Consider the following 72,089-nt stretch of genomic DNA (forward strand, 5'->3'; position numbering starts at 1 on the left):
TTTGCTTTAAGAAAAATTTTTAAGAGAAAAGAAAATTTAATAACATTTTCTGAAGAACAGTTCTGATCTTTAAATCTGTTTTCTAAATCTATTTTCTGTTCTTCTTGTGCTTATATTTGCATTTTTCTCTGTCTATATAGATTTCGTAATCTGTTGTAGACTAAAGGATTTTTAATCCAAAAACTTTTATGTAATAGGTGAAAGCTATGATGTAATAGGTTATCAAGCAACCTTTTCCTTGTGTGAGATTCTAAGGTCTTGATGTGAGTTTCTGTTCTCTACAAAAACAGAAAGGTTTGAGGTTGACTAGAACCTTTGGAAAATCTAGTGGGACAAAGGTTAGATCTAGGTGTTGATCTATTTCTTATATTGTTGGTTTGTCTCTTACCCTTGAAAAGAGATAACATAGTGGAGGATCTCAAGATGAGTCTTGGGAAGTAGGTGTAGGCGAGTTAGTGTTGAACCGCTATAAATCTCTGTGTTTATCTTCTTTTATTTTCTAAAGTTTTGCTTGATTATATTCTATTTACACAACTATTAATCTTTTTAGAAATGCAAAGTTGTTAATGAATTTCTTTTTCTAAACGTGAATAAGCTTTATCTTTGTGGAATTCACAATATGAATTATACTATTCAATATGAATTATAATAAGATTTTTGCATTGTGAGTACTCCAAGTTCTAATCTATCCTTCTATATTCAGTGTAATTCGCAATATGAATTATAATCAGTTTCTACTCTTGGTTAAAACTTTGTGAAGTAGTTCTAAACGCAATAGCTGTTCTTCATTGAGTCATTCTAAACTTGCTTGAGCTGTGTGAAGCAGTTCTAAATACAATAGCTATAACATCCCTTCCCAGTCCACCCGTTAACCCGAATGAACCGAGCCGAGACACTATAATCTGGTTGAACTTATGTCCTGTCATGCTGATATCATCCTGTATGCTAAATATGAATACAAAACACTCCCAATTAAACTCCAACTTCCAATATCTCCAACTAATCATCAGAACACAATAATACTTTATATATCTTTTTGTAACTGTATAAATCCTCAATAGCATTTTATATCCAGCAATTAAGTGCATTCATGATCTATATCAAGTCTTCATGAAATAATCACACCAACTATTGTAAAATATTTCATATTCAATCATTTCATAAGTATTATTCTTATCTCCAAATACTTGCGCTAAAATAATTACATGCTTCACTTATATTTCCAATCACATAAGCTCTAACAATATAATAATTATACATGCCATAATTCTTAATTATATAACTCTCAATCTACTACTCCCAAATTAGTCACTTCTGCTTTGATAGTACTCTTCAAGTCTTCAGTAGCAACCACGATCTTCAACCTACGCGTGATAAAAATCAACGCGCTGAGTATAAAACCCAGTGGTGCTCATAATTCACATACTTAACAAGTGCGATGGCAACTTACTTAAAATACAAAGCTCATAAAAGCATTGATAATCATAGAATCAGTAAATTTCAACATAAATTATCTTTATAGCAAAGAATAAACTTCTAATTCATAACATAACTAATTGAGTTCTAATTATCTCATAACTCCTTTACATGAACCTTTAATCACACATATCATGATGCTATCATGATCTTATTTGCTGTTCATTATGCTGTATGAATGAAATCATAAACATGTAAGAACACATAAAAGTATATTTTCATTGTCTTACTTACTGTTCATTATGCTGTATGACTTATGCACTTTTTAGTCACATCATATAAGTTATGATTAATAAAATCTCATAACTGTATGGCTCCATAAGAACTAAATAATAAACTAGTAAGCACACATAACATTGTACTTGTATGATCGTACCTGATGTTCCTTATGCTGTATGAATTCTGAAACTTTTCTTACAACTCAGTGAATATCGCAACGAATAAAGAAACAAGTAAGCACATACATATGTATACATAAACATGTAATCACATATGGAATGTAAGCACACATATCATGATACTTTCATTATCGTACTTGCTACTCATTATATTGTATGATTATGCAATTGTAGTCAATATAACTGTATAGCTCCATAAGGTTATAGTGAAACCGAAGTGATAAGAATAACTGTATGAAACTGGATGAATACTGTATGACTAGGCTGCTATGGCATTATATAATCATATCCACTCAACGGCCTGTAGCCGGAGTACCAAACTGTATGGGGTGCAGATCTGCTATCCTATGTCGCGACATAGCCTATCTAAGTGGTTTCTACCTAACCTCAATGGAGCATATTATTGGTATGTCAATATATAAAACAAAAGCATATTAACTGCTTCATAATTTCATAAACCATACTGCTTACCTATATGCTGATAGCCTCGCCAAGCGGCCAACTTATGTCATGTTAGTTTCACATCATTTGCATGCTTGCATTTGTGTTTATACATGTGTTCATGTTGTCTTTTTGTTTTAAAATGATTGGAGGCATACAAGTTGAGCAAAAGAATACAATTGCATAGAAAAAGAGGTCCAAAAGAGCATCAAAACACAAGTCGCGAGCGCGCCATGCAAAGTCGCGAGCGCGAGAAGCACATATGAGGGTCAGTAAGTTACAGGTGAGATTTGCGAGCGCGCAATGAAATTCGCGAGTGCGAGAAGCACAAAATGAGAGTCAGAGAGTTACAGGCACAATTCGCGAGCTCGACATGAAATTCGCGAGCGTGCGTCGTGTTTTCCAGCCTGCGCAGTCTGTACTATTTTGGTCATATCTCTCAATTTATAACTCCGATTTGGGTGATTCAAAAACCCATTGAAAGCTAACACATAGTGGAACAAATAACGCTTTATGCCACTTCCTAATTCCATCATTAAATAGGGTCAAAATCATGGTGAAGTTACTGGTTACTTTTCCAGCAAAACCTGTTTCAGTAAAAACTCAATATCTACTTCATATATTCATTTCATCTTATGCTTTTCATCATTTTCAGTCTTCTTACTCAACATTAAACAACATATTTTCTCATTACCAACACACCACACAAATTCTCATGCAAGGAAATTAATTAACTAAAAGAGATAGCACACCTTCACTCCAAAAAAGCTTGAGCTCTTCTTTTTAGCTTCCTTCTACCTTTGGCTCACCTCTCCTATACATAAGAATTCTTATGAATCATCTAAAAATATCACCAAATGATTCAATTATGAAATTCAAGAAGGTTTACTTACTTGGATAGAATAGAAGTTGAATGTAATGCTTGAATCCCATGAAAAATTGATGGAGAAAGGAAGGTGAAGTAAGGTAAAGGAAGTAGATGAAGGAGATGAAGAAGATAAAGATGAAAAATGGGAAAGTGAAATGGAAGTCTCTGGTAGACTCTAAAAATATCATGATTTTGTGTGTAAAATTACCAAATGATACCTCAAGTGTCAATATGTTACACTTAATACCTAAGCTTTATCTTTTAGTGCAAGTAAGTCCTAATCCTTATACTTTGATCTTTTTGTTTCCTTCAAGTAAGTCCACTTCTTTTCCTTATTTCAGTTACATCCCATTCTACCCCACTCTGGACTCTAATGGCTCGAACCGGGTTTTGGGTCAGCCCGACTTGACTCTAAGCAACGACTCGATTCAGTAGGATGTCACAAGTTACTATTTCAGACATAGAAAAATGGGACGTTACAATAGCTGTTGTTCATAGAGTCTTTCTATATTTGCAACAAGTTTTGTGAGGTAATTCTAAACTTGATAACTAACTCTCATAATTTCTTTCTAATTCTGCTACAACAGAATTCTGATTTTTTTTTGAAAGTTAAATTTTTAGAAAATCCAATTCACCCCTTCTTGGGTTGTGTCATACATATACGGGACCCACAGTAATTATTAGTTTTGACATCACCAAATCATCATAAAGTATCATTAGGTATACTTAAGTATAATCACATTCAAGAAAATTCAAGAAATTGGTTCATAGCTTCCCATCTTGCTAACTATATTTGTTTATCTGTTCTGCTAGTGCCTTAGTTACTACCTTGTAACTTTTTGATGATATTCCTTGTTGGGATCATTTTCCTATAAGATATAATTTTCTTATTGCACTTAATGTACCAATTTACTTGAAGGCATCTAGTTCTCATCTTCTAGGAACAAGGTATTTATAACTATTTTGCATAACTAATCCCAAAGAACTACAATATCTATAGCATTATGTCACGAAGATAGATTTTTCCTTTGCCTATCCGTGCGGCACTTAGTCACCCTTGAGACTTTAGGATGCTCTAAGTAAGCCTTGGAGTTGTGTTGGAGCGACAATGTAAGCTAAGTAGAGAGGAGAACACAAGAGAGCTTGTAAGAGGTTTGTTGTAGATCTCTTATTACTCAAATGCTTGGATGATTTACAAATTAGGGGAGGTGAGGTATTTATAGGAATTTCCACCTCCTTAATATGTGGTTACAATTCTTTACAAGAAATGTGTGGTGGAGGTTTAGTGGATCATTCTAGATTTAGAGATATTTTACCATCTAACTTACACGTGTAGAATAATTTAGAATATTATAGATTATACACCTAAATACCTTGTGGGCTAGAGTTTTCTATGGAACCAGAAGCTTCTTGAACTTGGTAGCTCTTTCTTGGCCTTGCTAGACCTTTCCCACGAATTCTAGCGGCTTCTAGAACCTTCCGCGTAACACTCTCCCCCACTCAATCTCGCGATGCCCTTGTCGCGTTATACTCCTTTATCTTTTCGCTAAACTACCAAAGAATATCTTCATACTCCCAGCTAGCTTCAGACGTGAGCAAGTTCTTCCACTTGATCAAGTACTCGCGATAGTTTGGCACTCCGCGTCGTCGTACTACTCGTGAATTGAGAATGCTATCAACCTCTTTGTCAAAATTCGGTAACGACAGTAGTTGGTGCTCGAGTGGACTCGACCCTACTTGGATCCTCATCATCCACATGATAAGGTTTTAACATGCTAACATGGAAGACATTGTGAATCTTCAACTTGGGAGGCAGTTCAACTTGATAAGCAACCTACCCTGCTCGTTCGATGATGGGGAATGGTCCCTCGTACTTCCTCACTAACCCTTTATGCACCTTGCGCAATGATTTGAATTGGCTAGGAAGGAGTTTGATCAGCACCTTGTCTCCCTCGGCATATTCTCTTGGTCGCCGCTTGGTGTCGACCCATTTCTTCATTCGTCCAGCAGCCTTATCGAGACAAGCACAAGTCTCATCAGCTTCTTCATGCCATTCCCTCATAAACTTGTGAGCTGCTGGATTTGTGTCGGCATATGAAGCTGCGATTGCATTGGGAGTGAGGGGCTATTGTCCTATAATGATCTCAAAGGGACTTTTGCCCATGGATTCACTTCTTTGGAGATTATATGAGAATTGGGCAATGTCAAGTAACTTAGCCCAATCTCGCTGATGGGCACTGACATAATGTCGAAGGTATAACTCCAACAATGCGTTAATATGCTCTGTTTGCCCATCACTTTGGGGATGGAAGCTAATTGAGAAGTTCAAGTCTGTCCCCATCAGCTTGAACAACTCTCGCCAGGACTTGCTAGTGAAGCAGGGGTCTCGATCACTTACGATATTCCGAGGAAGTCCCCATAACTTCACCACGTTCTTGAAGAACATACGGGCTGCTTCATCAACCTTACAATCGGCTGATACGGGAATAAAGGTAGCATACTTGCTAAATTGATCAACAACCACCATGATGCTACCATATCCCTCAAACTTTGGTAGTGCGACGATGAAATCCATCGAGACACTCTCCCAAGGTCACTTCATCGATCACTGGACATATGTCTCGACGTCATCTTGCATCCTTGGCCAGTAGCAGTGAGCTCTTACGAAGGCTAAAGTACGAGTCTCAGCTGGATGTCTAGCCCATTTTGAATCGTGGGATTCCTTAAGAGTTTCTTTACGAAGATTCCCCCATTTCGGCACAAAGACTCGATTACCATGGGAATAAAGTACTCCATCCTGTTCCCAAAATCTTCGAGTCTTGCCTTCTTTTGCTAGTTTGAGCAAGTTCCTGGTAAAGGTGTCGTGCTGCATGCCTTCTCGGATATGCTCCAGGAAGTCACTTTATGGGGTGCTAGCACTAATGTTGGCTAACTTTGCCTTGCGACTCAGCGCATCAGCAACAGCGTTGGCCTTCCCTGGCTTGTACTCAAGCCGATAATCGAACTCTGCCAAGAAGTCTTGCCATCGAGCTTGCTTGGGACTCAACTTCTTTTGAGTTTGAAAGTAGTTGGTAGCTACGTTGTCCGTCTTGACCACGAACTTACTACCAAGCAAGTAGTGTCGCCATGTTCACAGGCAATGAACTATGGCTGTCATTTCTTTCTCTTGGATGGTATACCGACGTTCGGTATCATTCAACTTTTGACTTTCATAGGCAATGGGATGGCCTTCTTGCATTAGTACCCCGCCGATAGCGTAATCCGAGGCATCAGTGTGTACCTCGAAAGGCTTTGTATAATTGGGCAGCACCATGGCGGGCTCTTTGGACACTATTTGCTTAATTGTTCGAAGGCATCTTGGCACTATGATGCCTAATGCCATGAGCAATTCTTCTTGAATAGATTTGTTAAGGGTGCCGCGATGGCTGAATATCCCTTTATGAAGCGGTGATAGTAGTTTACCGAGTCTAAGAAGGATCTTAGCTCAGGGATGTTTGATGGAGGTTGTCATTCTTGAATAGCCTTCACCTTTGTTGGATCCATCATTAGCTTGCCTTCCTTGATCCGATGCCCAAGAAATTCCACTTCTTGTTGAGCAAAGCAACACTTTTCCACCTTTAAATAGAGTTCATTATCCCGGAGAACTTGGAAGAATTGTTTAAGATGTTGCACGTGCTCTTCAAAGGTAGTGCTATATACCACAATATCGTTCAAGTATACCACCACGAACTTATTAAGGAATGGATGGAACAGCTTGTTCATGAGAGTGCAGAATGTTGCTGGGGCATTGCTTAGACCGAAAGGCATCACCATGAACTCAAATGCACCATATCGAGTTACGCAAGTCATCTTTGGCTCATCTCCTGCCGCTACGCATACTTGATAGTAACCCGACCGCAGGTCCAGCTTTGAGAACCATCTTGTGTTCCCCAATTGATCAAAGAGATAAGCTATCAAGGGTATCGGGAATTTGTTCTTGATAGTGATCTTGTTCAAGGCCCGATAATCTATGCACATTCGTAAAGAGCCATCCTTTTTCTTTTAGAAGAGGACTGATGCGCCATAAGGAGCTTTAGAGGGTTGGATGTACCCTGAATCAATGAGGTCTTGGAGTTGCTTTCTTAGTTCTTCCAACTCTAGAGGAGACATGCGATAAGGAGCCATGACTGGTGACTTGGCACCAGGCTCCAGCTCAATTTGGTGATCAATCTCCCTTCTAGGAGGGAGCTTTTTCAGCAACTGGGGAGGCATGACATCCTTGTACTCATCCAAAACTGTTTGCACACATTCAGGCAAAGACTGTTTAGGATTTATTACTTCTTCACCCTCATTTAGTTCCCTTATTGATGCTATAAAGTTTTCAGCTTTGCTTAAGCCCCGTTTAAATTGTATATCCGAGATCGTAGATGGTGATTTCTCTATGCACTTCAATGGGACAATGCACAGCTTCTCTCCTTCAGGTATAATTAAGGAACTTGAGTAAGGGAAAAGGAGTGCGCATACCTTTCGGAAGAATGTTAGTCCCAATACTATGTCAAAATCGTCCATAGGCACGACAGTGAAGTCTAGCTTACCGCACCATGAGCCAATTTTAACTGTTACAGCCTTTGCAAATCCGACAATTGGCTTCACGTTGGAATTTATAGTCTTGATTGTGCCACTGCCTACAATGATATCTAGTCCTAGTTGCTTGGCCTCCTCGATATCAATAAAGTTGTGCATAGCCCTTGTGTCTAGCATGACGCTAGCTGATTTTTCATTGAAGACTACATCGGCATATAGCAGTCCCTTCATCTTGGGTATGCTAGGAGGAAGGGTTCTTATTATGGAGCTCAAGTATTGCAGGAATCCCAAGTTGGCTTGGGTTTCTTCTGCCTCTTGCTTTTTATATTCGGCGCGTATCACATTTATTGCCTTCTTATTGGGGCAATCTTTTGTCCAATGCGGCCCATCGCAAATGAAGCAAGGTTTCAGAGGTTTGGAATCATACCTCTTGGACGACTTGTCATATTCGCCAGAAGATTTGGATGAACCACCCTCCTTGTGCTCTGATTGTAACAGACTGATTTTCTTTTAGTGTCGATAATAGTGATTTACCGGTCTGTGAATAGTACCATCGGTCCGGGACTTGGTATTATTTTAGTCCGGAAAAATTACTATGCATATTTAATATTTTATTTACTATTTTTGGAGCATGTTTGCATGATTTAGGCGGGTAGAAAATATTTCATGAATATTATTGGAGAGTTTATGTATTAAATGCATAATATTTCTAGTGTGGTATATTAAGAAATAAATGAGGAATTATTTTAGTGGAGTTAATTTAATTAATTGGTGGAGTTAAATAAGAAGTAGAAGAGAATTATTTGAGGAATATTTAGAGCCATTGGATGAGCTTACTTAGGACTTGATCTTAGCCACACATTTGGCATGAAATTTGGAAGTCAAATTTGACTTTGTCACCTCATCACCACAACACTTTTTCTTTCTTCTCTTCTCCTCATCCACGCCATTTTCCTCTTCTTTCTCTTCTTTCATTTTCTTCATTTTCTTACCTCCAAATTTACCACCAAACTACCTAATTAAACCATAGAATAGGACTTAATTCTTAAGAATTAAGTAGTAGAAGTTGAGATTGGTGATTAAAAGCAAAGAGAAGTAAAGTTACCATTGAAGCAAGTAAGTTGTGATTTTGAGTTTTGTGAATTGTTAAGTAGAATTCATGGTCACGCCCGACTCTAATCACCAGAGGAATTGTCCGCTTTGGCCACGGGGTTGTGCCCCGGCCTAATCCGGCCAACACATACACCCGCCCTCACGGTTTTGCCCACAGGTGAAATGGGAAACTTCCCAGGAGGTCACCCATCCTGAGATTTCTATTAAGCGAGCACGCTTAACCCTGGAGTTCTTCCAACTCTCCAGCCATTCCGCCAAAAGACGCCTCTAATGATTAGTTTCCCCCTTTTCGATATACGATTCGATTCATTCCTGTGTCCCGCATTCCACTACCCTAGCTAGCCTGCCATCCTAGGATCGCTTTGTCGGGTCGGGATGTCACAGGCCCACCAGCTTTCGCGTGGTTCGTCCTTGAACCATACATCTACTGGAGGGGGTCCGACTCTGATACCAACTGTCACGCCCGACTCTAATCACCAGAGGAATTGTTCGCTTTGGCCACGGGGTTGTGCCTCGGCCTAATCCGGCCAACACATACACCCGCCCTCACGGTTTTGTCCCGCAAGTGAAATGGGAAACTTCCCAGGAGGTCACCCATCCTGAGATTTCTATTAAGCGAGCACGCTTAACCCTGGAGTTCTTCCAACTCTCCAGCCATTCCACCAAAAGGCACCTCTAATGATTAGTTTTCCCCTTTTCGATATACGATTCAATTCATTCCTGTGTCCCGCATTCCACTACCCTAGCTAGCCTGCCATCCTAGGATCGCTTTGCCGGGTCGGGATGTCACACTGATCCTTTTTCTGACTATGCTTCTCTCCCCTAATCTTATCAGGATTGGGCTTCTTATTCTTGATTTGGGTGGAGTAGTCGGTTCACTACAAAAAAAACGCTCAATTGCGACCGATTTTTGCGACCGACATATAAGGGTCGCAATTTTGCGACCGACATATAAGGGTCGCAATTTTGCGACCGATTTGCGACTTCTAGTACATCAGTCGCTAATATTGGCGCTGAAAAATTCCCGCGAGAATGGTTAGTGATTTGCGACCGCCTTACTACGGATTTGCGACCGATTTTGCGACCAATTTGCGACTACGTTTTATCGGTCGCAAAATTTCGCGCGTAAAAAATGCGGCAAAGTTCTGAGACCGATTTGAGACTGAATTGCGACTGATTTTTTTGCGACCGATATGTTTTGTCGCAAATCGGTCGCAAAACTTGTGCCTAGTCAAACGACGTCGGCTCATTAAAAATTGCGACCGAGTTTATGGAAATTGCGACCGATAAGTCGGTCGCAAAAATTAGGACTTTAAACAAGCCACGCCCTCTCTTTTTTCTTTCTTCTTCTTTCTCTCTTCTCCTTCTCCTCTCCTCTCCTCCGTCCGCAGCGCCACACAGCCCCTTCGTCACACCGTTCCAGCTCGCCTGACGCCGCCAGCCCCGCCCCCTTTGCTCTCCGCCAGCCACACAGGTTAGTTTTATTTTGCGATTAATTTGTCAAAATTTTTTTTTTTCGAATTTATTTGTTTTTCGAATTTATTTATTTTTATTATATTAAGTTATATATGGTTGATTTTGTATATTGTTGTTAGAATTTTGTATATGGTTGCGATTAATTTATTTTGTATATGGTTAATTTATTTTATTATTATTATAATTATTAGCTAGTATTATTGCTGTTGTTATTATTATTATTATTATTATTATTATTATTATTATTATTATTATTATTATTGTGATTGTTATTATTATTATTATTATTATTATTATTATTGTTATTATTATAATTATTACTACTGTTCTTATTATTATTATTATTATTATTATTATTGTTATTATTATAATTATTATATACTGCTGTTCTTATTATTATTATTATTATTATTATTATTATTATTATTATTATTATTATTATTATTATTATTATTGTTATTGTTAAAATTATTACTACTGTTCTTATTATTATTATTATTATTATTATTATTATTATTATTATTATTAGTATTAGTATTATTAGTATTATTGTTGTTGTTATTAATATTATTATTAATGTTATTATTATTATTATTGTGATTGTAATTATTATTATTATTATTATTATTAGTATTATTGTAGCTTCATATAATAATAATAATAATGTTAGGAATAATAATAATTTTATTACTAAATATAAAATTGTAGCTTCATAAAATTTTATTATTAGTATTGTAGCTTTATTATTATTATAATTTTATTATTTTAGCTTCATAAAATCTCCATAACCCGTAGATAATTATTTTATTATTTCATTATATTACTATTTTGAAAAGTTTTTAATTTGCAGCTTGATATTAAAACCTAATTGAAAGTACTTTTTGTAAAATGTTAGGAATAATAATAATTGAGAGAAAATTTATATTGTATTCAAAGTTGAAGGAGAAAGAGAAGAATTTTTATGGTATTGAAATTAATGTTCTTGTCTCTATTTAATTATCTATAAACCATAATTATTTATATTTAAATGCCTAATTATCAATTTATCGATTTAAATAATTTTAAATAATTGTGTAAAGTAGAATGCACAACAACAATTTGATTGTATAAATTTCATGTGGCGTTCTTTCTCCTTTTGCCCATGTCATTTTTGGACCTCCAAAACTAAGATTGGATATGCATTTTATTAAAAAATAATAATTATCTATAAAAGACATGTACATGCTAGCTAGCTTAATCGTCCAAGAAATTAACGGTGAGTATACCAATCTAATCATATGAAAATAATGTATCCTGCACTCTTCAGTTTGTAAACTGTCATAAAAAGCAACCTTTTTTTTTGTTTTTTACCATGTAGTGAAAGAAGATGATCAAAGACAATTGAGAGAAAAACATTGAGTGCAGTTTTATATTCAAAACTCTGTATTTAGGGATTTTAAAATCCTTGGATTAAAAGTTAACTCCAAATAATTAGTTGCGACTTACAAAGTTACTGAGTTGTTGCAAATTCTCACCGTAATCTTACTTTTAGGATGCTAATAAATCTAAGTTTTAAAATGAGAGTGCCAAGAGGATAAAGTTTATTTTAGACTGATTTAAGCCTTTTGTGTATAAAATGATAAGTTATATGTTAGTTGAGATTTTTTTTTATAATTAAGGATATTTAATTTTTATGATATTAATAATAAAAATTTTCAAATGAATAGAAGATTATATTTTTTAAAAATATATTTTTAGATTTCTTTTATTTACTTTAATAATATTTTTAATTTATAATTGGGCGCTCTTGAATCAATCTTCTAGATACGTCCCTTCCTACAATTTTTACCTGTCTTAAAAACAACCTCCTTAACATTTTTTTTCAAAGGTATTACTATCTTTTTACAACAATTACAACGTGGCCAGTGTCTCTGGCACAAATTGTGCCAAAAGTATTTACGGAAAAGAATAATTACATGGATAAGGTTAACTTTTTAGTCAAAAAATCCATTAACACGCACCGTCAAGCAAATGAGGAATCTAACTAGAAAGCGTTGTACTCGTACTACTACTACTACTATTAACGATGTAAGACTGCTATGGAACAATAGAATATTATATATTCTAAAGACCTATATATATGTAATGAGTAGAGGGATCATAATGATATTACCGTATTAGATATTGAGATTTTATCTCCACGAGTCTCGTACGAATGATTATTCTTCCTAAGCAATAAAAAGAATAAAAATACAATAATGAGAGATGTAATCACTTATCTTATTCACTCAAAAACAGAAATTATATTAAAAACATACTTTGAATTTTTCATTTTTTTAAAATTTTCACTCATTAATTCTAATGAAAAATCTTTTGGATATAGTTCTATTGATATTTAAAAGGAATAAAAAAATTGTCATAGGAGGCACATTATGAGAAAATGACATATAACTATATGAGCAAAATGAGAATATAATATAGAATATAATGAGAATATATTTATACACTTCGTTCAAGTTTCAAAGTCTGCTTTGATAGAATATAATATAGATTTTTGAAGAATAATTGGAATTTATATAAACTATTTTTTGTGTGTTTAGGTTATTACATGTTCTTAATTATTGGCAACTCTTTCTTGATAAGTTTTGGACTGTGTTTTTCTTTAATTTATATTATTGTCATTATTACTCTTAAGTATGTTTTTGACTTAAATGAATGATGAGTTTGGATTGGAGGCCTAGTAGTGGCCATATTGCCTTTGGAGAATGTTGGTATGATATAGAAGTGTTTATTGATTTGTTTTTGTATTTGAGTTGAGATTTGATTGTGTTGTGTCGAAATGCTGCCGAATTTTTTTCCGGAAAATTCAATAATTGGAATAGTACACTGACCTTTATTATAGTAGTCTTTGTATTCAATAAATGAACTTAGTGATTTTACATTTATATATAGTTACCCTTATTATAGAAATAACCTTAGTTAGTTATAAGTGTTGCAAATTGAACTTTACATTAGGTGCATGTTTTAAGGATGATTTAGACTAATGCAATTACATGACATGACCCCCTTTATAAACACATTGTTAATTAGGTAAAAAAAAATGCAAAATAATCGAGATTGGATGTACTGGAGGTTCGAGGTCAATGGGATATTAAGACAAGAGTTCCTGCAAGGATTGGAGGCGTTTATACAGTTTGCAGTTGGTAATCCCAGTTTTATGGATGGTAATAAGTTGAGGTGTCCATGTAATCACAAGAAGTGTCGAAATCGAGCCTTCTTAGACATCGATACAGTGAAACTTCATTTGTGCAAATATGGGTTCGTGGAAAATTATTATGAATGGATACATCATGGTGAAGCTCGAGTTGCCAGTGGGTCAGGCCACTCCATTCCGGTAAGTTTAGAAGTTCAGCCTTATCAATTTCTGTATGGTAATCAATGCAATGATATGGTAATCGATGCGAGTAGAGTACAATGTGATTGGGATAATATGGAGGAATCGCCAAATGTAGCAGCACAACAATTGTTTGACATGCTAAGTGCAGCTAACAGTGAATTATGGCCTGGATGAGAGAATCATTCAGTTATGTCTGTTGTTGCACGATTACTACACATGAAAGCGGAGCACCATTTTTCAGAAAGGTGTTACGATGATTTTGTGCAGTTAGCAAAAGAAATGTTGCCTGAAGGCCATTCCATGGTTGATAATTTTTATCGCACAAAAAAATTAGTTCGGGGGTTGGGACTACCGGTAGAAAAGATTGATTGCTGTCGTAATAATTGTATGATATTCTGGGGTGATGACTCGGAATTCAGAGAATGCAAGTTTTGTAATCTTCCAAGATATCAACGGCGGGGTCAAGGGACTGGTAGAGAGCAAAAAGAGAAGGCTTTCAATAAGATGTATTATTTCCCTCTTATTCCTCGTCTTCAAAGGTTATATGCATCTAAGGCGACAGCTCAACACATGACATGGCATGCTTTGCATGAATATGATGATGGTATCATGACTCATCCGTCAGACTCTGAAGCGTGGAAACATTTTGATAACATTCATCCTGTGTTTGCTGCTGAAATGAGAAATATCAGATTGGGACTTTGTACTGATGGGTTTCAGCCGTTTGGCCAATCAGGACAACAATATTCATCATGGCCTGTCATTGTGACACCATATAATCTACCACCGTCAATGTGTATGAAAGATGAATATATGTTTTTGTGTGTTATTGTTCCTGGTCCTACTAATCCAAAACATAAAATTGATGTGTTTCTGCAGCCTTTGATTGCCGAACTTAATTATTTATGGGAATATGGGGTTGAAACATTTGATATTTCGACCAATCAGAATTTCATAATGCGAGCTGCTTTGCTTTGGACCATCAGTGATTTTCCAGCATTTGGAATGTTATCTGGGTGGAGTACCGCTGGCAAATTGGCTTGTCCTCATTGCATGGAAAACACTAATGCATTTACACTAAAGAATGGAGGTAAACAATGTTGGTTTGATTGTCATCGCAAATTCTTACCAGAATCTCACCCTTGGAGGAGAAATCGACAATGCTTTAGAAAGAACACGACTATTGTTGAACCCCCTCCACCTGTGAAGTCTGGAGCAGAAATATTACAAGAAATTGAAGATTTGGGGCTTATGAAAGTTACTGAGTTGGGTGCAGATGAGGTAAATAAAATAATTGGCAGGAATAGCGGGTGGAAAAAGCGAAGCATCTTCTGGGATTTGCCATACTGGAGTTCACTTCTTATTCGTCATAACCTTGATGTCATGCACATAGAAAAAAATGTGTTTGAAAATCTGTTCAACACTGTCATGAACATTGAAGGGAAAACCAAGGATAATGCAAAAGTGAGAGCAGACATGAAGGAAATTTGTCGTCGACCAGAACTCGAGCAAACTGTACTTACTGGTAAGTTTCCGAAGGCATGTTATTGTTTAGATAAACCCCAAAGGCAATTATTGTGCGAATGGTTACGATCATTAAGGTTTCCAGATGGCTACTGTTCAAATATGGGTAGATGTGTGGACATGAGGAAGTACAGATTGTTTGGCATGAAAAGCCATGACTGCCATGTTTTCATGCAAAGATTGATTTCTGTGGCATTCCGGGAATTATTACCAGGAAAAATTTGGGAAGCAATGACAGAATTGAGTCTCTTTTTCAAGGAATTGACGATGACTGTTATTTGATGCGATGATATGGACCAATTAGCGCGAGAAATCCCAATTGTGATGTGCAAGTTGGAGCGAATTTTTCCACCCGGCTTCTTTGATTCTATGGAACATCTGCCGGTTCATTTGCCCTATGAATGTCGTTTAGCAGGACTGGTACAATATCGATGGATGTATCCATTTGAGAGGTGATTCACTAACATCTCATTCTAATGATTACATCATTTATTTGAACTTATACTTACATATTGGCATTGTATAATCACAAACACCTGCAGAAAATTAAAAAGAATGTGCGCAATAAGGCAAAGGTCGAGGGATCCATTTGCAATGCATATTTGGTTGAAGAAGCTTCCACATTCTGTTCGCACTACTTTGACCAACATGTTTTCACCAAGCATCGGAGAGTGCCACGTAACGATGATGGAGGAGATCGCGTTCAATCTGAGTTTGAAGGAAATCTAAAAATTTTCACCTACCCTGGGCGTACGATTGGTAAATCAAAAAAAAGACGATTGACTGATGCAGAGATACAAGCGGCTCAAACCTATATTTTATTGAATTGCGAAGAGATCACACCATATGTACAGTAAGTATAAATAATGTAAACATTCTAGACTTGACGTGGGCCGTTGTTAAAGCATACTTATGCTAATATGGTTCGTTCATAAATAGGGAATATATCAATCTTCTGCGGCTTCAAAATCTCAATTTTACTGATACTGCAGTTGATGCAAAGCTGGACACGGAATTTGCAGAGTGGTTCAAATATTATGTAAGTTACTTTCAATGTACACAACACGGAATGTACATTTATTAAATCTGACTCATGTCATTACTATTTCCCATAGGCTCGAAGCTCGGGAAGCGATATTCGTAACAGATTTATTACGGATCTGGCAAAGGGGCCATTACCGGTTGCTAATGCCTACTCTGGCTACTTTGTAAACGGTTACAAGTTTCACACTGAGGGTTATGGGAGAAGCAGAAAGACAATGAACAGCGGTGTGTGCATAAAGGGATCAAATTACAGTGACGTGTCAAACGATTTTTATGGGAAATTGGTTGAGGTTTTGGAGTTAGAATATCCAGGCCTACCAATGAAGTGCACAATCTTATTCAAATGTGAATGGTTTGATCCTACGCCAAACATTGGCACGAAGGTTCATCCTAAGTATAATCTTGTTGATATTAATCAAAGAAGAAGATATACAAAGTATGAACCTTTTGTTTTGGCAATGCAAGCTGCACAAGTGTACTATGTCCCATATCCATCGTTTAAATGAGATAGATGCGATTGGATGGCAGTGTGTAAAATCAAGGCTAGATCAGTTGTTCATGCACTTGAAATGAAACAATCTTCTTCACTCGCAGTATCGGAGGCATTTCAAGAAGTTAGGGTTGAAACGCAACCGATGCAAGTTGTTGAAGATTTAACAGATAGGTTGGATGATGAAAGCCGATCTTATGTTGAAATAGGAGCATCAGATGATGAAGAGGAAGAAGATCAAATCATCATGGGTACCTCAGAAGACGAATATGAAGAAGAGGAAGCTGATGAAGAGGAGGAAGCAGATGATATTGAAGACACTTAAAACTTAGAGCAATTTTACTGTTACAAATTGATAAATGTATATGCAATTAATATTATTAATGAAGAATTTCAATGGTATTCACTTTGTTTGCTCGTATTTACCACATGTTCTACAATTCATATAATTGTATAAATTCATTTTATCTAGGTTCTGATATCTGCAGTACAGATGGCTAGAGGCAGAGCGTTTGATTCTGACGCGTCCGGCAGTGGTTCGCGTGGAGGTCGTGGACCTGGACGCAGTGCCCGTGGACGAGTAGGGTCGATCCCTCGTCCTTCGTCAGCTACGTCTGGGGCTTCGTCATCTGCTCAGCGACCAGTACTGCCGCCATCACATCCTTCGTCAGGTACGTCTGGGGCTTCGTCATCTGCTCAGCGACCAGTACTGCCGCCATCACATCCTTCTTCAGGTACGTCTGGGGCTTCATCCTCTGCTCAGCGTCCAGTACTGCCGCCATCACAGCCTTCTGCTCCTTCCTCTTCTACCCCCGTTTCTGGACCATTATAGACTCCAACAGCTGCACAGTCACCCACTGTGCAAGGTAATCATAAATTTCATAACTGTCATTTTAATTATATATTAATTATCTAGAAATGTATAACATTTGTCATTTATTTTGCAGCTTCATCAGATCCACGTATCACCCTCAGTGTGGTAGCGGGACAGTAAGTACTTATTCAGATTTTCTGTAGGCATATTTTGTAATTATATTTTGTACTTATTCATATCTGTGATGCTTTCGTGTAATTATATTTCACTTCTGTTTTTTTTTTTTCAGCATATATCCATCTTCTCGAGCAGCGAGGAAAATTTTGAAGATAATCAAGCTACAGCTGCATAAAGAAGGATACACATGGGATGCCGTACCACAAGAGGCGAGAGACTTTTATTGGGAGGAGTTCCAGGTACTCTTTGGTTTAAGTTATATCATCATTCAATGTTTACAATTCAAGATAAATCCTTAGTGTTTAAACGCTATATTTCATTTTTTTGCAGAAACATTTCATATGGGACGAGGCCATTACAGCTATGCTGAAAGTAGCCTGGGAGAAGATATGCGCCGATCGATACGCTGACTTCACGTATAGGATGAGAAAAAGCGGTAAGAAGCAGCAGTGCGTGTCTCAGGAGATATGGGAGAGCTGGCAAAAGGCTTGGGAGGATCCTGCATTCAAGAGAAAGCGGGAGATATTTGCACAAAACAGGCGTAGTGAGACTGGCGGTGATGGAGTAGGACCTTCGCGACACACAGGCGGATCTATATCTGCTATAGAGACAGCTCGATTATTAGTAAGTGACCTAGTCCATTTACAATAAACTGATGTTTAATGAAAGGACATTATATATATTAATATATCATGAATAAAAATTTATTACAGGCTAAAGAATTAGGTCGTGAGCCCACACCGATGGAGGTGTTTACATACACTCACACGAAGGACCACGATCGTAATACCTTTGTCGACAGACGTGCGCTGAGCGTCAATGTAAGTAACAATGAATAATATTTACATTTACCCTCTAATCATTGCGAAGATGTACAAAGTTCAATATAATAAAGCTTGCAATTGCATTGATTAATTAATTTTTTATTTTCAGGAGAACTATACTACAGCTCGGGAGCGTATTGTTACTTCTCACACCGATGAATCCGAAGCTGAGTCAAGAATTGACGAGGTAGCGCTTTATCTAGAGGCTGTAGGGGGCGAGAAGAAGAGGAAGGTATACGGCATCGGGTCTCAGGCATCACAGTTTTACACTAGCTCAGCAGCTCACGCTTCTACAGCCAGCGCAGCACCGCAGCCGGAGCACACTGACTCGCACTATGATGATGATATACGGGCTCAGCTTGCTGATCAGCAGAGACAGATTGCAGAGCTTAGAGCGCATGTGCTGCGGCTGTCCGGTGAGCACCGTGCTGGTACTTCTTCCTCTGATCCTGCGCCTGCTACAGACCGACATGTTTCGACGTCTCAGCAGCAGCCACTATCGGCTCCTGATCCCGATGCTGCAGGCGATACCTTGCTCACCCCTCCTGGCGCTACATCACATCCAGTAGGTACTCCTCCCGGCGATCCAACATCGGATCCTGCAGATGAGCAGCAACATATATAGATTTGATTTCCGACCTTTTATTTTTTCATTTGTATTTTCATTTTTTAATTTGTTCAGAACAATAAAAATTACATTTTTATACTGTTCTTGAATTGCGTGTGTGTATATATGCATTTATGTCAACTTTCACAGGTGTAGAAAAATTTTGGTTTCAAAATAATATTTAATTTTTTTTATTCCCTTTTCATTTTTGCGACCGATTTGCGACCGATTTGATACCAAAAAAAAAATTTTTGAATTTATAAATTGCGACCGATTTTAAAAATTTGCGACCGATATTCTGCGACCAAATTTGCGACTGAATTTCCAATTAAATCACGACCAAAAGTTGCGACCGATTATTCAATTTTGCGACCGACTTATCGGTCTCTAATTTGCGACCGATTTTCTCATCGGTCGCAATTTAGATTTGCGACCAGTGATTTTGCGACCGACAAAAGTCGGTCGCACAGTACAAATAGCGACCGATTTTTGCCATTTTGCGACCGATTGGTCGGTCGCAAAATGGCGTTTTTTTTGTAGTGTAATCTGACACTGTATTTTTCAATAGATCCATCAGGTTTGTATTTTCTCTTAAAAATTCATATACAGCCAATAGGTTTAGCTCCTGGAGGTAAATCTACTAAAAGCCCTATTATTTTGTTTTGAGTAAAGAACCAATTTTAATTTTAATAGCTTCTTTCCAAAATGAAGCACCAGAAGATGAAATAGCATCGATATAAGTCGAAAGGTCATTTTCAACAAGATAACTATTAAATCATTTCCAAAGAAAGTTCTTTTCCTTTGCTTTTGCTTCTTTTCAAATCCTCATTAAAATTTTCAAAAACAAGTTGTTAAGGTGCATGAGAAATATAATCATTTTTCAATGGAAGAATATTTTCAAAAAAATTCAATATTTTTTTTTTTTTTGTTCAATTATTGTGTTGCAATCAAACACATCACTCTTCAAAACAAGAAACCTATAGCAGTATTATGTTCAGCATAACCAATAAACATACAATTAGATGTTTTAGAACTAACATTTCTTTCCTTAGGATCAAGAAGTTTTACCTTAGCAAGAAATCTCCACCCCCCCCCCCCCCCCACGACTTTTAAATAATTAATGTATGGCTTATACCTTTTCCATTATCCATCTCAAGAACTAATAAGCAAAGTATTCATCATTTCTTTCAAAGTTTTATTTTTCCTTTATGCTACTCCATTAGTTTGAGGTGAATAAGGTGGAGTAATTTCATAAATTATTCCTTCTTTTTCAGAATAATCATTAAAAGAAAAATATTCTCCATCTCTATCGACCTTACTCTGTTGATATTTTTATTTAACTGATTTTCTGCTTTTGCCTTATACGGTAAAAACATGTTAAAAATCTCATCTTTATCTCTAAACAAATATATTTTGGTGTATCTAGAAAAGTCATATATAAATATATAATATTTTGGTCATAATTTGCTTTAATTCCCTTAAATCAGTATCAATTAGACTAAGCAATTCAGATTCCCTATTCACAGAGGGATGCGATTTCTTGGGCAATTTTGATTTAACAAATTTCATATTTACTCATATAGGAATTACTTAAAAAGGAAATTAAACCAACATATGTTGCATTTTCTTTATATAAGGAAAATTCACATGTCCTAATCTAGCATGCCATAAATTAAAGGAATCAACCAAATAAGCAGAAGAGTGTAGATTTGTATGACAGTTGAGTTGGATTTCTGAAATGTTTTACTACTTATTTTTATTTTAATAATCCAGGGCATTTGAGTAAAAATAGAACATCTAAATTGGAAAATAGTAATCCTTAATTTACTTTAAATTTTCTAACAATGAGTCCAATAAATTAATATATACACTTTTTACCTTCTTTTAACTCATGATTAAAGGAGAATAATATATAGTTTTACAATTAAAATGATAGAGATGATAATAAATAAAGAATATAATAACAAATTTTTCAATAATTTTAATTAGAGTTATTATAATATATAACAAATTATTACTATTATCGTAAAGAGAAAAATATAATAATTTTTATGATAATAATAAAAAATTATTATCAAATAAAATAATTATAAAAATATAAAATTAAAAAAACCTAATTAAACCTAATTGAGGCGATTTACCGTGATCCAATTGTTAAGCCGATTTGATATTCAGTTTAATTTTTAAATATTGATAATTTGCTGGTGTACCTCAATCATACGCTCATTATATCAATTCACCCATAAATTTTGCTACTTTAATTTTATGACATCCTAAACTATGCAGATAATTTATCATGCATTTGAATTTATAAATTTTGATAGTATTACACATCTTTCGACACTAACATTAATAATTTTCAGAGTTTCTAACTTTTATCTGCAAAATATTGACTCAATATGTAGTTAACATAATTTTTGAAACAATAATTTTCATATATTTCAACTTTTTAATGATCGTGTAATTAATATAATTTTGCAAGTTAAAATATTCAATAAAATAAATTTTAAAATTAAGATATTTAATAAATATAATTTTATAAATTAAAGTTTTCAATAAATGAAAATAAAAATTAAAAGTATTACAAAATTAAAATTATAAATTTCAAGCCTAAATCTACGAATTTGGCTCAATCATGCATTAGCCCTGTCACTGTGCCAACATCATATAGCAATAGCATGTACAGCTGCGGCAGCCTTACATATAATTTACTAATTTTAAATATATTATATATTATATATATACGACAAAATGATTCCGTGCAGTAATCTGATTCAACTTTACGTCCATATACATTTCAATCCATCTTCCAACTACGTCTATATACATTTGAATCTGTCGTCTAACCATTCCCTTTTTCCTTTTGTGTTTTTCCTTTCTCTTCCTTTATTTGGAAATAGCAACTCGTAAGCCATCAAAGCCACCCTTGACTTAACTGGCCAATTATGGCCTACGGTCTGCTCTACTGTTATGTTTGTGCATCCTTTGTCCTGAAGTTGGAAATTTCCAACGCCCAAAATTGAATATTCCTCCTTGGTTTGGACTGCGTAATGGGCATGTGCTTATGTCGGATTTGTTTCATTTATATACAAAATGAATTTTAATCCTTTCTTTTTTTTTTTTTTTTTTTTTGAAGTTTCTTATGCAGAAAGTAAATATATTATACCTTAATAACTAAGAAAATATAAATATTTTAATTTAATTACAATTCATTATTTCAGGTTCATTGGTTGATTTTCGTTGTAGATATTTTCACTTCTTTGACAAGTTTACATACACAGTACAATTGTACCTTTGAGAAATTTTTTCCAACAAAAATGTTTCCTTGAAAAATAGGGGCAGAAAATGGGTTCATCTCTGTTGGAAAATATTTTCAAATTCTGCTAAAGCTGGACAAATGGTTTGGTCCGACCCAATTCATTATTTTTAGAACTGATTTTGTAAATTTTTCAGTTTGAAAATCTAGAAAAACCAAAAAAAAAAACTGATCAAAATCCAATCAACTTGTCTTTAAAATCGAGCTGAATTAGGCCGGTTTAATTAAATTATTGATGAATTCTAATTCAGTTTGGTTTCATAAGGAGAACTTCAATTGTGGTTTAATTCAATTTGAATCTAACCAATTGAATGTTGACCTCTATTTACTGCTATATTACAAATTAATTAAAAATATTAATATTTGTAATTTATAAGAATATGAAAATTTTTATAATCATAAAATATTATAGATTAAAAAAAATTATTACTGGATATGAGAAAAATTATTTCCTTTATTTATTTATTTGGACAAAAGGAATTAAGGAAATAATTTTTTTTTTTTCCTAATTTGTTTCCAACATTGCATTACTACATCGTTCCCCACTTAAATTCAAATTACGTCATGCTCTCTTCAATGAGTTAATTAATGCAAGAAGGGTGCTATATCAGTGCTCTATTTAAAATACCGCAAGGACATTTTCCATTTCAAGAAAGTCAGTATATAAAATTTAGAATTTTGCAAAACCGGTGAACTAATTTCCAATTAAATGAAAAGTGATTGAAATGGGCGCGATATTTTAAGCTGTGCGCTCTTATTTGGAGCAAAATATTAAAATTATGTAGAAATAATAATTACGCCCATAAAATGAATTTTTCGTGCATTTTTTAATCAAAATGGAGAGAAAAAAATATTGCTTTGAATATATTTTGTTTGCCACTATCTTGATATTTTCAAATTAATGCAATAAAGAAAGCTACGTAAGGGGCAATATAAACTTTATATACTTTAGTTTTTTTTTTATCAAAATTTAGAAAATTTTTCTAAATAAATAGGACACCCTAATTAGAAATTTTTCCAAATAAATGAATCAGAGGAAATACATAGAAAAAAAAAGAATTACGGTAACTATTGTCGATTAACATTACAAGAAATAAGCCATATAGCTACTGAATATTTGATCGTTAAATAAGGAAAAACGATTTTTAATACAATCGATCATTGTTGATCGAAGTCTATGAATACACGGGCGGAGCTGACGAAGACGGCCACGACTCCAGTGGTGGGATGAATCAACGATGGAGAAGAGGTGTGGAAGGAGATAGAGAAAGAGAGGATTTGAGGAAGAGAGAGCGCATGACACTTACAAGAGAAGCGGATTTCGATTTTATAGGTTCAGCTTAGTAACCGATTTTAATTAGTCGTGACATTTTTCTTTATTTTTTAAATGTAATTTTGACAATATGGTTACCACACGATTGTTAAACACTGTTACTAAATTTTTTACCAAAATTTTTTGCAAAATTTAATGAGCGATTTTCATTGGTCGCTTATCGGTGTCAAAAATGATTGTTGATTTGTCTCTATTCGGTGGACAAATTCTTCTTCTTCAATCTTATCCATCACAAGAACAGAGAATTCTTTTGATACACAGATTGAAATATTGTTATAAGATGTAGGATGGTAAAATCAATCTGACGTGATGGGTATATATTAGATCTAAATTCAATCAAATCTAAATTTTAGAGTTTTGACTGAATTTAGGTGGGAATTAGGTAAAACCTAACGGTATTATTTTGTTTACGGGTAGGATATGTTCTTTATGTATATTATTATAAACCCAAACTCGATTTCGAACACAAAATCCAAATTCATGATAGATTTAAAATTTTATTATTTTTAAAAAATTATATAATAAATTTTTAATAAATTGAGACACTTATAGTAAAATATCTATATAAATTAGAAATTTACTATTACAAGATGACTTCATTCTTTTTCATATATTGATTTGAATTGGTCAAATTTTTTAAATTTTAAATTTTAAATTTTAAAATTCAGTTTCTAATATTTGATTTAAATTTCAATTTCACAAATAATGAAGTGAAAATAATGATAATAACAGTCACTTGGAGTGTACAAATAATAAAATTTTAAACGTTTAGTAATTTTGTTATATGAGTTTTTTTAATTATTCTATTAAATGTTTTTTTTTTTTGTTATAGTTATGGTTGAAGAGTCTACTATTACTCCTCCATCCCAAATTGATAAAAAAACTTTCCTTTTTCATTTGTCTAAAATTATAGCCAACTTACCATATTAATAAATTAGTTAATATATTAAATCTCTATTGTTTTCATATTTAATGTTATCACTTATTAAAAATAACTTTGTTATTTTTATGAATTACTGTTTATTTTCCAACTTCATTATTTATTGAGAATCATTTTGAAAATTGAAAATATGAGTATTTATTAAATTTAGTCATTTTCAATACATATTAGTTAATTTTGGTTGATGCAAAAAGCCAATAATAGATTAATAATTTTATTTCATATTAAAGTATATGAAAAATACATGCAAATTTACATTTATAACTAAAATTACTAATTTTCTCTATTCTAGTGAAATAGAAAGTGTGCCTATCAATTATGGATGGAGGAAATTATACTGAGGGTGAGCAATTATGATAAGAAGAGCAATTTTCTAATTAAAATTTTAATTTATCATTTTTCAATATTTATTTATGTATTAATTTACTTTCATATCTTTTATGTACTATATAAATTTTTTGAATAAATACTTTTTTTAATTTAATTTAATTTAAGTTTTAAACAATATGAATATGTGGATAATGAATATTCATGGATAATGGATACCTAAAGATAATGGGTACTCGTGGATGTATCCAAACTTGTTGGATTTAGGGACAAATATAACATTCCCTATCTGATCATTGATATTTTTAATTATTTAATTATAATTCATCTATTTATATTTATTTAATATTTTCTTAATAATTCTTTAAATTTTAATATATTATTTAAATAATAAAAATAACCTACTGAAAGGTATATAAAAAATAATATATTGTATAATTTAATTTTAAATAAAAATTAATATGGTAAACTACAAAATATAAATAAAAGCAATTAATTAAGGGTAGGATAGGATTGTAACTACCATGATTTGTGAATAAGGTAGTCAACAGCAGGTAAACAGAAAAGCTCGGGCTACCACATCCACGTCCATCTCAACTACGCGATCCTGGGGCATGGCCTCATAATGGGAGTCCATGCTCTCATACCGTACCCTCTTGTTGGAAATGGTAGGCTCCATGCCTAATGCAGTTCGAAGACTTTCTCACAAACCCCATCGATCTAGAGTCATAAGCTGATCATTGAATACAATGGACCGCCCTTCAAAAGGTAGCCCAATAGTGGCAGCAAAATCCACCAGCGTGATCGTCATCTCGCTCCCTGAACTTTGGTGTTTGTAATACAAAAGTGACTCAAGGGAGTTTTCGGCTAAATATAGTCGAAAACGACATGACATTTTTGTGAGACCTGTTTTTTTACACATGGCATTTTATGTGGTGTTTTCGCCCAAATCCCCCTGGAGGATTCGAAAACATCCTTTATGTTATTTTTGATGAAATGAAACGTTTTTTTGTCTTGGATGCGGTGCCGATAAATCGGTCTTATAAACAATTTTGAGTCGCCACCCATTATTTAGGCAATGAGACCGTTTTTATAAAAATGACTCCATTTTAAACCCAATTTTGTTCAAGGCCAAATTATTTTAAAAGACTGGTCAGGCGCACCAAATGCGATTCTGGGTAAGAGAATTGGGTACGCCGGCCCGTTGGAAGCCGATGCCTGGAAAACCGGCCTCTATTAACCTATGATTTCTGTGGGTCCTGTTTATATATGGCACAACCCAAGAGGGAGGGTGAATTGGGTTTTCTAAAAATTTAGCTTTCAAAAATAAAAATCAGAATTCTATTGCAGCGAAATTAGAAAGCATTTGTGAGAGTTAGTTATTAAGTTTAGAACTTCCTCACAAAGCTTATTGCATGATTAGAAAGACTCTGTGAAGAACAATTATTGCATTTAGAACTGCTTCACAAAGCTTAAGCAATTTTAGAATAACTCTGTGAAGGACAATATTGCGATTAGAACAGCTTCACAAAGCTTAAGCAATTTTAGAAAGACTCTGTGAAGAACAGCTATTGCGATTAGAACAGCCTCACAAAGTTTATTGCTATTTTAGAAAGACTCTGTGAAGAACAGCTATTGCGATTAGAACAGCTTCACAGAGTTTAAGCAATTTTAGAAAGACTCTGTAAACAACAATTATTGCATTTTAGAACTGGTTCACAAAGTTTTAAACAAGATTAGAAAACTGATTATAATTCATATTGCGAATTACACTGAACATAGAAGGACATATTAGAACTTGGTATAATCACAATACAGAAATCCAGAGTTCTAATGTTCCACAGAGATAAAGCTTATTCACGATTAGAATCAGAAACTCATTAACAACTTTGCATTTCTAAACAAATTAACAGTTGCGTAAATAGAATATAATCAAGCAGAACTTCAGAAAGTAAAAGAAGATAAACACAGAGATTTATAGTGGTTCGGCACTAACTCGCCTACATCCACTCCCCAAGACGCATCTTGAGATCCTCCACTATGTTATCTCTTTTCAAAGGTAAGAGACAAACCAACAATACAAGGAAATAGATCAACACCTAGATCTAACATTTATCCCACTAGATTTTCCAAAGGTTCTAGTTAACCTCAACCCTTTCTGATTTTGCAGAGATCAGAAACTCAAATCAAGACATTAGAATCTCACACAAGGAGAAGGTCGCTTGATAACCTATAACACCATAGCTTTTCACCTAAGCTATTACACAAAAGTTTTTCAAATAAAGAGCCTGTCTACAACAGATTACAGAATCTATATAGACAGAGAGAAATGCAAATATAAGCGCAGGAAGAACAGAAAACGAATTTAGAAAACAGATTTAAAGATTAGAACTGTTCTTCAGAAAATGTTGTTAATAAATTTTCTTTTCTCTTAAAAATTTTTCTTGAAGCAAAGAGACGAAAAGAAATAGGGGGATTAAAGAGAGAGCTTTGAGAGATTTAAGCTTTTAAACAATGGACTCATACTCTTTTGCAAAACCCGTTATTTTTACAAGAGGAAATGGTTTTTATATGAAAAGATGATATTCTCTTTTGAAGTTAAGGTTGAGATTATTTTTGCTTTAATGAGCAATAAAGTTTCTGATGTTTTTAAACTAACGAGACAATGCATGGGTTGCAATTAAAAGGGCTGTTTGACCACATTTAATATTCACACATGCAAGGTTTGAAGGTGAAAGGTTCAGTTTAGAAAACAGTGTAGCATTTATATCAGAAACAGCCAGCTGTATTAGAAACAGACAATTGTATTAAATCAGAAACTGCTTTTTAAATCAGAAAATGCTTTTTGCAGAATTTCATTTAATAGCAACCAATAATATTTACTCCAAAGATATTTTAGATGGAAAAACGTGAAGAGTAAAGATTTTGGCTATATCCTCTTAATAAATTTATTCAAAAACATTTCAAAACAATTTTGAGAGAGATAAAATAGATTTGTGCTTATAAAATTATTTACTTTCTATCCTACAATAATTTCCTAAGACTTATTATAATACTAACCAATAGAAAATATCTTCATTAATCTTTATGGTCTTCAAATAAAAATCTTGGGATGTAGGAACTTCGTTTCTTCAATAATTTTCAACAATAATTTCTGCATAAAATAATATTAGCACATACAAGAATATTAAATTTATTTGTTTTGTATAATCATCAAAATCTCAAGATAAAATTGACCCTTGAGCCAACAATTTCTAATTTATTTTAGTTAGAAAAACTAAATTATTTATTTACTTAAACCCAACCCAAATGAATCGGACCGAGTTCTTATGTGGAAAATTATTTAATCGTCCCAATCAAATCTAATTATCACATAATAACCATTCAAATCAAAGTAATTAAACCAAACAAATAAAAGACCCGCTCTTGCCTTATGGTTCAAGGCGGGTAACAAACCGAATTCAAAAAAAATATATAAATCGATTCAAAATTAAACCTAGAAACCAAAAATAAAATCATGCATAATTATTATTTAGCATCTAAATCACATTTTTATATTTTTATATTTTTAATTTAATTTCATTTTGCATTCAATCAAAAATTGTAAAATTCATACAAATAAATATACAAACTTACATTTTAGCATTCTAAACTTAATTAAATTGTGATCTTTCATAGTTGGACATTTTCAGATTTATTGAAGAAATTAAACTTTATTTTTGTGCAAAATTTATTTTTTTTATTATTATTATTATTTTTATTATTTCTGGAAATCGATAAACAGTGATGAATAGTGATGAACAGCTGCGTGACGCAGCTGTTCATCTAGGAACAGTTGCGTGATGCACCTATTCTGGCCCAGAATTCGTTTTCAAGTAATTTATTTACATCATTTCTTATTTAAATGTGATTTAAGGACGTATAAAATGGCCAAATATGAACAGAATACAATTTAAAGAAGCTTAAATTACTAAAATCACAAAAATATGTAAAAAACACAAAAATATGAAGAAAATACAAAAAATGTTAAAGAAATTACCTAATCCTCAGATTGAGGATTGTAAATGGATCAAATGTCTTAACAAATGATGTTTAAGATCTCCTAGAAGCTTTGTTTCCAAGGATTTAAGTGTGTTTTCTTTATCTTTTGTTATTTTCTCTCTTTTTATGCTTTGATTCACCTAAAATTGATATCTAATGGCAATTTCTCTTCAAATCAACTCACAAGAGTTTTTTGGAGAGAAATGTGGCCGCACAGTGTATTTTTAGGGTTTCAAAAAACGTGAAGTTGTGTGAAAATTGTGAGAAAGAGATGTATTTATAGAGCTAGGTCAGGACACAAGCTGCGTGATGCAGCTTGCAGCTGCGGGATGCAGCTACTATAGCTGCGTCACACAACTATGACGCAGCTCATTTTTTTTTTTTTTTAAATCCTTGGATTGAAAGGCTTCTAGATAGCATTAACCCATTCATCCTCGTGTACTCATTGGATCAGGCGGGGCATAAAAAATGCGTCAGCATGTGGAAAAAAGAATTCTAACTCAGTTGCATGAGTGGATTCTACATGGACAAATATGTAAACTTCCTATTTTGTCTTAAAATTGCATGTCGCACGTAACCTCTCTCTCCCGTTTCCTCTCTCTCTCTTTCTCTTTCTTTTCTCTTTTTAATTCTTTTCTGTTTTTCTTTCTTTTTCTTCTTTACTTCGCTGCTATCCTCACCATCCTCCTCTACTTCGCCGCCGTCTTCTCCATCTCTATTATCTTTTTATCCATAATCTCTCTCTCTCTCTCTCTTTCACACACACACACACACACACATTCATATAATTTCTTCACTGTCGACAAACGAGCCATATAGACCGGCTTCGACCTGTGTCCGCCGCAAGACCTGACTCGCAGCTTCTTCCATCTATCTCGATATATAATACCAATTGCCGCCATGAACTTGCAATCTGTAAGTCTTCAAATCTCCCTTGCATTAGTCTTGCCCTATGCGACATCGTTTTGTCGAAACCCTGAGTCTCCAAATCTATAAGTTTTCAAATCTCCATTGTTGCTGCCGCCTGATTTCTCTTTGAGATCACCTCGCCTAAGCTCGCTTGTGTTTTTGTGCTTTTGGTTACTCTATTTTGGTATGAGATTTTGATTTCTGCAGTTTTAATTTGGTATACAAGTATGCATCAAATCTAATTTAAAAAAGTTAACAAAAAAAAAAGGAAGAAAAATAGAACCTGAGTATGATCAACTAGGGTTTGGAAAGAGAAAGAAAGATAGGAAGACGGTGGTGATAGTGTTTTTGGTATTGCTAGTGGAAGTTGAAGGAGTTGGTTTTGGTGGTATTGAAGGGGTGATGGTGATGGTGTTTGTTGGTGAAGAGAGAGAGAGGTAATAGATTTGGATATTATTAGGGATAAAATAGAAATTTACATATTTGTCTATCTGGAATCCACTCATGCAGCTTAGTTGGAATTTTTTTTTCCACATCAAATGCCATGTGTAAAAAAATAATGCTATGTTACGCTTTCGATTATTTTTGGCCAAAACTTGCCTGAGTCACTTATTTGTTATAAACACCAAAATTCAGGGAGTTTTAAGATATAATTTTAAGATAAAACACCTTAAAGTGATTAGCCTCTAAATCAAGGGACCTTGGGTGAAAATAAGCCCTGGAGGATTGCATTAGACTTTGAGTGCACGCCATTGCGAAATACGCATCTCTACCTACTGCCGCCAAAATACACCTCCTAAAATATAGTGAACATTAAAAAAAAAAAAAAAAAAAAAAAAAAAAAAAACCTGTAAAAAAACCAAACCAACAAAATCTGATTCCTCTTCCACCAAATTTTTCTTTTTTTTTTTTTTTTCTTTTTCAAACCACTGTTTTATTATTACTTTTCCTCTACAAATATTGGCGTTGGGGTGCCATCTAACGTCCGCTGGGAGTGCGCATGGAGATAACATACGCCTCTTCCAGCTCTCGCGACCTCACGTCCATCACCTCTTCCTCCTCCGGATCCGGCAACGCACCGATGTCCGGAGCCCGACCGGTTAAGATAATTCCTCTGCAACATCCAAACACGACGTCGTCTTTCGTCCCTTCCTCTTCTACTCCATCTGCTCTCTTCTCCCGTTGGGCTACGAAAGTAAAGCGTATGTCCTTGACTCAATGGATCGAAACTTTTTTGCCTTGTTACCGTTGGATGAGGAATTATAACTGGCGCGAGTATTTCCAGGTCGATTTAATGGCTGGTACTACCATCGGTGTTATGCTCGTGCCACAGGTGATTCTACTCCTCTGTTTCTGTGATTGGCTACTAGTAAAATGAGAAAAAAACTGAAGTAAATTTTGTAATTCTAGCAGTTTTTTTTTTTCTTGGAAAATAAACATTTCAATTGTAACACTATCATGCATGCTTGATGCTTGTACACGCACATACGGAGCTCTGTTTTCTGTTTCGTTCAGGAGAAAACCGTGTGAAGTCTAGTAGATAGAATTGAAGCGACACGAATATTGTGTTTGATGACGGAAATAATAATTTCTGCTATTTGAATCTCTCTTCTGCTTTCTTTTTTTCTGCCGCTAACTTTCCTGTACTTTGTTGGCAAATCAAACGGCGTTCAACAGTGTGGATACCACTGTATCATTGTTTTAACGATCAGTCAACTGTAATTGATTGGTTTCATTTCTTTTCTTCCTGATTTGGATTGATGTCGAATTGAATTCTGCTCTGCAGAGCCTAGTTGCTAATTCTTATTTCAATGGATTTGTTTTCAAATTTCAATTATTGCTGCTTTACTTCTTGACTTTTGGTCTCTTAGTGGTTGCTTTTACGACTTGTTTATGCCAATTAGAGAGTAGAGGCCATATTTGTCTGTTTTATGATTTGTTTTGGCCGCTAGAGTAATTGCTATCCATTTTTAAGTCTGGTCGTGTTTGGTTTGTATAGGATGTTGGCAATTGGAATTTCAAGTTTTGAGCAACCAACCAATTTTAAATTGTTTAATATAATCCTGTTATTTTGTTTTTGTTTTTGTTACTGTTACTATCTGTCCACTATTTTAATTTTTGTGGGTTTAGAAGTGTAGATGAGTTTGATTAGCTTGTTAACTGTTTTGTGGTAATTGAACAGGCAATGTCTTATGCAAAGTTAGCTGGGCTTCAACCAATTTATGGACTTTGTAAGTTTAGCATGAGATTTTTTAAGTCTAAGTTTTATCTATTTCCCTTGTGTTTGGCTTGAATTCTTTTGAAAATTCTATCTGCAGACAGAATTCAGAATTTCTTTTTCAAAAGAAAGTCTTTACTTCAAGTCCTTACTATTTGTGTCTTTGATCACTCTTAAGCTCTATTTGTTAAGCCATAATGAAACATAATGTAACATAATCAAAAAAAAAAAAAAAAAAAAAAAAATTCTAATATAAAACCGAGATGACCTATTATATTGGAAATGCTTTGATTACATTACATTATTTATTACTGCTTACCAAACATAATTTTAGTTTCTTGAAAATAATTTTAGTTTCTTGTGGTACCATTGGCACCATACTGACATAATAATCTGAAGAGACAGTATCATTGCAATTTTCTTGAATATTGCTGATGGATTATGATTATGATTTTGTTTTTGTTCTTCGTCTCTCCATCAATTGAAGATTTAATCCTACATATCCTATACTTGTTTTGCAAGGCAGACACTGGTTTTGTGCCAGTTTTTGTGTATGCCATATTTGGGTCTTCTCGGCAACTAGCAACTGGTCCTGTGGCTTTGGTTTCCCTGCTAGTCTCTAATGTTTTGGGAGGAATTGTTGATTCATCTGATAAGTTATACACAGAACTTGCTATACTGTTGGCATTTATGGTTGGAGTTGTAGAATGTATAATGGGGCTTTTAAGGTACTGCCGTTCAACTTTATCATGACACTAATAGTCACAAAATGTGTTCTTGCATTCTGATTGTTTCTATATCTCCATGTCTATGCATAAGTTCTTTTGTGTCCTTTAAGCAGAAAAGCCAAAACATAGAGTTTTGCTGTTGTGGGAAAAGTATTTGATGCCCTTCAAGGGAAAATATCTAGAGATTATTTGTTTAAGTGCATACCTGCACTGTGAAGTTATTATTTGAAATAGAAGACCTATGTTTACATTCTTTTCTTTTGTAGACTTGGATGGCTTATACGCTTCATTAGCCATTCTGTGATTTCTGGCTTTACAACTGCATCAGCAATCGTGATTGCATTATCTCAAGCAAAGTATTTCTTGGGATATAGTGTTGTACGAAGCAGCAAAATTGTGCCTTTGATCAAGAGTATAATATCAGGAGCAGATAAGGTATGATTGCTCAAGTGTTAGATGCTCTATATAGTGACTGTATTCTGATAGGTGCATTTTCTTGTACTTCTTCATTTGAACAGTCTCGTATGAGGCCCCTAAGAAAGAGTCCTTTTTAATAAGTGTTTGATTAACTTTTTGTGTTGTCTTGACTGTAATCTTATTAGTTTCATCATGTTCAAATCAGTAGAATTCTCAATAACGTATCTCTTTGCATGTGCTCAATGGTTTATGTGTGGTTTGAACAACTGGATGAATAATTCAAACAAGGTGACTTGATTATAATTTCTTTTGAAATATTGGGGCCAATAGTAAACTAAATAACTTATGTTGTCCAAAGTCCAGACTTCGTTAGCGATGAAGTCCATGAAGACATACGAAATGGGGAAAAGAAACTTATATTGCTCAATTGTCACTTGCTCAACTAATAGAATTGTTGCATATATATTTTTTTTTGAAAAATTATTGATGAGAACATAAAAACTGCCATAAATGTAAGATTTCAAAAATCCTTGTTCAAATCCTTCAAAGATTATGGCTGTTAGGTATAAGAGGAAACCATGAGCAGCAATACTGAAAATCTGGTGTTTTACTAAGGTGGCAACTGCCAATTTTTGATGCGGCCTGATATGATTGCAATTTAGTTTTTATCTAAAACTTAATATATGCACAACTAATAATCATATATTTGATTGGCACTTACCTTTTTCATCTATACTTGTCTTCTTCTGATTTATGAATCACCCTCCACGTGTCATGTACTAATATTCAGCATGCGATGCCTGGTGCTATCACTCATTAATTCCCTTTTAACCGCATGTTTTCCTTTTGTAGTTCTCATGGCCTCCTTTTGTGATGGGATCTAGCATTCTTGCTATACTTCTAGTCATGAAGCATTTGGTATGGATCAATTCCTTTTTCTTTCCTTTTTTTTTTTTTTTTTTTTTTTTTGGGGTTATGGGATGTGTTTTTTCTCGACATTGGTAGTTATGATTTTGGTACTCCATGTGAAGGGAAAATCAAGGAAGCAATTCAGGTTCCTTCGGGCAGCAGGTCCCCTCACAGCAGTCATTTTGGGCACAACTTTTGTTAAAATATTTCACCCATCATCTATTTCTTTGGTGAGAATACTTAACTGCTTAAACTTATTGTAAGCTATTTCTATCTTATTTTAGATCTAATTCTTGAATGCTATATTTGTTTTATGAAAAGAAAAATATATTTTCTTTGTTAAAACTTTCAAATATTCATGTACTACCATTTAGACCACACTCACACATTGCGCAAGTGTATTGAAAATTTTCATATATAATAACATAAATATATTATAAATCTAAAACTGATGAGTTATATAATTCAGCACAGGATTATTATTTGTTTAATTAAAATCTATTGCTAAATAATTTGATTGTTCCATGGATTATGTGACTCATAAAATGCCATGTGGCTTCTCCACTAGTTGCTGCATTTGCTTCTTTTATGACAACATTTATCCCCTGCCAATGAAACTTTAATGTTATTGCGTCCTTATTGTCTGTATAATTGGCAGTTAACAACCTCTTGATACTGTTATAGAAAGGGTTTCAAGAGGAAGATTTTTTTATATATATAAATATAAATGTGGCAATCTTCCAGTAGAAGGGATATTTGACTCATATAACTTTCTAAAGGTAGCAATCATGTGTCTAAAATCAGCACTGATCTACTCTCATGGTGCTTGTTATTTGCAGAGGCAGGGCAAATCAACTTAACTTATAATCTAGTTATTAATTTTACTAACTTTTGGTAGGATGAACAGCTTTCTGTTCCCCAAACTAATAAATTGCTTGTATGCTATATATATATATATATATATATATATATATATATATATATATATATATTTTTTTTTTTTTTTTGTAAATAAAGACTTCTGAATTTTAGTTCTGCTGTGCTGCATATGTTTCCACAACCTAGTTGTAGGAGATAAATCTTGAAGGCATAACTCTTGCTATTTGTATATTCAATGGCTTAATTTCCTTGCCCTAGTTTGCAACAACTGGTCTAATCTAATTAACAAAATAATCAGTACTGGAAACCTTTTATTGCTAAATATTCTTTCACCTGTCTGCATTATTATTATTATTTTTTGTGCATGATTTTTGGCTAAATAAATCATAGCCAGCATCAACTGAGAAATTTGGCTTTGTTTCAGGTGGGGGATATACCCCAGGGGCTCCCAAGCTTTTCTATTCCCAAAGAGTTTGGTTATGCAAAGTCTTTAATACCGACAGCAATTCTTATTACTGGTGTAGCCATATTGGTAAGCGAAGTTATGAGGGTCAATCTGTTTTCATGTTTTGCTTCATAAATTTGAGTCACACTTCTCATTTCAATCACATTAAATTTTTGACTATAGGAATCTGTAGGTATTGCAAAAGCTTTGGCAGCAAGAAATGGGTATGAGCTGGACTCAAACCAGGAGGTATGTAAAGTGCAATGGTCATTTTCAAACAACTCTAGTGCTTAGGGTTAGAAGAATTTGAGTTCAATCTAGAGATTAAAGATCTCCGGCATTGTTCCACATTGGTTAGTTAATTATAATGCAATCCATGTGGTAGTTATCACAGGATACTTTTTGGCTTTTGAAATATCAGCTGAATCTTGTAATTATCTTATCGCCGTGGCACATTAGTATTGGCTAGTTAGTCCACTTAAGAATTTTTCCAAAGGTCTGTGGATTTCAAAATTGAAAAAATCATTTCATGTATGAAAATCCCATACCTTATGGTTTCAAAGTTTTGGGATGACTTGGTTTGGGGGTTTGACCTTTTAGATTCATTTAATGTAAGAAATAACAACTTGTAATTCAAAGGAATCATGACAAAAGAATCATCTATCATTTTTTTTTTTTTTGAGAAAAGAAATCTAAAATTTCCAACAATAGATTTAGTATAAGATAAAATTTTCTAGACGAAAGAAATCCCAAAAGTCTTGACCATGTATGAAGAACCTGTATTTTTGTTTCAAATAAAAAACTTTTTAAGTGTGAATATCATCTCTAAATGGTTAAGGACAGGTCAAACATTCTAATAAGATTACAAATATGGTTTAAATTAAATATGAAAGATCAAAATAATCGAGATAAATTAAATGTTATGTCAATTATACTTAAAAATAAATAACTTTTTTGATTTTATATCATTATCTTGTTACTTAATATGTTTATAATTAATTACTATATATAAACTATGTTACACGGAAACTCTCTTTAGTTGCCCGTCTCCGCGTTTAAAACTCCTCAAAAAAGTATCTAGACCATCTTTGTAAATTTGGTAAACTTGAAATGCATTTTAAAATAAATAAATACAAATCCACATATGTATTTTTGAGTATGGAAATCGTAAATGAGTATTTTCTTTTCTTTTCAATATGATCAAATGTTGATTGGACTTGACTTGTGTTGGATATCTTTGACGGTTTGTAAAAGATGTATTTTTTACATTCATAAGTATTCCCTATGTTTTTTTTAATATTTATGTATTTCCTTGCATTTCCGTTTCCTATATTTTTGAAAATGATCTTTCCTTGTGTTCTTTCCCTATTCCCGAGTTTCAAGTTTCCGTTTCCATGTTTCCACGTTTCCACGTTTCCATGCAACATAGTGTATAAGTTGTGCATATCATTTTATGTATGTATCATATATGTCATAATGCCCTAACACCATGAATTCAACACGTTGGTTTGTGAAAACTACTAAACCTAGTTCTACAAGTGGAACTTTCAAGTACATATATAAAATGTTTATTTGATAAGATCTATAAATTAGGATATATATAATTTTTTTGTACTTAAAGAAATCACTTTTACACCTAACATCTGACAGAATTTAAATTTATTCATATGCAACTTGATAAGTTATGATGAAATCATTTAATATTTACATTGATAAGAGAATCTGGCATACTGTCAACATATGTTCAAGTTTTGTTTTTGCCTGCATAATCAATAAGAGGTGCAAAGTCTGCTTGGTGTAAAAGTAGTTGGCCTTCGTGGATCGAAGGCACTACAAATTTAGTTTGTATGAAAACAAAATTCATAGAGATAATGTATGCTCATGAAATTTTAAAACTTCAGTTGTAAGTTCGGCACCATCTGGACATTTGTATAACTATACATACCTTCATTTAACATTGTCATAGAGTTGCACGAAGTGAAATCTAATTTTCTTGTTCTTTTTTAAACAGTTGTTTGGTCTTGGGGTAGCGAACATTGTTGGCTCATTCTTCTCAGCATACCCTGCGACAGGTGAGACTTCTGGGGGGTCCAGTAAGCTGCAAAATTAACAATTGGATGTTAACATGAAAAAAAATATAATCCATTCTGTTCTTCACAAATTTATTTTTATTTTCTTTGTTGCGAGAATTTATATTACAGTGAGTTTTAGTTAAATGAGTATTATTTTTTCAAACTTGTCATGCAGGTTCTTTTTCTAGGTCAGCTGTAAGCAATGAAAGTGGCACAAAAACTGGCTTATCTGGAATCATAACTGGCATCATCATGGGCTGTGCTCTTTTATTCTTGACTCCATTGTTTGAATACATTCCTCTGGTCCGTATTCTAGCTGTATTTGTTTTTGAATTCAAAAATACTTTAAAACTATCTGGTTTCAAGTTATGTCATTGTCATAACCCAAAAAATATTCCTTCCCAGAAAAGGAATTGTTCTGCAAATTATCATGGAAATAATGGCCTAGGAAAGTAGAAACATTAGGAACCTTTAATCGTATGACAGGTCACTAGTTGGTTTTCTGATTTCCCCCTTTTATCATTTTAATGCTTAACAGCATAATTCTCTCTCTCACACAAATTAAATCCTTAAACTTAGATTCTTTTGGTTTTTGTTCTTTACAGTGTTCTTTGGCTGCAATAGTAATCTCTGCTGTGATGGGCCTGGTGAGTGTACTAAAACCATAATCTAAGGGGTTCTATGAATTATTTCATTTACATCTTATGCTTTGAATTTTAAAGCAACATCTATATATGCATATTATACTAGTGATTTAGTCACCATGCTTTGCTGGCTTGTTTGTCAATTGATCCTTCAATGTGATTATTCATGTGTTTGCATTCTTTTTGGAGTCTGCAAGCATTATTTTCTGAGTGTGACCTTTATTGTGTAAATTTGGTTAGATTTTGCGTCAGACATGAAATTGGAATCTTGGCAGTGTCAATGTTAGTAATTCTGGACATTGTTTTCTGGAGTAGGATATTTTTCCAAAAAGTTAAGGGAAGAACTGTTAGTATAATTGTCTATTTCCAGAAGTATTTGCCTTTCTGGTACTGCTCTGAAGTCAGTATATTTGTAACTTATATACTCAAAGTCAAAGCAACTTACTGTAACATGTTGTATTAAAGGAGTTGCTGTGAAGAATCGAAAGATTGATGACATAGAACATTGGTTCATGTATTTGTTAATGACATCCTGTATGGTGAATGAACTTGATATTTAGATGGATCTATGATGGAAGAACAAGAATGTTTATTGGTGCCTCTTATTGAAGTATTTGAAAAATAAAGGTCGGAACAAAATTTGAAAAAGAAAAGGAGAATTAAGTGTATATGAACTTACTTTAGTTTGGTAAATGGTAAAGCAATATAATGCTAGTGTGCATCGCAAGCGATCATAGGCACCATTTTAGGCACTTTATAGGTGCACTTACACTTGGATGTGGCAATAGCAGGTCATATAAGAGAAAAAAAATTTTTTTTTCTTGTCAATTTGTTCTGAGTTATAGCAGTTTAATGAAGTTCTAAATGAAATAGATTTGTGTAAATGAACAGACAAGTGCCTGTATACCAACTTCATAAACTGAATTTACACGTAAACAACTTGTATCCTTTCTCTTTTAGTTCAACTTTATCATTCGCTGCAGAAGACAATATAAGATTGATTAACTTTTTTGGTACTGGTGAGCATTCAACGTCTGGTCTGGTTTGTTAGCGCAAGAGGAAATTAGTCTTGGGATATATCCTAGAGGCAATTCACATTAAACCTGTTGCACACAAATAATTAGGGCCAAATATAGCCTTAAGGAAAGTGACTGTGCTACATTCTTTGAACCTGCCACTGATTCCTTCTTTTGTTATGTTTTTTCTGCTTATTATTCTAATTGTAGTTGTTTTATGTACACTACTATCCAACAAGTGAATAGTTTTGATTTAAGATTTCAATTTATATTTATTTTCTAATTTTTGCTGGATTTTTGTCATGTCAGGTGGATTATGATGAGGCCATCTTCTTATGGTGTGTAGACAAGAAAGATTTTCTTCTTTGGACCATTACTTTCACTACAACATTGTTCCTGGGAATTGAGATTGGTGTCCTTGTTGGGGTAAGTGTTTAATGAAATCAATCATCACGTCATTTAGGTGATTCATATCCAGAAATCCATAGTTGTCAAATCGAGAATCGAAATCCCTATTTTTTGAATCAAGAATCGAGAATCGAATCGTATCGTAAGATTCGACCGTTCAATTAAAAATTATTAATTTTATTCAAAAAATATTAAAAATCCAAATGCAAATTATAGAATAAAATTGAATGACATATAATATGTCAATACGTGATTGTAATTGCAGAGAATATAATAGTAATTGTGTGAATTAGTTTGGACTTTAATTGTAAATATTTTGTTTCCTTGTGACGTGACAGTTATTAAAGTGCACTACAAATAGTCTACTATGCATATATGGAAAAATTAGTCATTTCTCCTCTAGTAATATATGTTCAATTCTTTTCTGTTTATTATTATTTTTATGGCTCTGTTTCTTTCTCTTTCTCCTCCTCTCTTCGTATATGTTCTCTCTTCTATTTTCTACTTGTTTCTCAGTAAACAAACATAGATTAGACAATGCATGGAGCAGTTTTCTCTTTTATTTTGCTTTTTGCCAATCGATTTCTGAATCGTGTGAATCGACCGATTCATTGCGATTCGTACGATTCACTGCCAATTCGACCGATTCATCAACGATTCAGGCTTCTTTCCGATTCTACACTAAGATTAGTAACGTTTTCCATTAGATTCGATACGAATCGTAAGATTCGAATCGTGAATCGAACGGTTCTAACAATGCTGCATAAATCTACATTTTGATGCATTTACTTGTTGGGACCCCTTGAATTCATGAGCAAAAATGCTTATCAGCTGTTAATATTTATAATTGCATAAGATGCTGAATCTTTAACTCTTTCTCAATGTCCAACAGTTGACATGAATTCCATTTAGCATGCAACTCCTGAGTATTGCATATAAGACCTAATTTGAGACAAAACTGTATAAGACTTCTTTTTTCCCTTTTTTTTATTTATTTTATTTTATATGCATATATATGGACACACACACACATACACAGACACACATATTTTCTGGGAGAATGTGACACTTCAGTTAATTATGTATGATGCATGAATGTCCTCAGAATGTTGGACGAAATTTTCATTCAACTCAAAATTGATTTGCAATTGTAGGTTGGGGCATCACTTGCTTTTGTTATTCACGAGTCAGCGAATCCGCATATTGGTAAGTTGGTTTTGTACATCATGATATTTATGCATTTAAATAACAAGCATAACTATTGTTTACCGCTTTGTTGAAGGTTTCTGATCTTTAATCTTCTGTAATTGTTCTGATTTCGTTTACTGCTTACATCATTATTTTGATCATGGTAATGACAGCTATCATTTTTTTTTCATTAGTTAAGTAAATTAAACAGTTACTTATTCTTTGTTATTACTTCGTAAACTGCAGCGGTCTTGGGCCGTCTTCCTGGCACTACTGTTTACAGAAATGTCAAACAATATCCGGAGGCATATACTTATAATGGAATTGTTATTGTTCGCATCGATGCACCTATCTATTTTGCCAATATAAGTTGCTTAAAAGACAGGTGAAATATATGAAAATTAATTCTAAAGGAAACAAGTTTTACTGCCGAGCATCTTTCATCAATCTTCCTTCCTATTATTTAGTTTGATTGTTTGCCTTTAAGCCATCAAGTTTCCTTTGTCAGACTCAGAGACTATGAACTTGACATTGACAAATCTACAAGACATGGACCAGAAGTAGAAAGAGTTTATTTTGTGATTTTGGAGATGTCACGTAAGTCTTAATTATCCTTATTTGATTGCTAGCTCAAGGAAAAGCCTACATCATTTTCAGTTAAATTTTTGAGTGTTGTCAGCTAATGCATGTTTCTTATTGCTTTTCACCTCAGCTTCTTTTTCTTTTTCTTTTCTTGATGAATATTCCTGCAAGTATGGAATATTATAAGAATTTCATCAAATGTTATATCTTTCTTGAGAAGTAGCTGAAAGTAGTAATTCAAGCCTTTCCTGTCTTTTTCAGTTCTTTTGTGATATTTTGAAGAGTAGGGACATGAGTCATTGCTTTTTCGATAAGTTTGAACAGTATTCCCACATTGTACTGCGGCTGCATACTATTTTGGAGTATAACTATGTGATTGATTCCTGTTGTAGTTCTGTCTGGTCTGTTCTATATAATCTGAACTGCAAATCTCCATCTGATCCAATTCTGGTGGTTTGAAAATTTTCTACTCCAAAGAGTTCAATATGGATTGCATAATTTCTCAAATAAAAAAATTTATCATATTTGCCAAGTTTGCTCCTGAAATTATAAAAACTAAGGCTAAGAAAGAACCAGCTATTTACATCCTGAATGCTTTTTTAATTCTGCAGCTGTTACATATATAGACTCAAGTGCTGTTCAAGCTTTGAAAGATCTGCATCAGGAATATAAATCACGGGATGTACAGGTTTGCTGTTCATTCTGCAGGTTAAGTTTTAACTCCGAACTCGTATAGAGATAGAAATATATGATGATCTTTTTGCAGATTGCTATCTCCAACCCCAACCGAGATGTTTTGCTCACCTTATCAAAAGCAGGTCTCGTAGAACTTATTGGTAAGGAATGGTACTTTGTGAGAGTGCATGATGCTGTTCAAGTTTGCCTACATTATGTTCAGGGCTTAAACCAAACACCTAAGCAGTCAGATCAACCAGAGGAAAGACCAGGTTTCTTCCACAGGTTATCAAAACAAAGAAAGGAGGATTTATCAATTGCTGACTTGGAGTCAGGTGATAAGAAACTGCATACTGACCCTCAATTAGAGCCATTGTTGTTACGGAAGTCTTGAAATTCTTTGATTCTTTCAGCAAATAGTGTATACCCATTTTTATCAAGGCAATGCATGTAGCTAGGTTTTAAATCGCAGTTGCGGACATGGACATGGTCATTGTGTAGATATGTCGGTGTGTCACGGCGAAAGTGTAACAGTCATTTTCAGTGCTATGGTGAAGCTTGTTTTAGAAAAATTACAGTATCGGCACTGAGCTTGTTTAGAAAAACTATAGTATCAGTCATTTCAGTATATCGACATTGCGCTGCATTGCAGCTGCCATGTAGCATTTGATTTTTTAGCTGGCAAAGTTTCAATTGTTTTCTGTAACTTATAAGCTTGTAAGTATGCATCATTGCGTTCGATTTTTCTGTCTATTGGGGATCAATTGTTTGGTTAATACAATATAATACAAAAGCTTTCATTAGTGGATATGGTAACTATTCATCACTGAATAGTTTGTAGAGCGAGTTCCCTTCTATTTCTGCTCTTGTGGGTTGATCTTGTTTCTGCATTGGTTTATGTACGATTTGCAACAATTGTTCCAACAATGCAAGTACTCTTGTTCTTGCACTTGAGCAACCATCTGTAGAGTCAGTTCTTTTTGACCTTTTTGGGTTGAGCGAACAGTATTTGTTTCTGAAAAAGTAAAATAGAGAAGAAAAGGAAAATACTTGAAGGATTGAAAGAGAAATCCATTGAATTAGACAGAAAATGAGGAGGAAAAGACAGGAAAATTTAGGTGTCAATGAGCATTTCAGAATAGTATTATTAAGTGTACAAGGTTGCTGTAGCATATAGGGAGCATGTCCTTGAGATCCTTGGTAATGTGGCAAATTATCCTCACAGTCATATCTCAAATCCAAACAAATATTGGTAGCCTATAGAGCAAGAGATTAAAACTACATACAAATGTTATTCTACGAGTTCAATGACTCGGGGTTGCACTTTGTTAGGGGGAAAAAAAAAGAGGGATGTAGGAAAATAAAGGTGGTCAAAAAAAAAAAGAGAAAAAAGAGATGGGAAGGAGAATTTTCTTTTCTTGTGTTTATGGGTATTTGGAATATGAAATTTGGAGTGGATGTAATTTTTAAAATATTGGTATATGAAGTTGAATTATAAAATGAATCATATCCAAATCCATATCACAAAATTTTATTAGTCGAGTGTTTTAGCACACGTAGCATGGCAAAAGTGTTACTAAGACGGCGCACTTAGAGCCAATTTGGATACAGGACTTGTCTATATGACAGTGAGATCCACTAATTGAATGCAATGCACATAACCATAATAATAATTATTATTATAATGACTTTTATGCCCCTATCCTCTGAAGATGCAATAAAACAAAAACCAAAAGAAAAAGAAATCAACAAAACCAGTTCAAAAAGTCTACATCCAAGGTCAATTAACTTTGAAGTTTACATTACTCAAAAAAAAAAAAAAAAAAGGAAATTGAGGTTTACATTTCCTTCCAAACACTAACATAGTTCAAAAATTAGTCTTGGAAGTCCCCATTACATTTTGGGCCAATTGAAATAATTAATTTAATTTAAAAAATATGAGTCATATCAATAAAAAAGAAATATTAGTCAGTTGATAATCAAGCGCAATTTTCATAATGATAAGAATAAATTTATTATTCTAACTTTTTAAAACTTTAATTTTATTATTTAATTTTGTTTATTTTTTTCATTCATCTATCTAAATCTTACAAGCCTCTAGTTTAGTAGAGCAAAGAGAAATGAGAATAAAAATTCAGTGTTAAACGATATTATAAGTAATAAATGATTAATTTTCTACTTCTATTCGACTTTTTTTTATTGACTAACGAACATAAAGATTATTTAATTGGAAATAAATATACACAAAGATTGATAAATTAAAATTTAAAAAATAAAATTCCAATTAATTAGTTGGGTCAAAAGGGAATTTCAAATAATTTATTCTCAAAGAAAATGACCGAGGATGCAATTAAATTTGGGCTTGAGTGCTATGTCTGGAAGAAAGGTACATAACGTTTAGTGATCCCACATCGGAGAAGGGAAGAAATCATCCGTGTGTGAAGTGCTATAAGTATACCCTTGATGCGCCTTAACAAACTGCCTTAAACTAATGAGTAAGGAAAACAAAGCGAGTGGTGAGAGCTGCTCGCAGCGCCGATAATTTAATGTGCGCAAGAATTTTTGGAGGGGTTGTAGGCTGGCCGAGCGCTGACGCTGCTTACTTTGCAGAACTCGCTTGTGCGGGCCTCCCAAGCGGACCCATCCCCAAAGAGATTTCAAGACTTTTCGTTGGCTCTTCTAAAACTAAATTTCTTCGATTCTTCTGAAACTTATGGGATGCTTCACTTGGGCATTCTATCAAATACATGGTGGACACAATATTAATTGAGTTTTTGATTTGGGAATAATATTCTTAATGAGAATTAATTGATTGAAAGAGAATTTACATATGCAACAAGTTTCTCATTGAGAATTAGCCTGAGATGAAAATTATATTTGCTTGAATGACATGATTCACACCACAGTTTAAATTTTTCTTCTGAACCCAATAATCAAACACATGTTAAATGTTCCATGACATCTGACATAGTTCACGTTTTCTCTACATCCAATTCATTTTTCTTTTCACACAGGGACCAGAAAAGATTGTTTGTCGAATGCGAAAGAACCCAACAAGAAGTATTTATCACATGTACAAGAGTGAGGTTTTGTATGAAGACGTATACGGTACATGTTATGCCAGGGGCAAAAAAAAAAAAAAAAAATCTTTATAAGAGAAAAAAATTGATATTTTAAAAAATTAGAGGGACAGTGATCCCCTCAAGGGGTCATGCTATGGCAATAAGCATTCTTCATTGAGATTTCAAGTCAGCGAAATCTTTTGCTAGATCAGAATATAAGAATTGTTGGATTTGGCAGATCTTGGATTTTGGAGCTTGGTTACTATCATTTCACTGAGTCAATGTATCTTGAAACACAATGATAATGTTGATTTTAATTGAACATTTATTTCTTTTTCTCACTTTTAAGGATCATATGCCCTATTTTCGGATGAGGACTAATCCCAAGACTGAGAGCTGATTGGTTGATATTACAAGAGTCAGAGTTGGTAAATGTTAAAAAAGTTGCTTTATTGAACAGTAAAGAAGTGTATAATCAGCTGTGGACTGCCCTATATTTTCAACCAATATTAAACTAGACTAAGCAATCTACAGTATTAACAAATGTACAAGTATATCGCAGTTACAATCATAATACACTTCTTGAATTTACCTTTACAAGTCTTCTTTCATTTTCTGCTTGACAGTTGAATGAGTTATTTTGTTAACATAAATTTTGTTCTGCAATTCCGCAAATAGCATATCTGTTGTGTTTGCCATAAGATTGCAAAGTACTTCTTGCTTTTTTATTTTTTTATTTTTTTATTTTTTATTTTATTGAATGGAGGGCCTTTGAACCTTGTTGAAAATCCGTGGTAAAGCAATTTTGTGTAACTGGATTAATTGATCAAGATTGTTGCAACAATTGTTGATTGGTATAGAATTCATAGTAAAAAGAAAAAAATGCAGGACTAGCGGCTAGTACAATAGAGAGAGAGAGAGAGAGATAACATATTGTAAGAAGGGATGAGTTTCAAGTTTGTACTTATCTCTAGAAATTAAATTGAAAACTGATTAGATTGTTTTGAAGGTTTTTTGATTTAATAATGCTTTCTTTTCTATTGTTTTTTTTTTTTTTTTTTTTTTTTCCAATTTTAAGTTTTATTCCCAGAAAGTTCGAAGTCACATAAGCTAAAATCTCTTAGGGGTATTTTGGTAAAAAAATTAACTTCTCTCTCCTTTCGACCGTCAGCTTCTCCATTGTCTTGGACTTTAAAATCGCAAAAATTGAGTAAAGCACAACATAGTATAACAATCCAAAAAATACGAGGATATAACAATATTTTTAAAAATGAAAAGGTAATTTTTTTTTTTACAAAATATAGGAGTTACAATTATAATTTTTCCATTTATATATCTTGTTAATGGATCTGAGTAGTTTTGAATAGTGAATTTAGGAGTTTTATGTTTCATTATAATCATTATTTTCCGATTAATAAGTTAACTTTGTCATTTTTCTGTATTACTTCTTCGCAAGTTATTTTATTTAACTTTGTTGTATAATTATAAACATAGAAAAAGTACATAAAGAAAGTATGACCAATAATTTTTTGTTTTTTTAAAAACTTAACAATTCATTAATAATGAATATAAGTTAAGTATATCATAACATTCCTATAGGAATAACAAATGCAAATATAGAAAATTGAAATTTTCTGTTTAAAGATATTCTTGATCTTAGTAAAAGACGTTAATCTTATAGATAAAAACTGATCCATTTTCAAATAGGACGACAAAAGAAACATTTTACAATAAAGTCCCGAACATTGATTTTTCGGAAATTTGTTACAAGTGATACTTACAGAAGAATTTAATATGATAAATTTTAATGGAGGAACAGACCGCATTACCAAGTTCCATTGATAATAGAAACTTATCCAAATTTGAAGATCTGAAGTCTCCAACCACAAACAATCAATAATCCATCTTGTATTTTAAACTGCCAGAGCAATAAAAGATCCATATAAAATTCTTCAACAATGAAGAACAACCTATGAAAGGATAGAAATTAATAACCCTACTAAGATAGTATTAAAAACACTCAAGATCTATAAACTATTACAGATTTGAGAGACTCAATCCAAAATTTTTTCCAAACGATCATAGGTTTGAAAATTGTTCAAAACAAAACTAAATAAAATAAAGAAAAATGATAGATAATGACAAAAAATGGTAGACGATAGTTTAGAGACAAAATCTAGAAGAACACAAAAAGATAGCCAGAGAGAGAACGAATAATTTTTAATAGTTCAGTGTTTGTTTGCATTTGTCATATGTAATTTCTCAATATAAGAGTTAATAAATTGTTAAAATCTCCAGAATTGAATAAAAGTAATTCAAAACTGTGGTTTGAAAATTTCATAGTTTAATTAGGTTTGATTTATAAAAATTTGAAAAACTAAATTATCGTTTGGTTTTATAATTTTAGGATTAAAACTATTCGAATCAAATCAAATAAAAAATATGTAATTTAAAAATAAAAATGTTGTATTTTGTGAGCTATCTTAGTGCATAGGATTTAACTTTAGCACATAAAATCACATATCATTTTTTACAATTACTATTATATGAAGTTCAAGACAATTGATATTCTGAAATGGAGCTGAAGAGAAAAGACAAATAGCATGTGAATGAAATCAAAATGTTGAAAAATGAGAATAGTTTCAAAATGCTTTAGGCGAACGCTTGTCCTCTTGCTTTTGAATTTCCTGAGACTAGCTCACCATAAAATAAATGCAACTCACCATACAATTGATGCCAGTTCATGCCACTTAATTACAAAACAACGTAGAAACTTGACCGAAAGAAAATTTCATCTTACTTGACGACCAAATAGAAATGGATTAGCAAAATACAATCACAGTGCAAGTAAGATGTTACACATTGGATGTTACAGCGGTAATAGACAAGGGAGTCCAAAGTAGCCAGGAGAAGAATATAAGTAGCTTCTAATTTAGGCCAATGAAAATTCGACACATCATCAAGCTCAATCCAAAATGATATTATTTCAAATCAGTCTTGGTAATACTAGTCATTGTTTCTGATATCCTAATCTCCTAATCTTGCGCTTTGATGATCCGTAAAGATTCTCCATATCTTACTCACAGCAGCCTCTGTCAGTAAAATAAATATATACCACTGGTGTGTTTTCTCTCTTGTTATCATGGTTCTTTTTTTTTTTTTTCACCTAAAATTATGTCCTTCCACTCCAGCAATTGGACTCAGAAAATCCGTATCATGCTATTCAAAAAATATTAAGAGTTTAATTATTCATGCAACTGATAGTTTAAATATTCATGAGCAAACACCATAAAAAATTAGTCACTATCTATCGGCAACCAAACCTGTTATCTACTAGTGTAAACAACCAAACCAAATTGCTGGGGCTCCTAAAAAATTAAATGACACTTTTAATCTCAAAAATTCTAAACTCTAATTAGCAATTACATTTTAATTTTGAGAAAATTACAATACCGTCTCTGCCATTTATGAAATACAATTAGTCTGTCCCTGTCTTTTAGAAAATAAATTAAAATGTCTTTATAGTTTACTTTCGTAAGATTATGAGGTCTTTTCGTTCAATTTTTGCAATTTTTTTGTTAAGTAGCTTATGAAATGACGAAAATACCCCTTTTATTTTTGAAAACACAGGGATAGACTAGTTGTATTTTCAAACCAATTGGAACTGCACTGTAATTTTTCTGCTATAATATTTTACTATCTCTCTTTTGACCTCTGTGTTTTCTTATTGACTGAACAAAAAAGATGCAAAAAAATTACACAGAAGGACCTAATAGTGTAACAGAAACAAAATATAGAAACAAATTAGTATATTTTTAAAAAATATATACTAATGATCGTACTGTAATTTTCCTTTAATTTTTAAAGTATTATATTACAAGGCACTTTAATCTCGTATTCTTGTATCATTCATGAAGGTGTATACATATTTTTTAAAAGAAATTGATTAAAGTGTATCTTAAGGGAAATGTAAGAGTTCTTTTTTTAAGTAATTTCTTATCAAATATAATAATATAAATAATACTATTTATTTACAGAGCCTTAAAACTAGGCATGGCCAGTTCATTGAACCGCCAGTTCCGGTTCACGGAACCAACGGTTCAAAATTTTTAAAATGTTGAACCTGAACCGGCCCTTGAACCGCCGGTTCCGGTCCAGTTTCAGTTCTGGCCGATTCCGGTACGGTTCTGATCACGATTTCCGGCAATATATGTTTTTTTTTTTAAATCGGTTCTAATATTACATCTTTCTTTCGAAAATATTAATATCAGTTTAAAAAATATTGATAAATTTTATTTTAAATAAATTTTAGAATGCTCATACTCATATAAGAATAAATTTAATTAATTTTATAAAATAATCATATAAGTTACCACTTTATTTTTTTTTAAATGTTATTAATTAAATAAATTATAAGAAAATTTTGAAAAATGCTTCAAAAGAATGTAATTTCAAACTTAGTAAACAATTTAAAAGGGTAAAAAAAAAAGTTAAAAATAATATAAGTTGAGACTAAATATTTCTCTTTTTTTTTATTATTTTACTTTTAGATTTTTAACTTTTAAAGTAAAGTGTATTTAAAAAAAAAAAAAACTTAAGTAAAGTATATCATGTAGAAAAATATTATTAAGACTTTTAGAGATGTATAAAATAGAATAAGTGATTATTATTTTGAAAATAAAAATAGAAAATTTCATGTTCAAACAAGATCGGAACCGTCGGTTAACCGACGGTTCAGGTTCAGATTTTAACATTCACATGAATCTTTATCGGCCCTCGAACTGCCGGTTCCGATTCAAAATTTTAAACCGACGGTTTCGATCCGATTTCAATTCATCTACAGCACGGTTCGATTCTGATTCAAAATGAACCAGTGGTCATGCTTACTTAAAACAAGCAAGTTATCGGCTAGGCTAATATGCCAATAATTGAGTTGTCTCATAATACAAGATGTGAGGGTTTTTCTATTAAAATATTTCACATGTACCAAAATAAAATTAAGAACTAAATAAATATGTTTAAATGGATAAAATATAAATTTTATATTTCAGATACATAAAAATTATGTGGACTCCATATGCCTCAACATTTAATAAATCAATATTTGAAGGATCAATTCAAAAATTTTAATGGAGTCACTATATGAAATATATCTAAATTAAAATTAAATGTGTTTTGTAAAAATTTCAGGACATTCATATGCCATCTCTTTGAGCTTAAAAGAATTACGATTACACTAGCTAGACTGTGCATAAAATTTTTTTTAATATTTAATTTAATTTCAATATTTCATTTTCTATTGAAATTACTTCCTAATATTTACATAACTGATTTGTAAACAAATATTTATACAACTCATAATATTCAAAATTAATTTGATAATTATAGTTAAATATTCTCTAATTTTTTAATTATGATATTAAGTATTCTTTTAAATGATAAAAATAATTATAATAATTAATGAAAACCAATGCTATGATAGAAATAGTTATTTCATTTTCTCAAGTTATAAATTTTTATGAAAATTAATTGAAAATAATAATTACATGAAAATAACTATAGGTAGAAGAAATGTTAAATGGAGACTTAGAGTGCCAAGTGGAGGCCTGTAAGTAGAATGTGTCACATGTCACTAACGAAGGAATGCATTAGTTGGTATAAATGTATTATAATAAAATTTATTTGGAATCAGACATTTTATATATAATTTAAAAAATTATTAATCTCCTCAAAAGAATTATTAATTTCACTCTAGAATATTTAATTTTGTGAAATTAAATATTATTAAACCAAACTCTATTATTTAAGAGTAAATTTTCTACTTTGTTTATACTAAATTAACAAAGGGATGATTTTAAGAAAAAGAAAAATATTTTCCAGCTATAAACTCTTCAAGTGTTGTCTATATTAAACTTATACTTTGTGAACTTGTAAAAAAATTGCAACTCCAAAAATGTAAAAAATTACATTTAAAAAAAAAAATAAAAGAAAAACAATCTGTATTAAATAAATAAAAATAAATTATTTTTTTAAAGGGAGCATAATTTCCATATAAAATACATTTTCAATATCCCACAAGATAATTATTGGAGGGTGAATAGTTTCACTTTAGGACCACATGGATAGTAGAGACATCAAATCTAATTCCTCTACGAGTTTTTGGATGGATTCTTGGTTTTCGAAAGAAAGCCAAAGCTACCAAACATAACACATACAAGAGAAAAAAGAAAAAGATCACTTTCATGTACCAATACATACATAAAATGTTTAGTCTTCTGTTGAATCTTTTGAGGAATCGGAGATAAACTTTTGAATCATTTGACTTGTTTCCTGTTCAGACATTCTATCATCGTTGATCTTCGATTGAGCATATGCCTCAAAGAATTCCTTGTTCTCTTTCTCCAGTTCAATCCACACTGCATATTTTCAAGTCACTGTAATTATTCTCATATGATCAACCGTATCTAAACGATTATTTGTATAAAAAAAGGATAGAAAAGAAAAATTATGTTATTAAGAGATTTTTGTCTTGAACTTTTTGGAAATAAGCTTATTTATACTAAGTACATACACCCGCCAAATCTAAATATGACAATTTGTGCACGCAAATAAGAGCGTGGATGTCTTTTCACCGAGATAGAAAAAGGAACAAAACAACAATAAATAGTGATATAAATCGGAAAATCAAACCCTGCTAAACTCTTTTCCAACTGAAAGAACATCTTAGGAGCACTTTCAAGATTGTAAGAGAAAACAATAATGACCTTGGTTTTTGAAGTTAAATGATGGAATTTTATTTATTTAATATATATAAATATATAGATTAAGAAGAAGATCATCCATTAATCTGAGTACCTGGGAAATATTAACAAACATTTATATATTAGTGTTGGATAATCGTGAAATATAGATTCTTACTTATATATTACTATTACTCTTTTAGTATTTTCTTATCACACGTGTAATGAATCTTGAAAGGGTGAGATGGAATCTATTATCATATACATACATAAATATCAAGAATCAACCTCAATAACTAGTTAGGTTGATTCATATATACAAAGTCAAAACATTAAATTAAGAATTGGTAAAAGAAAAAGGCAAATAAAACAAACCAGTAGAAGTGATAATAGGATCAATATTTGCATGTTTAGAAAGGGCTTCCATGCACTCCTCCTTTGTCATGTTAAAGATCAAGCACTTCTCTATAAGATGCTGAAGCTGAATAACACTTAACAAGAAGACTCATAATCATAAAATATAAATAAATGATAAATTATAAAATTGGTTGAGATCAAAGTACTGTAATAATATTGATCAATAAAATAAATAACGAAATTCTTGGAAAAAAAAGGCTAACCATGTGTATGTATGAAGCAGAAGAGTCTCCCATGTCAACAGAATCTTCTACTGCTATAACTAAAATATATGAAACTGTAACAAGGAAAAGAATGAACAGTGAAGTAGTTGGTGCAACAATGTGTGTGATATGATAAGAAGAATATAAGAATAGCGAAGTGAAAAGGGCAAATTATAAGGGAAAGGGGCGGTGGTGTGTAGGACCAAGAGTCCCACGTGAGAGATAGATGATAATTGGTTGTGAAAGGATTAGAGGAGATTTGTAAATGACCATTCCTTTGTCTTGTAGGATTACCATTAGACACCCCTTCTCCACGTGATCAGTGGGTCCATTTCTCTAGAAATTCTCTTAAACAGGACAAACCCAGATAGCATCCTCCAACAGTAGCCAATTGATCTACTCCTTTGTGAAACCTTTGCTTCTATCCCTTCAACATTATTCTTAACTATGCAATTTTGGCTTACATCATTTCATTTGATTCAGTAGTTGTATACTTGCTAATTAATAATTAGCGATTTATTATTAAAATTTAATTATTATGATTCTCTGAAACAAAATAAACTTTACTGGGTATCTTAGATTATCAGTGGCGAAGTCATGTTATTAGAGAAGGGTAATCATCCCCCTTTGTCTTTGAAAAAAAGAAAAAATTCCTTTAACAATTATTGTATTCAAATCAAGATAAATATTCAGATCAGCATAGCGCCCAATGAATATTTACTTCATCGAGGATCGAACCTCTACCTCACTAAAAGGAAAGAGTATCGAATAGCTCGCTCAAAAATTCCTTGGCAAAACAAATTCAAATTTTTACTCTTCCTTTAACTACAGTTTCTTCCTTACTTATAAATCTTGGTTTCGCCTGGCTAACCGTTTGTTTTTATTTTCTCTATGTCCTTGTCTTCACCCTCTCAAGAGATAACTTAATGTCCAATCCTTTGCAGTTCGATATGATAACATGCATGGTAGTTCCATTTTGTCCAATATGCAGTTGTTAATTAACTGTTACCAGTTGATAATTACTTGAAATTTAGTTAATTAATTATATTCGCTATCTATCAAAAAGTCAAATTCTCATCACTAGTTTTTTTTTTTTTTAATTAAGTTATGCTAATCACTAGATATAACATCAACTTTCAACTTCTAAATTATTAACCGCTGAAGTTTAAATGCTATTACATGTAATTAAAGGTCACTTTTTTTTCAATCGGCTAGGACTTTTAAATTTTATTAAATTTATAGAAGTTAAAATAGCTGGAAAAAGCTTAACAAGCCGAGTACCTAATCAAGTGATCAGAATTACCCAAAACACCCAAAAACCTAAACATGGATTAATTAAGCAAAAATTTGACTCCCAATTTTCTAAGAGAAAATTACAGTACGATCCTTGTAGCTTACGAAATATAGTTAGTCCGTCCCTATCTTTTAGGAAATAGACTAAAATGTCCTTAAAATTTACTTCCGTCAGATTATATAAGGTCATTTCATCCAATTTTATATCTTTTTCATTAACACTAAAAAAAAAATGCGCTTTTGCGATCAATTTTTGCGACGGACTTATTGCGATGATATTTCGACCAATTGCGATGATTAGGAGATTAAATATCTACCGACGGATTTGCGATCAAACGGTAACAGAATTTGCGATGGACTTGAGACCGAAAGCAGATTCGTCGCTAATTCTAGCGCTAATAATTTCCGCCAGTTTGGTTTCCATTTTGCGACCCATTGTGACTAATTTGCGACAATTTCAAAGTCGATCGTAAAATTGCGCCTACAGTTCAGCGCCAAATTTAGTTTCCGGTTTGCAAGGGATTAGTGACCGATTTGCGACCGATTATTTTGATCACAAGTCGGTCGCAATATTTCTGACAACAAAACGACATCCAGGATTAAAAATTGCGACCGATTTTTTAATGAATTGTCAGTCGCAAAAAAATAGAGCTTTATTAGCCCTTAGTCGCCTTGTGCGAGCACAACAGCTTCTTCTCCTTCTCCTCTCTGTAGCGCCATTTCTAGCCGCCTCCTTTTCTACTCTGTTGTAGCATGGGTCACCGAAGAAGCCCCTCTCACCGGAGATTACGCATTCTTTGCCTGGTCAGGTACGTCGCCTTAGCCTGTGTTTTTTTCTTTTTTTTTTTGGTTTTTTTTTTCATTTTCTATTTTTTGTTTATTGTTTTGTGTTTTTTATTTTGTATGAATCTTGATTGGACAACAATTTTTTGTTGGGATGCATTTTAGCAACAGGTTAAGGTTTTGTTTTTTCTTTTTCTTTTTGTACCATGTTAATTGTGGCTGTAATTTGTTTGTACTTATACATGTGCAATCTCTTCACAAGTGATAATATTTACTCTTTCTTAAAAAAAAAAAAAAAAAAGAAACATTATCTTTGTTCTGCTTAATTGCTGCACATACAAAAAAGTAATAATAATATAAATCTATCTCTAGCATTGGTAAGCTTCACCAAAAAAAAAAAAAAAAAAAAAAATCTTAGGTCACCTTAAATATATGAAATTTGATTACATAATAAGCATGGCCCACAAAAAATTCAGTTGGATTTGAGATTTTAATAAATTTTTATTTTTTGATCACCTCAATGATAATAACGAAAGACTTTTAATCAATAATGTATAAATTATTAAAAATAAAAAACATAATTATTTGATTTATATTATTAGAACTTCAATGTTTTCATAATAATTCAAAACACCCGAACTAAAAGAATGTTAATCACCTCAAAGATAATAACCATAAAATAATCCAATGCTCACCTAAACATTAAGCTATTTGACATTCTGCAATTAAGCATGGACTATGATTCATCCACTTTTATTTGATTTATACTCTTATATTATTCTATTAATTTTTTATAATTTTTTTCCATTAAATAGAGAGATAAATCACTTAATTTTGACTCAATATAAATGAAATAATCAGTAAATACAATAATATATTAATTAATTAATTAATTTTGACAAAATGCAATAATAAAATAACATTTTGTGACGAAGAAAAAGTACTAAAAATTGACAAAACGATGTAACAGTATAAGAAAAATAAAAAATAAGGACATAATATATATATAATTACAATGTTATACATTATGCTAAAATGTATGAATAAAAAAGGACATAATATTTTTTGTTGACTGATTTTTTTGAATACTCTAATGCCTTAATTCGACAACAATTTTTCATGCAGCTTCTAGTGTTTTAAAAGGCATTTAATTTTATAGGTGTTTCATATGCTTTTAGGGTTTTAGAGAGCATTTGATTTTATAGGTGTTTGGTATGTTTTTTAATCCGCAACTGATTAAAAACCTAATTTGCAATGATGTATTGAAATTTATTTATTTGAAATTACTTTATGTTGATTTGTGTTTTTACTTGAGTGGAAATCACATGAATGATGCGTTTGAGTTGGAGGCCTAGTAGTGGCCATTTTGACTTTGGAGAATGTTGGGATTATATAGAAATGTTTATGTGAGTGTGTTTTAACTTGAAATATGATAATTTTTTGCCGAAGTGCTACCGAAATTTTTTTAAAAATTGAATATGAGGAATCGTACACTTACTAATATTATACTAAGTTTATATATATATATATATATATATATATATATATATATATATATATATATAGTTACCCTTAGTTAGAAATAATAACCTTAGTGAGTTTACAACATATATAGTTACCCTTATTATTGAAATAATCTTAGTAGGTTAGAAATGCAAATGGAACATTACTTTTGGTCTATTTTAAGGATGATTTAGGACTAATGCAATTACATATAATTTGTCATTTATAAACATAGTGTTAATTACGTAAAAAAATGCGGACTAATCGAGATTGGATGTACTGGAGGTATGAGGTCAATGGGATATTAAAAAATGAATTCTTGCAAGGATTGGAATTGTTTAGAGAGTTTGCAGTTGGTAATTCCAGTTGTATGGATAGTAATAAGTTGAGGTGTCCATGTAATCACAAGAAGTGTCAAAATAGAGCATTCTTAGATATCGATAGAATTAAACTTCATTTATGCAAGTATGAGTTCGTGAAAAATTATTACGAATAGATATATCATGGTGAACCTCGAGTTTTCAGTGGGTCAAGCCACTCTATTGCTGTAAGTTCAAAATGTCAGCTTTTGCAATTTCAGTATGGTAATCGATGCAATGATATGGTACTCGATGCGGGTAGAGCAGAATTCCATTGGGACACTATAGAGGAATCGCCAAACTATGCAGCACAACAATTGTTTAACATGCTAAGTGCAGCTAATAGTGAACTGTGGCCTAGATACAAGAATCATTCAGTTCTATCTGTAGTGGCACGATTACTACACATGAAAGTGGAGCACCATTTTTTAGAAAGGTGTAAGGATGATTTTGTGCAGTTATCAAAAGAAATGTTGCCTGAAGGCCATTCGAAGGTGGATAATTTTTATCGAAAAAGAAAATTAGTTCAGGGATTAGGACTACCTGTGGAAAAGATTGATTGTTGTCGAAATAATTATATGATATACTGGGGTGTTGACTCCGAATTAAGAGAATGCAAGTTTTGTAATATTCCAAGATATCAACGGCGGGGTCGAGGGACTGGTAGAGTACAAAGAGAGAAGACTTTCAAGAAGATGTATTATTTCCCTCTTGTTCCTCATCTTTAAAGGTTATATGCATCTAAGGCGACAGCTGAACACATGAGATGGCATGCTTGCATGAATATGAGGATGGTATAATGACTCATCCGTCAAACTCTGAAGCCTGGAAGGACTTTGATAACAATCATCATGTGTTTGCTGCTGAGATAAGAAATGTGAGATTGGGGCTTTGCACTGATGGGTTTCAGCCATTTGGACAATTAGGACAACAATATTCATCATGGCCTATCATTGTCACACCATATAATCTACCACCCTCAATGTATATGAAAGATGAATACATGTTTTTGTATGTCATTGTACCTGGCCGTAATAATTTGAAATACAAAATTGATGTATTTCTACAATCTTTGATTGCCGAACTTAATAATTTATGGGAGTATGGGGTTGAAACGTTTGATATTTTGGCCAATCATAATTTCATAATGTGAGCTACTTTGCTTTGGACCATTAGTGATTTTTCAGCATATGGAATGTTATCTAGGTGGAGTATGGCAAGCAAATTGGCTTGTCCTCATTGCATGGAAAACACTAATGCATTGACATTAAAAAAATGGATGAAAACAATGTTGGTTTGATTCTCATCGTAAATTCTTACCAGAATCTCACCCTTGGAGGTGAAATCGATGATGCTTTAGAAAGAACACAACTATTGCTGATCCCCCTCCACCTGTGAAGTGTAGAGCTGAAATATTACAAGAAATTGAAGATCTAGGGCTTATGAAAGTTACAGAGTTAGGTGCAAAAGAGGTAAATGGTAGAATTGACAGGAATAGCAGATGGAAAAAGCGAAGCATCTTCTAGGATTTGCCATACTGGAGTTCACTTCTTATCCATCATAACCTTGATGTGATGCACATAGAAAAAAATTTGTTTGAAAAACTGTTCAACACTGTCAAGAACATTGATGGGAAATCCAAGGATAATGCAAAAGCGAGAGCAGACATGAAGGAAATTTGTCATCGACCAGAACTTGAGCAATCTGTAGTTATTGGAAAGTTTCCAAAGTCATGTTATTCTTTAGATAAACCCCAAAGGTAAGTATTATGTGAATGGGTCCGATCATTGAGGTTTCCAGATGGATACTGTTCAAATATGGGTAGATGTGTTGACATAAGGAAATACAGATTGTTTGGCATAAAAAGCCATGACTGTCATGTTTTCATGCAAAGATTGATTTTTGTGGAATTTCGGGAATTGTTGCTAGGGAAAATTTGGGAAGAAATGACAGAATTGAGTCTCTTTTCAAGGAATTGACGATGACTGTTATCCGATGCAATGATATGGACCAATTAGCACGAGAAATCCCAGTAGTAATATGCAAATTGGAGCAAATTTTTTTTGCCCGACTTCTTTGATTCTATGGAGCATCTGCCGGTTCATTGCCCTATGAATGTCGTATAGCAGGACCGGTACAATATAGATGGATGTATCCATTTGAGAGGCGAACCATTAACATCCCATTCTAATCATTACAATGTTTTTTCAACTCATATTTACATATTGTTATTGTGCAATTACAGACACCTGTAGAAAATTAAAAAGAACGTGTGCAATAAGGCAAAGGTTGAGGGATCAATTTGCAATGCATATTTGGTGCAACAAGCTTCCACCTTCTGTTAACACTACTTCGAACCACATGTTTACACCAAGCATCGGAGAGTGCCACGTAATGATGACGGAGGAGATCGAATAGAATCTGAGTTAGAAGGGAATCTAAAAATTTTCACCTATCCTGGGTGTACGATTGGTAAATAATAAAAAAGACAATTGACCGATGTAGAGATACGAGCAGCTCAAACTTATATTTTGTTGAATTGTGAAGAGACTACACCATTTGTACAGTAAGTATAAATCTTGTAGAGTATAAACTTAATACAGCTTAGTTAAATCATATTTATGATAATTTTATTCGTTCATAAACAGGAAATATATCAACCTTTTACGGTTACAAAATCTCAATTTGACTGATACTGCAGTTGATGCAAAACTGGACTCAAAATTTGCAGAATGGTTCAAATGTTATGTAAGTAACTTTCTATTTACACAACATATATGTTTACATTCTTAGATTTCACTCGTTTCATTACTATTTCCCATAGGCTCGAAGCTCGAGAAGCGATATTGATAACAGATTCATTACTGATCTAGCAAAAGGACCTCTACCGGCTGCTAATACCTTCTATGGCTACTTTGTAAATGGTTACAAGTTTCACACTGAGGGTTATGGGACAAGTAGAAAGACAATGAACAGTGGTGTTTGCATAAAGGGATCAAACTATAGTGACGAGTCAAATGATTTTTATGGAAAATTGGTTGAGGCTTTGGAGTTAGAATATCCATCCCTACCAATCAAGTGCACAATCTTATTCAAATGTGAATGGTTTGATCCTACGCCAAAAGTTGGTATGAAGGTTCATCCTAAGTATAATCTTGTGGATATTAATCAAAGAAGAATATATACGAAGTATGAACCTTTTGTGTTGGCGATGCGAGCTGTGTAGGTGTAATATGTTCCATATCCATCATTGAAACGAGATAGTTGCGATTGGATTGCAGTATGTAAAATCAAGCCTAGAGCAGTTGTTCACGCAGCTGAAACCAAATAATCTGCTTTACTTGCAATATCTGAGCCATTTCAAGAAGTTGCGGTTGATACGCAACTGATGCAAGTTGTTGAAGATTTAAAGGATAGACTGGATAATGAAAGCGAAACTTATGTTGAAATAGGAGCATCAGATGATGAAGAGGAATCAAATCATCATGGGTACCTCAGAAGATGAAGATCAAGAAGAGGAAGAAGAAGAAGAAGAGGAAGCAGATGATGATGAAGACAGAAATACTTAATGCATTATGTAAAATGTGTTTGAAAATTAATAGATGTATATATAATATTATCAATGAAGAATTTTAATGTTATTCACTCTCTTTATACATATTTACCATATGTTCTACAATTCACATAATTTTAGGCATATATATGTAAGTTCTGTTATCTGTAGTACAGATGGCTAAAGGCAGGGCGTTGATTCGGACGCGTCTGGCAGTGGTTAGCGTGGAGGTCTTGGCCGAGGATGCAGTACACGTTATATGTTAATTGTTTATCTGTATTGATAGCATTTGTCGCTTCTTTTGCAGCTTCATCAGAGCCACGTAACAAGCTCAGTTTGGTAACGAGACAATAACTACTTATTTACTTTTTCCTTTGAACTTGGTTTTGTTCAGATTTTGATGCTTTCAACTACTCATATTTCACTTATATTTTTTTTCTCAGCACATATCCATCATCTCAAGCATCAAGGCAAATTATGAGGATAATCAAGCTACATCTCGATAAAGATTGAGATACATGGGATTCCGTACCACAAGATGCAAGAGACTTTTATTGGGAAGAGTTTCAGGTACGATTTGGTTCATGTTATATCTTCATTCAATGTAATTAATAATCTGTGTATATGGGCCTTCATTTACTCTTTATTGAAATTTTATTTTTCATTTTTGCAAAAGCATTTCATATGAGAAGAGGCTATTACGGCTATGCTAAAAGTGGCCTGGGAGAAATTGTGCGCTCTACGGTATGCTGACTTCACCCATAGGATGCAAAAAAGCGGTAAGAAGTAGCACTGCGTGTCTCAGGAGATATGGGAGAGTTGGCAGAAGGCTTGAGAGAATCTTGCATTCAAGAGAAAGTGTGACATATTTACACAAAACAGACCCAGTGAGACTGGCAGTGACGGAGCAGGACCTTCCCAAAACAGAGGCAGATCAATATTTGCTATAGAGACATCTCAATTATTAGTGAGTCAACTAGTTACAGTTACATTTACTAATGTTCAATGAAATGACACAATGTTAATATATCATGTATAATTAAATTCATTACAGGCTAAAAAATATGGTCGTGAGCTGGCCGGTGTCGAATCCGCCAAAATTAATAATCTCACTACCAATTTAAAGAACTTGAAGAAAATGGTGAGTAAGGTCGAAATCCACAGAGACTAGAGATTAAAAATATTATTTAAAACCAGAAAATAAAAATGAATTATGAATGGGAGGATTGGAAAAATTATTGAATCTAGCAAAAATAGTAATTTAAAAATGAGAAATTCAATTGGAGAAATATTTCCAGCCAAGGTTAATCTTGTACTAGTTCTTCGTGTTGATCACTGAATTCAAATTGACTCATTAACATAATCAATAAATTGGTTATGGTTACCAAAAATGCTTTAAAAAACCTAGCTTTCCGTAGTAACAGAATAAGCAAGACAACGCGCTTTGATTAATCCCTTACCAATAACTCATTTTGACACGCGCCTAAAATTAAAATATATTGGTAGCATTAAGAATAAGAAAGACCCAATTCAATCTAATAAACAATATGTGTAGTCTATTCAAGAAATTGTTTATCCCTTTAATATAACTTGAAAATCTGGCTCTAAACAAGCTATATTAATTGCTACAAATTGTTAACTCAATCAAACAATTACGGATTTGATTATATTAACTAGCACCTGTCACTCTAAATTAATCAAATAACTGGTTATTTACTTAATTAAATAGAACAACAATATCCATCTAAACCATTAATTGCAAGAGATAAACAAATATTGAAGAGTTAAATGAGTAAAAAGAAGAACAATTCTCACAACACTTCGGTAGAACTAGCACTTGATTAAACCTTAAGCTGGAATTGAAAGAATTCAGCCACGTATGGCCATTTCCAAGCTTACAAACTAAAGAAAAGAATTATTAACTCAAAACTCTGATATCCCAACTAATAGCCCATCTCTCCCTTTTATAGAAGAGAAGAGAAGACTATTTCAAAGGAAACTGAGAAAAATACATTTACAATCAAATCAAATCCAACAAAATAAAATCCCATGATCCTCTCTATTCTTCAAAATCTTTGAATAAATCTTCTAAAAAAGAATCCAGCAGCTCCTCATCCTCTGACTTAGTGATTTTATCCCAAAAAGGCAAATAAATAGAGTCAAACTAATACCTGCATCTATTTAATCGCATAGACCAACAAACCCATCAAAAATACCAAATTATATGACTAAAATAGTCACATTTTCATAGATTATTCGGCACAAATAATAAACCCATCAAATTCCCCCACACTTAATATTTGCTTGTCCTCAAGGAAAAACTCAATCTACACAAAAGGAAATTCACCCAACTCTTCACAACTCTTATAAGAACATCTTTAGAAAAGCAACCTTAATTACAAAAGTAAAGCTGAGTTGAATATTCAAATCTGAAATCTATGGGGAATAAATAATTGAATTTACATTCTTTCAAACATAATAGACTAGGCTTGAACTTTGTAATTTTAAACATGCAATTTAAATTCCGTATCAATTAAACCATTGCTTAAAGAATTATTTGTTAAACAGCTTGGTCACTGAAAATTATTGCAATCACACACAAAACAAATAATGCTGAACCTTTATTTTTTTTTTTTGATTTTTTTTTTTTGTGCTTGAACATTTATCAATTGCCTGAGTGTATCATCATTGGTAACCCGCTTGCAGGTACTTGGAGTCGCAAACTCAAGTGGCTACTAACACTACTCTTTGCCCAAACTCGGACAGCGGAGTACCTCGACTGCTCAAGTCTTAATTTAATTACTTGCTGTTTTTTTTTTTCAATTTAGTAACCTTAAATTCAAAAGTAAACACACACATACTCATCTCCATACCTAAGTTGTTTATACAATAATTGGAAAAGCAATGGATGTGAATCATGATCAAGCAATTCAGAAATTTAACCATGATTCATTCAAGCCTCATATATTATGTCAAAAAGAATAACTACATTCAATAATTTATTCTAAATGGACAAGAGATAATAGCTACCAAATTAACTTTACTTAAGTAATTAAGAGGGTTTTTTCTATTGAATTCAAAGGGCTGTTCTAAGTTAAGATAAAATTCCCTAATCATCAGAATTCAGCTACCCAAAATGAATATCAAATTCAAGCAAATATTAGAACAAATTACTCACATTTTAACAAGACCCAACAAAATTGCTGCTGATTATTACAATACCCAGCAAAATTTAACCAAAACAATTAGCAATTGAACCCAAATTTCATATTAATGATTTTTCTAGCTTAAAATTCCCTCCCCCACACTTAAATTACATTGTCCCAATGTAATACCCAACACAAACCCAAGCAAAAAAAAACAGAAATTGAAATTTATTTCCAAGAAAACTTACCTGAACTGCTGGACTTGTGATCTAAAACCAAAATAGGGGACGCATCTATTGGGTACAAAACCTTCGAACACTGCTACTAGAAGAAGAGGGAATGGCTCCGAAGCTACTGATTGGGCCCTATTTTTGCTAGCGTTGGGCGATCTGAACAGAGTAGGAGAACATAATATAATAAGAAAAAGCCCACACTTGACGCTTATAAGGCCTATTAAAATTTCATATTCCATTAAACTCTCCCAAGGAAAGATCACGGCTTCTGCATCCAAAAACAATCAAATTGGATCATTTTATTAAAGAAGATGACTAAAAATAAATAAATAAATAAATAAAATTAAAATAAAACAAAAAGAAACTTTTTTTTTTCATCTACTCTTTTATTTTCAAACTTCCTACTTTCAAACCTGAACTTTAGGAATTTCTAATGATATTTCCTCTGTTGCTGCTCGAAATCCCTCATAGAATGGTTTCAATCGGCGCCCATTAACCTTAAAAATTTTATTAGTCTCTAAACTCTGAATTTCCACTGCACCATAAGGAAAAATATTAATAACCACAAAAGGTCCAATCCATCTTGACCTTAACTTTCCTGGAAACAATTTCAGTCTTGAATGATAGAGTAAAACTTTCTAGCCAATTAAAAATTGCTTTCTTGAAATTGAATTATCATGAAAGGCCTTAGTTTTCTCCTTGTAAATCCGAGAACTCTCATAAGCATCATTTCTAATCTCTTCCAGCTCCTGTAATTGCAACTTCCTATGTTCTCCAACAGCATCCACGTCCATATTGCACTTCTTTACAGCCCAATAAGCTCGATGTTCTAATTCCACCGGTAAATGGCATGGTTTCCCAAAAACCATTCGGTAAGGAGACATTCCTATAGGTGTTTTATAGGCTGTGCGATACGCCCACAGAGCATCATCTAAACGCAAACTCCAATCCTTTCGATTTGGACTCACTGTTTTCTCCAGAATTGACTTAATTTCCCTATTCGATACTTCCGCTTGCCCGCTTGTCTGAGGATGGTAGGCAGTAGAAGTTCGATGAGTAACCCCATATTTCTTGAAGAGAGCTTCCATTGTCTTATTACAAAAATGTGTCCCTCGATCGCTAATGATAGCTCTTGGAGTTCCAAACCTGGCAAAAATATTAGACTTCACAAAATCCACAACAGTTTTAGCATTATCATTTCGACAAGCCTTAGCTTCTACCCACTTAGAAACATAATCAACAGCAAGCAATATGTAAGTGTAACCAAAAGAAGCAGGAAAAGGACCCATGAAGTCTATACCCCACACATCAAAAATTTCACAAATCAAAATAGGATTAAGGGGCATTTGATCTCTATGTCCTAAATTTCCAGTTCTTTGACAATTAGCACAAGCTTTACAAAAAATATATGAATCATGTAGTAATGTTGACCAATAAAATCCACATTCAAGAACCTTACAAGCCGTTCTCTTAGGTCCAAAATGACCACCACAAGCATAAGAATGACAAAATGTAAGAATGGACTCAACCTCATCATTAGTGACACACCTTCTTATTATTTTATCTGAACAATATTTCCACAAATAAGGGTCATCCCAAGCATAGTATTTGGCATCACTTTTAATTTTATCTTTTTCATGCTTAGTTAAATCATTAGGCAATGATCTAGTAACTAAGTAATTGACAATGTCAGCAAACCAAGGAGTACTATTACTTAAAGAGAAAAGATACTCATCTGGAAATGCATCATTTAAAGGTAGAGTTTCCTCTGTCAAAGGTACTCGGCCAAGATGGTCTGCCACCAAATTTTCAGACCCCCTCTTATCTCTAATTTCTACATCAAATTCTTGCAGTAACAAGATCCATCTTATTAGCCTAGGTTTAGCTTCTTTCTTCTTCAACAAATACCGCAGAGCTGCATGATCAGAAAACACAATAACCTTAGTGCAAAGCAAATAAGAATGGAATTTTTCTAAAGCAAATACAATAGCTAACAGTTCTTTTTCTGTTGTGGAGTAGTTGCTTTGAGCACTATCAAGTGTTCTTGAGGCATAATAAATAACATGAGGTTCCTTGCCAATTCTCTGCCCAAGAACAGCCCTTCAGCATGATTGCTAGCGTCACACATTATCTCGAATGGAAAATTCTAGTTTGGAGCTTGAACAATAGGGGCTGTGATCAACTTCTCTTTCAATATGTCAAATGCTTGCTTACAAGCTTCATCAAATTGAAAATCAACATCCTTTTGCAAGAGTTTACATAAAGGTTGAGCAATATTTGAGAAGTCCTTGATAAATCGCCGATAAAAGCCTGATGTCCAAGAAAAGAGTGAACTTCCCGTACACTTACGGGGTAAGGTAAAGATTTTATAACATCGACTTTTGCCTTATCTACCTCTATACCCCTAGAAGAAACAATATGACCCAAAATAAGCCCTTGATCAACCATAAAATGACATTTTTCATAATTAAGAACAAGGTTAGATTCTAAGCATCTTCCCAAAACTTTTTCAAGATTTATTAAACATTCATCAAAAGAATTTCCATAAACAGTAAAATCGTTCATAAAAACTTCTATAATGTTCTCTACAAAATCAGAAAAGATACTTACCATACACCGTTGAAACGTTGCTGGGGCATTGCAAAGCCCAAACGGCATTCATCGGTAAGTAAAAGTTCCAAATGGACATGTGAATGTTGTTTTTTCTTGATCTTCGGGTGCAACTAGAATTTGACAAAATCCTGAATATCCATCTACACAAAAATAATGAGTTCTACCTGCTAACCTTTCAAGCATCTGGTCAATAAATGGCAGCGAAAATTGGTCTTTCCTTGTTGCTGCATTTAGTTTCCTGTAATCTATACAAACACGCCATCCATTTTGAACTAGAGTAGGAACTAACTCACCATCGGGATTTTCTACCATAGTAATGCCCGTTTTCTTAGGTACTATATGAACGGGGCTCACCCACTTGCTATCCGAAATTGGACAAATCACACCAGAATCCAAAAGTTTTACGATTTCTTTCTTGACAACCTCCATCATAGGTGGGTTAAGACGCCTTTGTGCTTCTCTCCTTGGCCTGCTATCTTCTTCAAGCAAAATTTTATGCATGCATATGGATGGACTTATGCCTTTGATGTCAGCAATGGTCCACCCTATAGCATTCTTATACTTCATAAGAACCTGAATTAACTTCTCCTCCTCCTCCTTCTTGAGTTTATTTGAAATAATCACTGGAAGGGTTTCTTCTTCACCCAAAAACACATACTTCAATTGTTGAGGCAGCGGATTGAGCTCCAATTTTGGTGGCTGCAAAACAGAAGGCAAAAGAGCATGGTTACATTTAGGTAAATTAATTATAGGTCCATCACTTACCTTAGGGTTTTATGCTTTTAATGCAAGCACCACTTCATGCAACTCTTCTTCAATCACAAACTTTTCTTCAAGCTTTCTAAGGCTCTCTGAATTTAAGTCATTGTAAAGCACAACCTTAAGCTTATCTTCTTCATTCAAATGAAGCACTTTTTCAGTCAATGGTTCAATAACATCTATGCCACAAACAGAAGAAACATCATTGGGAAATTTCATGGCATCATAAACATTAAATTTAATCACCTCACCATCAAATTCCATAGTTAATGTCCCCTCATACACATTTATCTTAGTTCTAGCGGTACTAAGAAAGGGTCTTCCAAGCAGTAAATTACAGGAATTAGAAGATTTATCATCCTCCATATCAATAACATAAAAATCTGCTGGAAATATTAAGTTATTCACCTGAACTAACACATCTTCCAACACTCCCTTGGGGTAAACTATAGATCTATCGGCAAGAACAATAAGTATCCCAGTTTCTTTTAAAGGGCCAGCATTTAGTTGCAAATAAATAGAATAAGGCATTACATTTATTGATGCTCCTAAATCACACATAGCCCTATCAATCCCGAAATTACCAATTTGACAAGGTATGGCAAACATATCTTTGTCTTTGCATTTTTGGGGTAATTTTCTTTGAAGCACAGCAGAAACATTTTCTCCCACATCAATATACCCAGATAATTTCTTTTTATTAGTGCACAACTCTTTAAGAAACTTTGCGTACCTGGGTATTTTCTTGATAGCATCGAGTAGTTGAATATTGATTTCCAATTTCCGAATATGTCAAGAATTTCTTTCTCTTCTTCTTCCCTCTTAGACTTGGATCTTTGAGGAAAAGGGGGCTGAATCTTCAGAATTTCAGATTTCTCCAACTCTGCACCATCAGTTGGCTTGACCTTCTCTACTTCTTCCTCCGGTACCAAGTCACGTACACAATTTTTTACTGCTGGAATTTCCAGCTCCTTGCCACTCCTCAAAGTAATTGCATTTGCGTTCTGTTTCGGATTCAAAATATTTTGAGAAGGTAACTTACCTTGAGACTCTAACTTACCCAATGAAGTGGCTAATTGGCTAACTTGGTTCTCCAAATTTTGGATGCTAGTTCGTGTCTCTTGCTGAAATTGCATAGTGTTAGTAGCAAGTGATTTAACAATGTCTTCAAGAGACATACCTGAACTAGAAGATCTATAATCAAGTGCTAGCTGCCTATTCTGAAATTTTGGAAAATTTGACGGCTTTGTTCCGTAGCTCAAATTTGGATGGTCTCACCAGCCCGAATTATAGGTATTTGAATACGGATCATATTTTCGTTGAGGACCTGAAAAATTTCCCATTGCATTGGCTTGTTCTTGACTTTCATCTTGCAAAGTTGGACACATGTCTGTAGGATGTCCAGTATAGGCGCAAATTCCACAAGCTTTAACTTGCTACCCTTTCCCTACAACTAAATTCTGAACCAAAGATGTTAAATCATTAATTTTATTTTCAAGAGAAGAAACACTTACCTCATTAATATTTCTCGAAGGTTCATGGCGAGACTCGAATTGTTGAGAATTTGCAGCCATCGTGGAAATCAATTCCCTTGCGGCTTGGGGAGTTTTATTATCGATTGCTCCACCACTTGCTGCATCTATCATTTGCCTCTCCATAGGTAATAAACCTTCATAAAAATACTGTATTAAGGCTTGATCAGAAAACCCATGTTGCGGACAGCTTGCGCACATTTTCTTAAATCTCTCCCAATACTCATGTAGAGTTTCAATATTCTTTTGTCGACTCCCACAAATATCTCTTCTAATGCTGGCAGCCCTTGAAGCAGGAAAGAATTTATCTAAGAAAGTTCTTACCATTTCTATCCATGACGTAATAGATCCGGATGGCAAATAAAATAACCACTCTTTGGCAAAATCGGCTAAAGAGAAAGGAAAAGCTCTTAATTTTATTTGTTCCTCAGAAATTCCATGGGGTTTTATGGTAGAGCATACAACATGAAATTCCTTTAAATGTTTGTGAGGATCTTCATCCAACGAACCTCTAAAAGTTGGCAATAATTGGATCAATTCTGATTTAAGCTCAAATACAACCTCCAAGGCTGGGTATGTGATGCAAAGAGGAGTTTGATTAATTGGAGGTGTTGCCAACTCCCTTAATGTTCTCTAATCATCCATCTCCTCTTCCGGTTCAAACTCACCTGAACTTTCAGAAAGTTCAAGAACAACAGTCTCTTCTGGGTGTGAAGTAGTTGTAGGAACTTCAGGATCAATTGTTTGCTCTAGAGTCACTGTAGCAGCTGTAGACAATTGTTTCTTCTGCTTTGCCTTTTTCCTCAATCGTCTAGCAGTTTTCTCGATTTCAGAATCGTATTGGAGATCACCTGTACTATCTGATCTAGTCATAAAAAAAACAATATAATTAATTAACTCTAGTCCCCGGCAACAGCGCCAAAATTTGGCCGGTGTCAAATCCGCCAAAATTAATAATCTCACTACCAATTTAAAGAACTTGAAGAAAATGGTGAGTAAGGTCGAAATCCATAGAGACTAGAGATTAAAAATATTATTTAAAACCAGAAAATAAAAATGAACTATGAATGGGAGGATTGGAAAAATTATTGAATCTAGCAAAAATAGTAATTTAAAAATGGGAAATTCAATTGGAGAAATATTTCCAGCCAAGGTCAATCTTGTACTAGTTCTTCGTGTTGATCACTGAATTCAAATTGACTCATTAACATAATCAATAAATTGGTTATGGTTACCAAAAATGCTTTAAACAACCTAGTCTTTCCGGAGTAACAGAATAAGCAAGACAACACGCTTTGATTAATCCCTTACCAATAACTAATTTTGACACGCGCCTAAAATTAAAATATATTGGTCGCATTAAGAATAAGAAAGACCCAATTCAATCTAATAAACAACATGTGTAGTCTATTCAAGAAGATTGTTTATCCCTTTAATATAACTTGAAAATCTGGCTCTAAACAAGCTATATTAATTGCTACAAATTGTTAACTCAATCAAACAATTACGGATTTGATTATATTAACTAGCACCTGTCACTCTAAATTAATCAAATAACTGGCCATTTACTTAATTAAATAGAACAAGAATATCCATCTAAACCATTAATTGCAAGAGATAAACAAATATTGAAGAGTTAAATGAGTGAAAAGAAGAACAATTCTCACAACACTTCGGTAGAACTAGCACTTGATTAAACCTTAAGCTGGAATTGAAAGAATTCAGCCACGTATGGCCATTTCCAAGCTTACAAACTAAAGAAAAAAATTATTAACTCAAAACTCTGATATCCCAACTAATAGCCCATCTCTCCCTTTTATAGAAGAGAAGAGAAGACTATTTCAAAGGAAACTGAGAAAAATACATTTACAATCAAATCAAATCCAACAAAATAAAATCCCATGATCCTCTGTATTCTTCAAAATCTTTGAATAAATCTTCCAAAAAAGAATCCAGCAGCTCCTCATCCTCTGACTTAGTGATTTTATCCCAAAAAGGCAAATAAATAGAGTCAAACTAATACCTGCATCTATTTAATCGCATAGACCAACAAACCCATCAAAAATACCAAATTATATGACTAAAATAGTCACATTTTCATAGGTTATTCGTCACAAATAATAAACTCATCATGAGCACACACCGATGGAAGTGTTCACTTACACTTACACAAAGGACCACGATGGAAATACGTTTATCGACAGACGGGCGTTGGGCATCAATGTCAGTAACAATGAAGAATATTTACATTTACTTTTTAGTCTTCTCTTATGTGTACAAGTTCAATATAATAAAACTTGCAACTGCATTGATTAATTAATTTGTTGTATTCAGGACAATTACAATACAGCTCGCGAGCGTGTTGTTTCTTCTCAGGCTGGATTTGAAGCTGAGTCAAGAATTAATGAGCTAGCACTTTATCTGGAGGCCGTAGGGGGGTGAAAAGAAGAAGAAAGTATATGGCATCGGGTCTCAGACATCATAGTTTTACTGTGGCTCAGCATTTGACGCTTCTGCAGCTTCTTCACAACCACAGCCCAACCATAGTGCCGAGGAGATTAGTGCATTACGGGCTCGTGTTGATGAGCAGGGGAGAGAGCTTGCAGAGCTTAGAGCACATGTCATGCGAATGTTCGCTCAACATGGTGCTGGTACTTCTTCCTCTGATCCTCTGCCTGCTACAGATCGAGATGTTTCTACGGCTCTGCATCAGCCACTACCGTCTCCTCTTGATCTTGATACTGCAAACGATACCTTGGTCACTCCTATCGACACTACAACACATCCAGCTAATACTCCTGCCGATGCTAAGACACTGGATCGTGCAGAGAACCGAACTCGTAGATTTGACTTCGGACCTTTTTAGCTTTCTGTGATTTTTTTTATATTTTATATAGTACATTACATTAACAATTTCATTCTTACATTGTTATTGTGTTGTGATCTTGATGATGATGCTTGTGATTGTGGTGTGTATATATGTCGATCTTTGACAGGCGGAAAAAATTATAGTTTTTAATACTATTAAATTATTTTTTTTTTCCTATAATTATATTTTGCGACCGAACTGCAACCAAAATTATAACCATTAAATTTAAATTTGCGATAGATCACCAACCAATCACTTTCAAAATTTGCGACCAATTTGCGATCACTTTTCATAATTGCGATCGAAACAATCTGCGACCAATTTGCGACAGACTTTCAGAAGGAAAACACAACGAAAATTAGCGACCAATACTTATAATTTTGCCACCGACTAGTCGATAGCTAATTTGCGACCATTTAGTAATTCGGTGGCAAAATTATTTGCGACGAGCACTTTTGTGTCCGATTCATGTTCGTCGCAAATCGGTCACTGATTCCATTTAGCGACGATTTCTCATACAAAGGGTCGCAATTTAGGGATTTTTTTTATAGTGTCAGTACCTTATGAAATGACAAAAATACCCTTTTTATTTGAAAAACATAGGGACGAAGTAGTATTTTTCAAACCATAGGGACTGCACTATAATTTTTCTAGTATAACATTGCAAAATCTCTCATTTGATCTCTGTGTGTTTTTGTTAACTTAACGGAAAATATGCAAAAATTGGACAGAATGCCTAATAGTGTAACAGAAGCAAAATATAAGAACAAATTAGTATATTTTAAA

At 33.3% G+C, this 72,089-nt stretch overlaps 2 protein-coding genes, 2 non-coding genes and 1 pseudogene across 4 annotated transcripts; 4 read left to right on the top strand and 1 right to left on the bottom strand.

The window, feature by feature from the left end:
• Positions 1–30,979: 30,979 nt before the first annotated feature.
• On the top strand, positions 30,980–43,046 carry LOC105634658 (sulfate transporter 4.1, chloroplastic). Its single transcript, XM_012217544.4, has 17 exons — positions 30,980–31,390; positions 32,240–32,288; positions 32,802–33,003; positions 33,270–33,438; positions 34,273–34,338; positions 34,452–34,559; positions 35,633–35,740; positions 35,837–35,902; positions 37,665–37,725; positions 37,901–38,028; positions 38,331–38,372; positions 39,695–39,811; positions 40,948–40,999; positions 41,228–41,366; positions 41,490–41,578; positions 42,175–42,251; positions 42,330–43,046. Exons 1-17 carry the CDS (start codon positions 31,058–31,060, stop codon positions 42,630–42,632), a joined length of 2,109 nt encoding a protein of 702 aa, XP_012072934.1. The 5' UTR covers positions 30,980–31,057; the 3' UTR covers positions 42,633–43,046.
• Positions 43,047–44,716: 1,670 nt separating this feature from the next.
• On the top strand, positions 44,717–44,870 carry LOC119369224 (U12 minor spliceosomal RNA). The gene has a single exon (XR_005176889.1). It is a non-coding gene; the product is annotated as a U12 minor spliceosomal RNA (small nuclear RNA).
• A 6,432-nt stretch (positions 44,871–51,302) lies between these two features.
• Positions 51,303–52,820, bottom strand: LOC105634672 (uncharacterized). Its single transcript, XM_012217561.4, has 3 exons — positions 52,661–52,820; positions 52,416–52,521; positions 51,303–51,716 (listed from the first exon to the last, which is right to left on the bottom strand). Exons 1-3 carry the CDS (start codon positions 52,691–52,693, stop codon positions 51,568–51,570), a joined length of 288 nt encoding a protein of 95 aa, XP_012072951.1. The 5' UTR covers positions 52,694–52,820; the 3' UTR covers positions 51,303–51,567.
• Positions 52,821–57,580: 4,760 nt separating this feature from the next.
• On the top strand, positions 57,581–59,422 carry LOC149495738 (uncharacterized; annotated as a pseudogene).
• Positions 59,423–68,606: 9,184 nt separating this feature from the next.
• On the top strand, positions 68,607–68,713 carry LOC149495739 (small nucleolar RNA R71). Its single transcript, XR_016321527.1, has one exon. It is a non-coding gene; the product is annotated as a small nucleolar RNA R71 (small nucleolar RNA).
• The last annotated feature ends 3,376 nt before the right edge of the window (positions 68,714–72,089 follow it).

The sequence above is a fragment of the Jatropha curcas genome, chromosome 6, assembly GCF_041381405.1.
Source record: "Jatropha curcas cultivar XTBG-Jc1 chromosome 6, XTBG_Jcur_1.0, whole genome shotgun sequence".
Lineage (NCBI taxonomy): Eukaryota > Viridiplantae > Streptophyta > Magnoliopsida > Malpighiales > Euphorbiaceae > Jatropha > Jatropha curcas.

Excerpts from the sequence above, each read along its gene's own strand:
- LOC105634658 (XM_012217544.4), top strand. The coding sequence starts at position 31,058 with ATGGAGATAACATACGCCTCTTCCAGCTCTCGCGACCTCACGTCCATC. Across the intron at positions 37,726-37,900 it reads CTCAGCATACCCTGCGACAG|GTTCTTTTTCTAGGTCAGCT; the intron begins GTGAGACTTCTG and ends CTTGTCATGCAG. Across the intron at positions 41,000-41,227 it reads GTCAGCGAATCCGCATATTG|CGGTCTTGGGCCGTCTTCCT; the intron begins GTAAGTTGGTTT and ends CGTAAACTGCAG.
- LOC105634672 (XM_012217561.4), bottom strand. The coding sequence starts at position 52,693 with ATGGGAGACTCTTCTGCTTCATACATACACATG. Across the intron at positions 52,522-52,660 it reads CTGCTTCATACATACACATG|CTTCAGCATCTTATAGAGAA; the intron begins GTTAGCCTTTTT and ends AGTGTTATTCAG. Across the intron at positions 51,717-52,415 it reads TCCTATTATCACTTCTACTG|TGTGGATTGAACTGGAGAAA; the intron begins GTTTGTTTTATT and ends GAAAATATGCAG.